The sequence below is a fragment of the Oncorhynchus gorbuscha genome, linkage group LG26, assembly GCF_021184085.1.
Source record: "Oncorhynchus gorbuscha isolate QuinsamMale2020 ecotype Even-year linkage group LG26, OgorEven_v1.0, whole genome shotgun sequence".
In the NCBI taxonomy this organism is placed as follows: Eukaryota; Metazoa; Chordata; class Actinopteri; order Salmoniformes; family Salmonidae; genus Oncorhynchus; species Oncorhynchus gorbuscha.
In genome coordinates, this window is record NC_060198.1 from 15,220,493 (window position 1) to 15,291,082 (window position 70,590).

Genomic DNA, 70,590 nt, shown 5'->3' on the forward strand with positions numbered 1-70,590 from the left:
CCACAGATGTCTGAAATGTTGATGGAGCCTGCAATTGGCATGCTGACTGCAGGAATGTCCACCTGAGCTGTTGCCAGAGAATGTCATGTTCATTTCTTTACCATTGCCTCCTCCAACGCTGTTTTAGAGAATTTAGCAGTACGTTCAACCAGCCTCACAACCGCAGTCCATGTGTAACCACGCTAGCTCATGACCTCCACATCCGGCTTCTTCACCTGTGGGATTGTCTGAGACCAGCCCCTGGACAGCTGATGTAACTGAGGAATATTTATGTCTGTAATAAAGCCCTTTAGTGGGGAAAAACTCATTCTGATTGACTGGGCCTGGCTCCTCAGTGGGTGAGCCTATGACCTCTTAAGGTCCACCCTGCCCAGTCATGTGAAATCCATAGATTGGGACCTACTGAATATATTTCAATTGACTGATTTCCTTTATAAACTGTAACTCAGTAAAATCATTGAAATTGTTGCATGTTGCATTTATATATTTTTTCAGGATATAATCAGGAATGAGCAGGGTCAGCTATACCATAAGGACCCCTTATTCATGTCCTCATTACATGTTGTATAAGAAGACCACTCATGATCTGTAAAGTTCTCTACACCAGATTTTTTTTAAACAAACAATATTGTGGTTGGGGCTTTGCTCAGAGTGGGGTCTTGTCCTTTATGTAGGGTTCTTCAAAGAACCCATATGGTACTACCTAGAACCCTCTATGAAGGGTTCAGCCTAGAACCCTCTATGAAGGGTTCTACCCTTCTTGCCTTCCAAAGAATCATCAAAGAACCCTTCCTTGCAAAAACAGTTCTTAGGATGTTAAAGACTCAACGTAGAACCGTTTGCCTTACAAAGAACCCTTGTCTTCCAAAAAAGGGTTATTCTGATCAAAATGGCTCTTGGTAGAACCCTATCCCTCTGCAAAGAACCCTTTTGGAACCTTTTTCCCCCTAAGAGTGTAGGCCTATGTAAGCAATGATTGAGGAGAGATTACAGAACACCATCTGAGACAGCTCTAAAGAGATCTGCTAACCTGAAAACTCTGCGCTCTTTTATTAGAGCCTGGGCCATTGTCACAGCTCACATTTGAAATGTTTTTTTTTTTTTTTTTTGGGGGGACATTATATTTAGCCTAGCCACTCTAATGCAAAAAACAGGTAGGTACCTTTTTCTCTCTGACAGCACGGCGATGGATTGTTTTTCAGTGCATAGAAACACACAGTTTTCTTTAGCACAGCAGGTTATTCTATTCCGAGGCGCCCTCCATGAAATATCGTGCATATCTGTCTTTGGACAGGAGCCAGTTGCTGTGGTATGGCATTTCAAAGTGAAGGGATGTTGATGAATGCTAGGGTTTTCGTCACAGTCCGGAATCACCAAGGGATACATAACTAACTCCACCCTCATTGGAGGCTCAACAATGTGTAAGCGCACAAAATTAGCCTAGAGGAGCCAGCAAATATTTGGCATATTTTATGTGTCCAAAATATCACCCATTGTTGCCTGCAAGGAATGACATTTATCTGTATGCTTATATCTTGCCCTTTGAATTTAAGGCCCAGTGGTTTCTGATGAACCCCCACACCGCCAGTGGCAAAGCACTCAGGCACCAGAGGAGCAGACGGTGCTAGGGTTCTCTCTGTAATTCCACCAAACTACCACAGCTGTTACTGTGATCTGCAAATGCCCCATTCACACCAATGACATTCCCCTAATGAACTCACCAATTAGGTGCTTCGACATTAGGTGCCATATGACCACCTATGGCTAGATAAACAAATGAAGTAAGGACAATGTGTTGAGAGGTGTGGGGCTCTGTACAGTCATGGTATTCCCTCCAAGGCAAATGACATTTTGGTTTGGAATTTTCCAACAAAAGAGGCCACCAAGGCATCTCCTGGCTGCGGGTTTGACGCTTCATACCTAAATTGGAAGTGACGGGCCTATGGCCCCTGCTCTTTCATCTCACTATCATTTGGGTGGAGTGTTCACATTTGGTGTGACAGAGGGTGTTACTGTGACTTTTCACTGTGCCGCAGCAGCAGCAGACATTGCCTCCAGTCTTTTCAGAGAAAGAGCCTGATGAGGTGCCTGGACAAAAATGGGAATACAATTCATACAATACAATTTCTCATAAGTTATTTCTTCTTCAAGAACAAAAAGAAATGTCCATTCTGAAAGTCATTGCTTCTCCCTCCCCTTGGGTGTTTTTTAAATGTTTTTAAATAGACATTATCCATTTACATTACATTCAAGTTACATTATAAAATCTATCAGAATAACAAGTAGGCCTAGTTAGTTAAGGGGGCAGGTGGGATGATGATAACCTGGCACTGTGGTTTCAGAGAAAGCTGTGCCATATTAAAAGATCTAGACAACATAATAAACATGGACTATGCTGTTGAATATATAGATACATAATAATAATACATAAATAAGAATTTAATGTATCCTTTACTTAACCAAATTTGACAAAAATAATTTCTAACAAAGCTGACATTCCAATTCGGAACAGGAGCTATTTCAGTTGAATGTTGTCGTTGGAGCTCTATGCATGCGTGTATGTGATGTGCAGCAACAACGCAAATTGGAGGCCCTCGAACAAAAATACTTTCTGAAACGGAAGTGGAACTGAATCATGGGAACAACATGGCGGAATGTTTGAATCTCTGATGTTGTTCCAAAACAACGTGTCTACATTTCTCTATTACACGATGTAGCTAAAGACATTCTGGTACCTACACATCTTTATATCATGTTTCATTATAAATGCCAGTTACTATCCCTGCGAACAATATGACAGAATGGCGAACATGTGATACGCCCGCGTCGGGAATGACAGCTGGTTCAGACGAGAGCAGGCAAGGTGGAGGCAAACCGAAAACAAACAGACTGAGAAGAAGCCTCAAACAAACGCAGGCAACTCCATCTCTCATTGTTTCTCCAAAAACCCGTCAAGGTCGGTAGCTTGCAAGCCATGAATGATGTGTTGAATTGATCAGTCACGGATCTAACTAGCTCTTCCTGTAGCCCGTAACGTAAGCAATGAAAACAGCTTATTAGCTGTGCACCGTGCCTAGCTAACTAATGTGCAGTGTCGCGCTACAAACGTTGCTAGCTAGTTATATAACGTTAGTTATTTTCTGGTGAGATGGTGCCTAAAGCCAACTAGCTAGTAGTGGACTAACCCCCACTCCATGTTGAAGGAAGTTTAGTCCGCTGACTAGCTAGGAGTTAATGGCATGTCGTTAGCTACTTCTTTTGTTTGGTTTAGTTAGTTAGCTAACGGTTACCATGTGAGCCAATTAAAATGACATAATCATTCACATATCTACCATCAGATTTCAAGAAGCCAACTCGTGTGACAAGATCAAGATACAACAATGTATTCAACAAAGGAGAGTCACCAATGAATGAATCAGAACTTCAACAGGATATCGTTTGGGATGCCACTTCCCCTTCACCCCTTAGGACAGGCAAATATATTTACATGTCAATATAACTCTGCATGTTGCCAGTGATAATACATTTTTTAAGTTTACCTCCGCTTATCTGTCTTAACTTTTTTCATGTTCCTTCTTAGTTAGCAAAGGAGGCAAGAAGTACTCTGCAAATGTTGGAATTGTGGACATTTCCAATATTGTCAACAGAATAGCTCCCAAGGTTGGTAATACTCTGGCTAGCTAGCCACAAGTGTGCCATCAAATGAATGTATTCAAACTAGCACAAAGTTCATTACTAAACTCAGTGATGTGATTTTTCTCATGATATATCCACTCTTTTTCATTTGGCTCTTTCTTAGTATCTGTGAGTATTGAACAGTACTATACTGTGTTATTCTGAAATATTTACTGTAGTAATATTATTATAATTGATCTTATTTCAGCATGGGAGACCTGTAGTTCCAGAGTCATCCTTGCTCCAGTGGATTGGAGACAGTGCTATTCCCTGCACGCCAGAGATGCAGCAGCCCAGGACCAAGAAGAAATCCCCAAGGTAATCCCCAAGACAAGATAACATACACCCCCTCTCTCCTACATTGTACAATTATTAGAACAGAGCTTGTCACTTGCAAATAGCTTTTACATTTATTATTTTTTTCCCTACAGGACAAATGGAGTGGACGACCTTTTAAAGTTGGCGAAACAGTTTGATTTCAACATGTTTCGGCAAGACGAAGAACGAGTCAATGATATGCACAAGCAGAGTTTGGCGCTTTGGAGGACCGACTCGGAGGACACATTGGATTTAGATGGCATCGAGAACCAGCCTCCTCCCTTACTGAGTAATGGCACACCTGAAAGTACACAGTCCGCCCTTAAAACAAACAGCATGAGAAACTCCAAAGACCAGATACCTCCTGACCATGAGATGGAAGATGATTTGGATTTTTTATTTGATGGACCAACTCAACACATAAGTCTGAACTTAAGTCAGAATTCATTGCCTCAGTCCTTGGAGGTGAAGACTGCGCCCACTATGTCCTCCAAAGTAATTCCTGGAAAATATCCTTATTCCATACATGGCCACACTTCGACCGTCTCCTCATCGCATCCTGTCAAAAGATGCTCAGCAAATAATAACTTTGACGACGACTGGGAAAATGACGATTTGCTGGATGACTCGCTGGTATTTGAGATGACCCAAAACCCAGACCTCTTTGCCGCTCCTAATCATTGTTCGACCCAAAAAGGGTCGAATGAAACAAAACATGAAAACAACAACCCCTCAGCCATTCCCAAAAATGCTCTTCAAGGAAGTAGAGACATAAAACCAGCGGTGTCCAAAGGACAGAATGAAACTGTGAAAAACAGAAAAACATTCACGCTTGAAGCAAATCCTAATGTACAATCAAAAAGTATCCTCTCAGAGGCATTACCAAAAGTAGGGAATGTCCCCGACACTGTCAAACCAGCACCACATAGGAACATACAGCAAAACCAACCAGGTCTCTTTCCAATCAACAAAGCTCCGTCAATGGAGTCCAGTTACCAACTTAGCCAGCAAACACAGCGCCTGTCTAATGGAATAAAGGCTTGGCCGCAGGTGCCTCTTTTTCAAAGTACATCGATCTCAACCAGCTCAAGCACATCAAACTTCACCGACTCTTATTCAATGTGGCCCCTTCAGGTTGAGAATAGCTCTTACCACAAGCCCACAGAGAACAGCAATATGAAGGGAACGGGTATCATCAAGGCCCCAGCTAGCCACAGCGTCATCCCAGAGGACGACTTGGACTCTCTCTTTGCTTCTGATTCCATCTGGGATGACACAGACGATGACCTATTGTGCCAAGCATGTGATCACCTGGAAAGCCAGGTACAGAGCATGGAGGACCCTGTTATCACACGCTCCCAATTCCTGCCCAGTAATCAGACAGAAAGACAGAAGTGTGTCTCTGCACTTTTGAATAGCAGCAGATACAATGTAAATCAAACAACTGAGACCACACAATCCAAATATCCCAACAATTCAGTTTGTTTACAATCGGCCCCCTGGAACGGTAGCACTTTCACCCACTCTCTCAATACCAACAAAGTACCTGTTACTGTGGTCTCTGGTTCTGAAAGACCGAGTTCCAATGCCTCAGCTGGAAATGCTGGCACTAACTCCACGTATAGGCCACAGAACCCTGCAGCAGGAGAAGGGTCATACGAAAGTACTCGGGTCAAAAGCACTTGTGTAGCTGGGAGCACAGCTAATCAACAAGGCACTGGGAGTGAAGCAGCTGGGAAATGTTCTGTGGTGGAGATTGAACTGAAGAAACAGCAGGCCATGGAGAGGAGACGGCAACGGATGCAGACGGCCCACAACCTAAGGGCTCCAACCTGAGGCTGGTACAGTGCACATATACAAGAAGATTCAGATTCTTACTATAGAGTTGTTGTAGCCTCGTACTACCATCCTGATCTCGTAGCAAAACAGAATGTAAGCTCGCTAGTCCAGGATGGTTGTGCGAGGCTAGAGCTGCCGTGCCTTTGTCTGTTTTCCAACTCATAATTTACATCACTCAATCCATTTCTGAATAAGATTTTAATAGTTTTAATATAAATGTTCTTATTTACATTAATCTATTAACTGTTAACAAAGGAACTTAAAAAAAAAAAACAATAACCTATTTTCAGGGAGTATGTTACCAGTTGTGTTTGCAGAATAGGCTAAGCTTGTTCTGTCACTTTTTCATATTATTCATTATATCAGTTTTGTAAATTACCATAGGATTACAACATGAGCGGTTTTCTGATTAAAAACACGAGTCGTCTTGTGCTGTCAGAAAAACTATCATATGTTTCTATATTATGTTTATCTGTCTTTCACTTCTTTGTTTTGGACATTGTTTATATATTTGTCATTTGCACAATAATGAAACTGCCTCAAAAGATGACACACAGATATTAAAGTTGCGAAAGGATTCCCACCCACCCTTTCCAGACAACACTATATTGTGTACAGCAGTGACATCTAGTGCCCTTTTGTTTCTGTGTCATGTAGGGTCACTCTTTCTTTAGCATACCATAATTTATTTTTTGTGGAATACAACAGAGCTACTGTCACGAAGCACAAAATAACCAGTTTGATGCAACAGTCAACACAGTACGAAGAGCTCCTTTAGGACCAGCACACATAGTAATGAGTAGTGCTTTCAACAGAAATGGTCTACGTCCCAAACGGCACCCTATTCCCTGTGTAGTGCACTACTTTTGACCAGGGCCTATAGGGAACTAAATAGGGAGTAGGGTGCCATTTATCCTTTCTCTTGATCCTATCCACATTCTGATTGTGCCCACATAGCCGTTACGTCCACACATGGCAGTAAAATGTGTATCTTTTCTGTCCATATTGTGACCAGATATCCTGGTCCCTCCCTGTATGCACATTTTTTGACAGATATTCTTTCATAATTGTTAATTTATTAATTTTAAGATAATTGATGCAATAAGCCAATGGTGCCAATTAATTTAGAGACCTGTATAATGAGGATTTCAATAGTTCGATTATCCAGATCTGTATACACTTGATTGATATCCAGGTACAATGGGTCCCCGACTACCTCCGGAGTTGGTCAGGAAGATCTGATCAAAATTAGATCACAATTAGTCTTTTTAATTGTCTACACCTGTCTAAAAATGTGGGGACAATCAGGATGTCGACAAGATGAGAACAAATTATGCCTTGTTAGAAACAGGTATAAACAGGGCTTTAGAAAGGGCTTTGACTACACCACACATGCAGTCTGGTAGAGCGTGTGAGTAGAGACCTGAACCCTTTCAGAGTCCTGTAACTTGGGATCTTATGAATCCTTCAGCCATAGTCGAATATCAGTTTGCACCGTGGGAGCCTCAGGATCTGGCCCTGACTGAACAGTCTGCTCGTTTGGATTTGGCCCCACTTCAATCACATCCACACCATGTATCACTTTATTACATAGATCCTTTACACTCGGTTATTCGAGGAGCTGTGTTGGTCTGTCTAAGCTCTGCTCACTGTCTTGATGGGACAAACCATAGACATTAGAGACAATAAAGGAATCTTACTGTAATGTCTATGGTGAACCCTTCAATCCAGCGCAGACACACACACACACCACTCAATACCTTGAGGGAATCTCACTGTTAAAGTGATGCTCCAGGGATTTTGTATAATTTCACACAGTCATTTTGAAATGGGTCCCCAAAATAAATTATTTTTTGTTGCAATTCGTATATATGTTCTAAATTTGTAAGTGCTTAAGATCCGGGACTGCATCTTTAAGTTTATGAAGATTGGGAAACCATTCAACCCAGCACACACACCACTCAGTGCGTTTCAGTTTCATCCGAGGAGTGCTCCGAGGCACCGTGTTCAGCAGCCCAGCCTATGCAGTCAACCCATCCGGACAGACTCGTCAGGTCCCTTCATTAGTAGGCTGGCAGCTGTCTGATGGAGAGATAGGCTTGCTACCCACTCTGGCTGGGGCACATGTAAGGAGAGTCGCGTTATCATCAGACAGGTGTGTAACTGTACCGGTAGTCTGGGTGCACAGCATTGTTGCTGCAAATCAGAGGCACCAAGATGCCAATCTCCTACCTACCGGACTTAATCACAATGCTATTGTCTCACAACGCTGTTTAATTTAGAACAATTATCTGTTTGTAAAGGGATTTGCCTAGACCCTCCCTTGCCAAATGTAAATAACATTTCACTATTGCAATTTTTTGTTGTGTTGATATCACCCCCTACACGACACACCTAAGGGGAACAGTTTGTGGTTTTTTGGCCCACCTGACACCTAGAACAAGATGGCCGAAAGTGTTTACTACCGATAATGTTTCAGGTGAAATTACGTTATCTGAGAATTGCAATGAACTCCTAATGACCCCTTCTTTGCCCCAATTCACAGTGTTCCATTAATTAGTCGCATCCCAATCAGTGAGGACACTGATACTTCTAGGCTTCCTTCATCCCAAATAGCAATCTATTCTCTATAAAGTGCACTGCTTTTGACCAAGGCCCACGGGGCTCTGGTCAAAAGTAGTGCAATATATAAGGAACAGGGTACCATTTGGGGCAGACTTACACACATTGTACCGGGGATCCCGCCAGAGGCCATATCCCTCTCAGACAACGGTCGGGCACGAGGAAGGAGAGGGAATATTCACTTTAGGGTCCTCTGTCTTAATGTCCTGTAATCTCTGTCAAGTCACATCCTCGTAACATAACTCTTTGTTGCTTTGCCTGAAACAACTGATCAAACCTGAAAGTTTGCAAGTCCTTCGAGCAATATCAAATCTCATTGACATGGGATGCTGATAGTGTTATTATCTCACTGGATTAATATTAGGATGGATGCCTAGACCAAGTTTATTCTTGATAGATGGTATTTAATGTATTTGGTCTCATTAACGCTGCATAGTAAAGGAACTATAGACTTTTGGTACCACATTTGCTGACTAAACTCAACTCCATGGTGCAGGATTTCTGATTAACTCCACCAATGGAGCTGAGCAGAGACCAGACTTTGTGGAATTCATCTTAGAATATATTGATTTCGGCCAAGGTCAATAGTTTAAAAAAATTTGTAAATTATGAAATGCTTACCTGGTTTCTGCTCAACTCCGGTGGTGGAGTTCATCAGAAACTTTCTTCACCTTGGAGTTGAGCTTAGTAGGCTAATCAAAAATAAGTATTTTGGATATTAACGACCATGCGAGGTGAAGAATCTTGTCGGCTCAATCAGTAATTGTTATTACCCAACTTATTGATTTTATTGTACAGCAAACAAATATACAGGTCATTTGATGAAAATGGCTTTTGAACATCCACAGGGCACAGGTAACCTATGAGCGAGCCTCATTAAAAGAGCTGGAAAACCAACATAATCATTAAATAAACTATTGGGTTGCATGACATTTAGTGGAACTAAGTAGCCCAGAGTAATCAGAACAACATGAAGCTCAGCTGGGAGATCGGTCAGAGAGTGGTTTTCATTAAACAGGGAATCTATCACCAATTGAGTTGGGTTTTTGGAAAGCTATACATTCTCTTTTTTTTTTTTTGGGGGGGGGGGGGGGGGATTCCATCACACGATTCAAGAATGACAGACATTGATACAAATAAAAAAAACTACTTTTCTCAAAGGCTAATATTTTTTTGAGAGATGTGTCAAAGTTTGAGAGATGTGTCGTTCCATTACGATCAACAATTTGTACTTCACCACATTCCAATTTTAATTGATCCCAATCCTGTCAAGCAACTCTCACCAATCTCTATATTCTCACTCCAAAGCCAACCTACAGTACCTTTGTCTATTGCTCGGCAGTATGCGTCAGGTTGAGCTATGGGTTCTGGTCTAGAAGTTCTGGTTTAGTCGTTCACACCTCAGAGAAATTGATTCTGACACCTGTACAAATGAGGCTGATTTTCCCCCCATGCTAGCGTAGCTGTAGGATGTCTGGAGTTCATTCCAACTTGTGCTGTCCCTTTTCACATTGTGGCATTTTCAGGTAACCTGAGCTACTATGCCTCCCAGAGGTTTTCCTTACAGTATAAAGGTCCTCAAGATCAACCAGAGGTTCAAATCGAGTACGGTTTCCTTTCATAAGAATAAAAGGTGTAACAGTTGGAGCTTCTTCCACGGGTTAATATATCCAAGGCCATCAGTACTGCTGGGAATTACTAAGAACAACTATGGTCTTTGTCTAATGTTCAATGAAAGCTTTTAGATGCAAAATGTTTTAAACGTTCAATGAACTGTGTTAGGTACCATAAATGCAGTTGATTCGTTATTCATACTCGGGTCAATTTTCATTGTATCCTCCATCTGAAGAACCATGCAATGGAATCGACTTCACACTTAACAAAAAACTACCTCTAGACCTGTTGAAATCAAGGGAAATTCACCCCCTCAAATAACATGTCTGAAATTACCCATGGGTCGTAATTGTATTTGTGTAGGGTTCAGCATTTTTGAAGTTGGCTCTTGGTGTCTTTCATGTTGGGTTGTGTAAAAATAAATCTGGAGACTCGCTGAAAGTCCAAATCACAAACAGATGAGCAGGTTCCACGAGAATGGCAGTCTTTCGGAGGTCCATGTGTGGCTCGGCTGAGGAACACAAATGGGAATTTTAATTGGCAGTGACGGGCACAACTGGCCACATTCTGCATGAGCTCCATTAGGACCGTTCGGGAAACAGTGACACGTTATCTGAGGGAAGGGGAATGTATGTGAGCGCACACATCCATGGGTATTATTTTGGGTGTAAAATGAAGGGTATCTGATTACAATTGATGGTTTTCCAGTGGCCTTGAGCTTGAAATCAAACCCAGCTTCCGAGACATTTTCTGCCTCTTCTTTTCCCCGTTTAAAAATATATATATACTAAACAGTAGGGTGCAGTGCTTGATTGCAACAGAAGGCAATGTGAATCGAAGATGCAGCACTCAAGATGACACTGCTTTAATCTTTCATTAGTAAGTCTAATGAATTCTGATCTTATTCAGAAAGCGTGTCAAGATATTAAGTCCGGGGCAACCTCGTGATAGCCATTCGGTAACTAATAATCTAATAAATATTTATTTGTCACATGCGCCGAATAAAACACCTTACAGTGAAATGCTTACTTACTAGCACTTAACTGCATTGTTGGTTTAGAAAAATACATAAAAAGTAAGAAATAAAAGAAATAATTAAAAGAGCAGCAGTAAAATAACAATAGCGAGGCTATACACAGGGGGTACCGGTTAGTCGAGGTAATATGTACATGTAGGTAGTTATTAAAAAGTGACTATGCATCGATAAGAGTAGCAATGCAAATAGTCTGGGTAGCCATTTGATTAGATGTTCAGGAGTCTTATGGCTTGGGGTTAGAAGCTGTTTAGAAGCTTGGACCTAAACGTGGCCCTGCGGTAGCAGAGAGAACTGTCTGGCTAGGGTGGCTGGAGTCTCCCACAATTTTTGGGCCCTTCCTCTGACACCGCCTGGCATAGAGGTCCTGGACAGCACGAAACTTGGCCCCGGTAATGTACTGTGCCCTACGCACTACCCTCTGCACAACTCTGAAGACACACGTTTTTTTCACCTCCTAAAAACAAGGCCCGAGGAGGGAAGGAACCATTTTGAGGAGACAAGGAGAGGACACAAGTTAAATATTTGAGATTCACTCACACTCAATAGCAACTTCTTTTTATAGCCCTCTTATGCTGCCATCTAGCGGCCAGTTTGGAGTATAACAATAACATACCCCATGACCATCCATCCGTGCATTCTGCTCCTGCTTGGTTGAGTGCATTTTTCAGTACAATAGAATTATGGTTGTCCTATTAATGAAAACAGTGTCATACATGTGGGGATGCTAATCATCAATATAAAACATATTTCCCCCACTTTCATAGGACAAATATCCCTTTGCTGCTGGTCTTTTAACAAATTGTCTGGCTTTCTATCAAAGCGCATTCACACATACTCTGCAGTGTGCCATCCCGACTGCATTCATTCTAATTTAAGCGCCACCTTGCCACCGTCACAATGCATGGATACATAATGCATGTGTTGTCACACAATTCACAGCCTCCTAACTTTCAAATTGTTTATTTCTCTTTTTCACGTATGAAGTTTCAAATGGTTCCCACAGCAGATGCAGCATGCAGAGATGGATAAGAAGGTAAAAACCTAAGACTGAAACCGTTTGTTTGCCTCCACCCTATACCACCCCATAATAAAACACACACACACACACACACACACACACACACACACACACACACACACACACACACACACACACACACACACACACACACACACACACACACACACACACACACACACACACACACACAGATCCCTTTCCTCCAATAGTGGACACATTTAGCACAAACCTAAAAATAAAATAAAAAACAAAGGAGGGACCACTAATACTACCATGTTAATAACAAATATATCTGTAAAGAAAAATATATATACAACCAAAAAAAAACATCTCGAATGGTTTCCCCCTGAAACAGAGCTGGTAGGCTACTCTGGGGCATAAGTGAAGCTTTGCTGGAATAGAAGTGACAGAGATATCCAAAAGATTATAGTTGTTTAGAATAACAGTTACATGTAAGTGGAGTTACTTTGAGTCATTTCCATATTTATTCAACATTCACCAATTCTTTTTTTTTTGGCAACATCCATATACATGTCATTTTCATTTGTTATAATATATTAACATTAAGATTCATATGTAAACAGAGATTTTCAAAAAAAATGGATCTACATGCACAAAGAAAAAAAAAGGGGGGGGGGGGGCCTCCATGTCATGCAAGCACATCACAAGACTTCGGGGGCCTTTTAAGATCAGATAAGAGCCAACGTCGTGCAGCACGCCATTGAAGACAAAACAGCGGTGCGAGGCGGGCGCATGCGGCACAGGATCACGCACTTGAACACCCGCCCGTTGGTGCATTCAGTTGAGCAAAAAAGCAGAGCCACAAACTTAAAAAACACGTTTAAATTCCATAAAATGTATAGATACAAATAAAACCTGTTCCGTCTTGTCCCCTCTCTCTCTGTGTAAAGAACGTTGGTAGCTTTATAATAAAATGCCCTTGTCGGTTGCATCTTCTCAAGAAAAAACGAAGAAGAATGTTCAGGAGGTAGGGAGGAAGAGGGACAGCACACCTGTGACCTTGCACTATTACGTCAACTCACGGCAAGAGTCCATACAATGTTTGAGAAACCGAATTAAAAGATGCTCATGAAATAGATGCAAATTACATGGTCAAGAAGGCAAAATGTGTACGTTGAAATCAACGCCTCTCATAAGCCGAACCAACTTAACATCCCTCAATGTCCCAACTGTAGCCTACTTACTGTAAGTTACCTCAGCTCTGCCTTAAGTTGTTAAATGCAACCCCCCCCCCCCAAAAAAAAAGCTAGATTTACCGTATCACAAGCATTTAAACCAAAAGCACTCATCTCTACTTCTATTTGATAGTCTGTAACCAATCTATATCTGTAATTTAACATGGCTGATGAAAGCAGTAAATACAAAAACACATGAACGAGAATATTCTAATGGCCTGTGATGTCCTACCACCCAGAATGAAGACGTGCTTTTTGTTGGAATAAGAGACTTAAGGTGACTAACCAGTGACTCAAAAAAAAGAGAGACTTTGTCCTTGAAGTAAAACCGTAAGCTTGTATGTGCAGAAATGTAAATATTATTCTCTCTACTCCACTGCATCTTCAAAGCAAGATGATCGATGTCCCTGACAATATAAATAGGTATAGTGCACAATCCAATCCCCCTTATTATTAAAAAAAAGAAAAAGGCTGTCTTACATGATCTTAAAAACGTAGCTGTTCAAAATATTGGGAGTGAAAGAAGCAGGGAAAGCATTTGCCAGGAAAATGTAATTGGATTGTTTGAATCGTGCAGTATGCACATTGAAATAAGCAAATTCTACCGAATGTTGATAGAAAAAGATGTATACCATTATATTCAACCGGTTTATTATATGTTCTGAATGGCACTTCATGCTCTATTTTTGTGTTGTGTTGAAATCAAGTACATCAAGTTACATCACAGCTAACTACACACATCCCCCACCCCCCCAAAAAAGCCAAGACCAAAATAAATATGAAAAAAAAAAATAAATCCCAACTGCCTCAAAATCAAAGAGAAACAAACTAACCCTTCCTCCACCAAACTGAAATACTCGCTCAATGATAAAAAGCTGTCCTTCAGGCTTTTAAAGTGCTACACTGGGTTATTGAGAGAACTCATGTTCGATAACACTATAAAATGGTTGGCGTCAGAAGGCTCGGGTTGAAAAACAAAATGGGGAAAAAAAAGTGGCTTCACAGAGAAAAAAAATACTTCCCATTGAAAAATACACAGAGAGCGTTGCTGGATGACACCTTGAGCAGATCCTCAGAAATGGAGAAGAAAGCGAAAAGGGATTTTTCTGCTGGGGCCCGTGAGGTCAGTCACACGTCCACAACCATCTTTTTGTGTATGTCTAATCCTCCCACCACCTAATGGAAGACAAGAGGGGCAAGAAACTGTCACGGACGCAACAGACACCTTTAGAATTTGAACAGAAGTGACGCACCGCGATCATGATCATGGGAATATGATTGCAACATTTCAGATAAATTCAGAGTTTTTTTGTTGCAGAAATCCCTGTTGGGAGGATTTCCTGATTATTCCCTACTGGTTCCCGGAAATCCCCCAAATGGGATTTCTCAAACTTGTGAACATTTTACGGAAAGTTTCAGGAACTGTGCAACCCTATCACAGAGTTAAAACGTTGTTTCTTCGACTCACCGCACAAAACTCCTCAAAGGATATCCTCCCGTCGCCGTCTTTGTCTGCGTTGATGATGGTTTTGTCAACAATCTGCTGGAGCTGGGTGTCCTTTAAGTTGTTCCCCACCATCATCTTGAGGACCTGGAAGAGTTCGCCATTGGATATGTAGCCGTCCTTGTCCATGTCGTAGATCCTGAAGGCAACTAACAGGACAAGGGGAAGACGGAAGGTTGGGTCAGACCTCTGGGTTTTCATCGCAGCGTCATTGGAATGACCTGCCAATACGCGTATTTTAAAAAAGGAAGAACTTCTGAACATCCAAGAACGGGGATAATTTTTTCACACAGAAAAGCAAAAATCACAAACATTTAATTTATGAGCTCAGCATTGGTGTATCGACAAAAAGGTGGGTAATCACTTTAAAATGGGGGGGGGGGTCACAGTGAAAGCAGTTGAGATTAGTTGGCAGTCTACTTACAGCGCAATTTCATCTCTTTATCACCTTTGACACTGAACTGGGAGACGCCCTCAATGAATTCTGTCAAAGAATGTGAAGCCATTTTGAGTCAACCAACAATTAAAAAGGACAGTAACAAGAACATGAACACACGTCGGATATCGTTATTTCATTCACTCAGTTGTATAAGAGCTAGAGGGGGTTTCGAGGAAAATGCCCAAACGGCCCAAAAACTTCAGGCATTTTCTGATTTAAGGTTGGTCAGCATAACATCATAATGCAGGCGAACACTTCTTAGAAAAAAAACATGATACATTTAAGCACTTGGTTGATGATTTCATTTCAAGGTGAAACAGCACTGGTCATTATCCACAAGGATAACCTACAACAAAGACACAAGACTAAAACAGACAACAAAGGCTCTTTTGAAGTTAGAATTTAGAAAAGGTGAATAACCCCATATATCAGTCTTACCTTTGAAGTCGACTTCCCCATTGCCATCTGTGTCAAATATATCGATGACTCGCTGTACAAGGGGATTCTGTTGGAGTTCCGGTAAGGACATAAACTCTTCCACGCTCAAGGAGCCAGAGTTATCTAGGTCGAGTTTCTTAAATCTCTTTCCTAGCCTCTTAATCTCATCAGCATCAACTGAAATAGAAAAGGAGAGAGCGAGAAAGGGTGGCGTTAAAAACCGACCGATTCACATATAGGGGAACAAAACTTTACACAGCAGACTCCATTTTCTAGGGTAGCAACCACCACCGCCGGGTTTCGGGAAGCACACTTTCAGGACACGGGGGGGGGCGGGCCAACCTGGTCACTTACATCTGGTGTTATGGTCCTTTGCGGCCTTTAGAATCGATTCACCCATCCCCGATTGATTCTTACCCGAATTCTTGCGAGTGCTGGCCATAGCATAGCCGTCCCAAGCTACCGCCCACCTAGTGTAGTTTGATACTGGTGGCCAACATTGAGCGACAGCAGCAGCACACCTCTCGGTTCCCCACACTAAGCTCTTTCACTGTGTCATGTGCCGCCTCCGAAACACACTAATCACTGGACTGATATGCATTAATCGTAACATGGACACAACAGCGTGAGGTGGACTTCAGTGAGACTAAGTGTGAGCCGTAATGTGGGCGGGATTTCACAAAATGAACCTTTCACCTGCTGCTGTGCACAATGCTTGATTCTACATACATGAGAAAGAATATTCCAGTAGTTTGTTAATACGATCAACCTCGCACTAGTATTAAAATCACCTACAGAGTCTCACTGTAAATAACAAGCTATTTGTTTTATTAGTCTTAGAGGCACAATTCATATCTATAGACAAAGTATTTTGCATCAGCTTTATTTGACAGTTACAGGCAATCCGGAGTTTCTTTCTGATCCGATATGGCATTGGTTTGCTGAGGCGTTCCTCTGGGCACCTCGAGGTGGCAGTGGCGTTTTAGTCAGCAGTGTTGTACCATGATGACAGGCTTAACAAGTAGGAACCAACAGTTGCCATAACCGAGACCCACCACTAGATGTACCACAAAACAAGTGAGTGGGGTGTCACAAGAACTAGAATATTACTATGGCGGCTATACATTATGGAATGCTGCCAATACAGCACCACAGTGAAAACTGATGCACTTTTACATCTATTTGTGAGCAACTCTCTGTAAAATGTGTCCTACCAAATTGGAAAAAACGTAAACACGCAGCGCCCTTCTACGGGATTGTGGGGGAGGGTTCTTAAAATCCAACATCCAATCAAAATGTAGCCGCTTAATGTAAACAGCCCATTCTAGGCATTTGGAGACCAGGAAGGATGCCATTGAAAATCATTAGCTCAGTTGGTAGAGCAGCCCAGTGGGTTCAAGGACCTTTACGAGAATGTATGCACACATGACTGTAAGTCGCTTTGGATAAAAGCGTCTGCTAAATGGCATATATTATATTATTATATTAGCCAGCCCATTGATGATCATTTTAGTTACGCTGATTTAACTTACACCTAAATCATTTCAGCGTTAACGATGGACTAAACTCTTGTATACAAACTGAGAAAATAGATATTTTTTTAAATACATCAATAGCTCCTCCCCTGACACAAACTCTTTACCAGGGGACGCAAAAATGTAGCTGCAGAGGCACAGGCCCCAACAGCACTGCATTAATTCAATTACACTTGCACAACAGTATATGCAGTGCTGGGTACCATTCTGTCCGTGTATACAGTCCACGAGTGTAGATCAAATAGATGGAGGAAAAAAGTATTTATAGCCACAAGGCAGAGAGAAACACCCCTCACTCCACACACAGCTAAATGGCTGGTGCTGCCCTCCCCTCGGGAAACCCCTAGCAACAAGGAAGCCCAGCGAGCCAACACACAAAAGGGGGGAGGGTATTTTGAGAGCTGCAGTCAGACAGCCAGCTGGAGAGGCTTTCAACACAAACTGATCTGCAGAAGGAGACAACGTGTTACATTCACATAGGTTTCATAATTCGGCTCACTGGGCCTCATCTCCCTCACAACCAATGACCACGCAGACAGCTTGAGAGTTCTGAGACTGTCTCCCGAGTCTTCATGAATCAAGCCCCGGTTATGATATTTTAGGAACACTGTTACCACCACAATTGGGTTATCAACCATTTGCTATGATAGTGTTACTAGCATTCAGGCACGTGACAAGATTTAGCCTCGTACGAGTCTAAATAGTCATTTCATAGTAATTCTAGACACTGGTTTGCTCTAGAGACCTGTAAACAAATCATGCGCCCCCCCCCCCCCAAGAGAGATATAACCGCTAGCAAGCTAACCAATGAGCTAACCAATATCACACCTATAAACCAACCACGCATCTGACGAGGCAGATGATAAGGACGTTGCCATCGCACTTAATTCACTGCTGCAGAAACACACCCCCCCCCCCCCTTACATGTGGGCGAGTCACACCGCTGATCTTACTGAAAAAGCGGCACCCACTGGTGCGCATCAAAGCACTGCAGCTCTCCCAAACTACCCGAATAAATACTCTCAGCTCTGCCTCTATACATTATATGGGAAGTTCATTTGTCTTGATGTGCTGGTTTGTAGCTCAATTTGGATGCTTTATTACCTTGTTGTTGTTTATTTTATATACTTAATGCATTTGTGGAGTTTTTTGATTGGAATGAGCCTGTAAGAATGTGTGTGTACAAAAAAAAACAAGTAAATACAACCTGTCTATAGATGCAGATCCTCTTCTAGTTTGATGAACAGATCATGAATTGCTCCAAAGATCACGGTAGCCAATACGTGGCCGTCTGTGTAGATGCATACGTGTGGTGTGTGGGTTTGCATGCATACGTGTGGTGTGTGGGTTTGCATGCATACGTGTGGTGTGTGGGTTTGCATGCATACGTGTGGTGTGTGGGTTTGCATGCATACTTGTGGTGTGTGGGTTTGCATGCATACTTGTGGTGTGTGGGTTTGCATGCATACTTGTGGTGTGTGGGTTTGCATGCATACGTGTGGTGTGTGGGTTTGCATGCATACGTGTGGTGTGTGGGTTTGCATGCATACGTGTGGTGTGTGGGTTTGCATGCATACGTGTGGTGTGTGGGTTTGCATGCATACTTGTGGTGTGTGGGTTTGCATGCATACGTGTGGTGTGTGGGTTTGCATGCATACGTGTGGTGTGTGGGTTTGCATGCATACTTGTGGTGTGTGGGTTTGCATGCATACTTGTGTGTGGGTTTGCATGCATGCCACGTTCTGCTGTGTCACCATGCTTGACTGGTGCTCCTTACGACACGCCCAAAGCTCTCAGCAGATGCTAAAGATCGCCACTTAGAGATACGCACACTGTGCTAAGACTAGACTAAGCGGGGAGGGAGGGTGTACAAGTGGGTACAACTACAGAAAAAACACAAGGTGTTAAGAGGAGAGTCACCATGTTCTCTTGAAGCGAAAAACAGTCTTTGCAGGGCAAGTCATTTTGCCTGTTTAGCTACAGCGTCAGCCTTGCACATGGAGTCACCTAACCCGGGTAGAAGTTGCCCCTCTGCTAGGATCAGCTTCCCCTTCCCCGTATCCAACCTTTACCATTCGGGGTAAAAGACAGAACTGACCAGCATTCTAGGGGTCTACTAACGAACGCCCTGACTAGTGGACCTGGACACGGATCTGGGTGAGCTCCCAGTGTTCAGACCCTGCCAGCTCGGTGTGCACAGCTGATTTAAGGTTGTGTGCCTTCTAGACACGGCGAACAGCTGCCCCACGCCCTGCTCCCAGGAGTGAGGGGGTGGGTAGAGACTCCCCAAAATATCCCACTGTGGGAAGTCCATCGGCTAGCTGAGGTTTGAGACCTGTCGAAGTCTCTTGTTGTTGATTGTCCTGCAGGTGCGCAACCCAGGCGTGACTCTAAATACAGGTGTGTTTTTGATGGTGGTGGTTGTGTCAGCTGGTCCATAAGCATCAAAGTGGCAAGTCTTTATGAAGTGAGACCCCTAAGTCAACACCAGAAAGTAGAACCGTCTACTTGCACCCGTGACAAAGTCCTACGCAAGTCTGGTCTCTCTCAAAACGATTGAAAACCTAGCATTTGCTTTTCCAGTCAAACACATTCTGTACAAGACTGGGCGGGGAGAAACAGAGAGAGGGAGATTGTTCTGGGTTAAGGCAAGTAAAGGAACACGTGCCGTCGTAAATCACAGTCCGACGGCCACCCCTGTGACACCTAACGTAACAGCTCGTTAGGGAGGTGCCCACCCCTGAACACACTCGACACCGGTCAACATTGACGTGAGCTCTGGCTCTGCACGCCACAATCCTCCACAGGTGGGAGTTCCCGAAAAAGTAGAGCCTGAAAGTTCAGTCCTGAAACTCTAATTAGCCCCATTTTCTCTTGAGGGGTGGGTGGTTTGATGAGGGTGGAGGGATGGCGCAGCAGGGTGACAAACCAATTAAAAATGGAATATTACTCAGACTAAAAATAAATAAGGCTCTCCCACCAGCCCTGAAACTGACCTTTATGAGGGGGGGAGGCATTTTTTAGCTGTGGCAGCCAAGTGCTCAAGCCTCCCAGCAGCGTCTGAGACCGGGTCACACTGTGAAGGGCTGAAGTATGCAGTATAGCGTGTGGTGATGTATATATTGGTCTGCTCAATTCCCCCAACCGGACCAGTTGTTTACCTCTTAAGTGTCCCAGACTTTTGTAAACTGCAACGCCTATCGGGAAGATTCTGTCCTTTGAGTTGACTGGGCGGTCACTCTTTAAACCAGAGACAATGCAATCCCATAGCCTAAACTTTTTTTTTTTTACATCAAAATTGTTGTCAGTCAAGGTATTTACATGCATACATTAAGATTAAATTCCAGTCATATCTGAATATTACATACAGGACAGCCCACAGCAGATATTGTTTGAATCACAGCAGCAGTATTGGAGAAGTTGCCGGTGACGCTCTCAAATACTTACAGTGTGTACACATCTCCAAGGGATAACTTGCTTCGTTTCCCTAGAAAGAAAGAGGAAAAGAACGGTGAGAATGACCATCCAACCTAATGTCTATTCAGAAATGAAGACAGGAAACCATAGCTAATAACATTCACCATTAAAATCTGTATTTTCTTCTTCAAAATATAGGAATTGTGTTGCTATAATAAGATGGCATTCGCACCAAGGGTCTGAAATATTGCCATTTTACCATTGATTACATTGTAACAAGTTGAGTGGTGACAATCTTATGTAAAGTCCCGATTGCGTCCGGGGTACACTACCACCTCAACATTGACACACGAAAGTGATTATGTGCTAATATATTGATGTGAGCTTGGTACGTTAATAGGGAAACAACATTAACACAATATCCTGCCACTAAAACGGCAGGTAGATTTGAAACCCATTCTCGGTCCATCCCACTCTAGGCATTTTGTTTATCCCTCAGAAGTGGCATTTTCCATTATGCATGAGAACAAACAGAATGAACTGGATTCTGCCAGAGCTGGAAATGAGGGCAATCCACTGCCTTTGCCTTTCCGCATCTCAGTGGGACATAAAGGAATTGAAAAAAGGCCCGATAGAGGAAGGCTGTGCTTTCCTTATTAGATAAAGACTTGGGCCATGACTGAACGGCTAGCCAAAAAGGGGCATGGACTATCCTAAATGCCTCTAAATAACTATCCATTTAAATCCAAGTTAAAACATCTATCTCCTGAATATCATAGAGCACTTCTGTGGCTCAGTTGGTAAGAGGCATTAGCCACGCCAGGGTCATGGGTTCAGTTCCTGCTCGGGTCACATATACAGTGCATTAGTAAAGTTTTCAGATCCCTTGACTTTATCCACATTTTGTTACGTTACAGCCTTATTCTAAAATAGATTAAATGCATTTTTATCCTCATCCACACACGCACACAACCCCATAATGACAATGCGAAAACAGGTTAGACAGATTTGCAAATGTAATAAAAATACAAAAAACATATCTTATTTACGTAAGTATTCAGACCCTTTGCTATGAGACTCGAAATTGAGCTCAGGTGCTTCCTGTTTCTATTTATCATCCTTTAGATATTTCTACAACTTGATTAGAGTCCACCTGTGGTAAATTAAATTGATTGGACATGATTTGGAAAGGCATGCACACCTGTCTATATAAAGTCCCACAGTTGACAGTGAATGTCTGAGCGAAAACCAAGCCATGAGGTCGAAGGAATTGTCCGTAGAATTCTCTAGACAGGATTGTGTCAAGGCACAGATCTGGGGAAGGGTACCAAAAAAATGTATGCAGCATTGAAGCTCCCCAAGAACACGGTGGCCTCCATCATTCTTAAATTGAAGAAGTTTGAATCTACCAAGACTCTTCCTAGAGCTGGCTGCCCAGCCAAACTGAGCAATCGGGGGAGAAGGGACTTGGTCATGGGAGGTGACCAAGAACCCGATGGTCACTCTGACAGAGCTCCAGAGTTCCTCTGTGGAGATGGGAGAACCTTCCTGCAGCACTCCACCAATCAGGCAATTATGGTAGTGGCCAGACAGAAGCCACTCCTCAGTAAAAAAGGCACATGACAACCTACTTAAAGTTTGCCAAAAGCACCTAAAGGACTCAGACCACGAGAAACCAGATTCTCTGGTCTGATGAAACCAAGATTGAACTCTTTGGCCTGAATGGCAAGCGTCAAGTCTGGAGGAAACCTGGCACCATCCCTACGGTGAAGCACGGTGGTGACAGCATCCTGCTGTAGAGATGTTTTTCAGTGGCAGGGACTGGGAGACTAGTCAGGATCGAGGGAAAGATGAAAGGAGCAATGTACAGAGAGATCCTTGTTGAAATCTTACTCTGAGCACTCAGGACCTCAGACTGGGGCGAAGGTTCACCTTCCAACAGGACAACGACCCTAGGCACACAGCCAAGACAATGCAGGAGTGGCTTCAGGACAAGTCTCTGAATGTCCTTGAGTGGCCCATCCAGATGCCGGACTTGAACCCAATCAAACATCTCTGGAGAGACCTGAAAAAAACTGTACAGCGAAGCTCCCCATCCAACCTGACAGAGCTTGAGAGGATCTGCAGAGAAGAATGGGAGAAACTCCCCAAATAAAGGTGTGCCAAGCTTGTAGTGCCATACCTAAGAAGCAGAGGCTGTAATCGTTGCCAAAGTACCGAGTAAAGGTTCTGAATACTTACGTAAATGTGATACATTTAAATTATTATTATACATTTGCAGAAATTTCTACAAACCCGTTTCTGCTTTGTCATTATGGGGTATTGTGTGTAGATTGATGAGGGGAAAACGAACAATTTAAATCCATTTTAGAATAAGGCTGTAATGCAGCAAAATGTGGAAAAAGCCAAGAAGCATGAATACTTTCAGACTGCACCGAAAAATACTAAAGACATATGCACTGTAAGGACAGTAAGTTGCTTTGGATAGAAATGTCTGCCAAATATTAGAATGGCTAGCGAGGCTACCTTGTGTAAATCCACACATCATCCAGAATGTGCTGATGAGGACTATGTTGCAGAATCCGAATCGGGATTGCAAGCCCAAAATCCTTTTCTCTGTGATGAATACAAAACAACGAAAGTAGGAGACCTGTTTCGACTTGCTCCTGACAACAAAGCCTGGCATAACCCAAGACTGATCATTGACAACCAGAAAGACACGGCCCTGTCTTTCCATCTAGCTAAGCTTTGGATACAATACAAAAAAAAAATCTATACGTTGTGCATACTAGGCTCCATATCCCCATCACTTGAAGTCATAAAATAGTAAAGGAAATGTCAATAAAAGTATCATTCCATTTGTTTCATGAACAGTATTTTAGGGATTAGGCTCCAACGTCCAGGCAATGTGACTTGTGTGGGTTACTTTTGGTTTGGCAAATATCAACATTTTGTCTCACACTTTCTTCATTTGATATAGGCTAACCTCAACTCCAAGAATTCCATAGATGTCCATGCTCAAAGTGTTTTCAAATCACTGGCACAGTAGTGTTGATGCTGCAACCGTCCTGTGCCTCTGACTTCAGGTCTCACAGAGCATTCAATTCAAGTGGACTGGGGGGGGGGGGGGGGGGTTTAGGATTACACCATTTCCTTGGTGTAAAATCATGTCTGTGTGGTAACCAAACAGTGGGAGTTCTAGAAGTAAACCTAGTTTGTAATTATGACATTGCAAAATGGTGGGAGGGCAGATGGGTTGGATTTAGGCCTAACTCAGCTGCGTAGTTTGTACCACAGATGCCAGTCCAAACATATAAAATGAACAATGATCTTGTTACTTTCTTTTCAACATCCTTTCCTTCAGGCAACTAATTTGTCACTAACGATTCATTCTAAAAAATAAAATAAAATGTCTAGGCGTATTCAACACTGTTACCAGTTAGTACTCACATTACTACAACTGGGTTTGGAAAGTAAGGAGTATCTTATTCCAAATCCATCCCCTTTGTTTATCTAAAACATCTGTACTAAGGGTTAAGAAGAAGCAAGCCAGTCTCCCGACACGCACTGTATTGAAAAACTTTCACAGTATATGCCAAGTATATGTAGTAAGCTACACATTTTGCTCTTGAGCACCATGACAGCATATCTGTCAAGAACTGAGAACTTAATACGTTTTATGAAAAATGTGATATATTGCAGTCAGAGTCTAATACACTTGACTTCCAACAGTTCTCACTGAGGGCCTGCTTACAATTGGAATGTGGTTTCAAAGAGACTGCCTGAGTGTACAATCCATCTACCAATAGAATCCATTAAAACCAAATCAGCGTCATCCCAAGTCCTGGCTGCCTGCAGCGACAGCCTATAAAGGAGTATATTGTACACTGAACAAAAATATAAAACGCAACATGCAACAATTCAAAGATTTTACTGAGTTAGTTCATATAACAAAATCAGTCAATTGAAATAAATGCATTAGTTCCTAATTTATGGATTTCACATTACTGGGAATACAGATATGCATCTGTTGGTCACAGATACCTTAAGAAAGGGTAGGGGCGTGGATTAGATAACCAGTCGGTATCTGGTGTGACCACCATTTGCCTCGTGGAACACGACGCATCTACTTCGCATAGAGTTGATCAAGCTGTTGATTGTGGCCCGTGGAATGTTGTCCCACTCTTCAACGGCTGTGCAAAGTTGCTGGATATTGGCAAGAGCTGGAACATGCTGTCATATGTCAATCCAGAGCATCCCAAACATGCTGAATGGGTAACATGTCTGGTGAGTATGCAGGCCATGGAAGAACTGGGACATTTTCAGCTTCCAGCCTTATCATGCTGAAACATGAGGTGATGGTGGCAGATGAATGGCAACACAATGGGTCTCGGGATCTCGTCACGGTATCTCTGTGCATTCAAATTGCCATCAATAAAATGCAATTGTGTTCGTAGTCCGTAGCTTATGCCTGCCCATACAGACATGACAGTTTGTGCAGAAATTCTTTGGTTGTGCAAACCCACAGTTTCATCAGCTGTCTGTGTAGCTTGTCTCAGACGATCCCGCAGGTGAAGAATACGGACGTGCAGGTTCTGGGCTGGCAAGGTTACACATGGTTGGTGGTTGTGAGATCGGTTGGAAGTACTGTCAAATTCTCTAAAATTACATTAGAGGTGGCTTATGGTAGAGAAATGAACATTAAATTATCTGGAAACAGTTCTGGTGGACATCCCTGCAGGCAGCATGCCAAATGCACACCCTCCAAATTTGAAACATCTGTGGCATTGTGTTGTGTGACAACTGCACAATTTAGAGTGGCCTTTTATAGCCCCCAGCACAAGGTGCACCTGTGTAAAGATCATGCTGTTTAATCAGCTTTGTGATATGCCACACCTGTCAGGTGGATGGATTATCTTGGCAAAGAAGAAATGCTCACTAACAGGGACATAAACACATTTGTGCACATAATTAGAGAGAAATAAGCTTTTTGTCCATATGGTAAATGTCAGGGATCTTTTATGTCAGCTCATGAAACACGTGACCGACACTTTGCATGTTGCGTTTATATTTTTTGTTTGAAGCTCATATTCAGATCCTATAGCGTATTTAAGGTTGATGCATTTGTGTTCTTTTTCCTGAAACCACTATGCACACTTTGGTCTGAGCTAAATGCCGGCGCTTCAGAAATGCATACCGGTCCAGTATTCATGCTTAATAATCAAGTCGCCTACTGACCCTCCCAAACATGGGCTATGCGTGTACAATTAATGTAGGCCTGTGACCGTTGGAAATTGGGAGGAACAGGAAATAGGTCAGTGAACGACAAGATATCAATCTTTTTAAATGGAACTCTGATGCAAATTGATATGACTCAGGTAGTATGAAACTGTATCTGACCTTCTGCAATGCATGTCCTTTTAAAGCCATTTATTCAGATCCCTGTACTGGGACTGGTAAAAAAAAAAGAAAATGCAAATAATTGTAACGAGAGGGAATATAGAAAATGTAAGAATCTTTGGGAAGCAATTGTTTCTTCCTGAAAATGTAGTTTAACATTAATAAATGTGACTGACTAACTAGAACAGTCCTGTTCTTTTTAACACATTCCCACGAGTAGTTAGTTAGCTGTGTTGATCGGGAACCACGCTAACGTACCGTGCAGCTCTCATAAGTGGCAAACAGGAAAAGTGCCCATTTGCTGTGACCATGTAGTATGTTTTAACTAGTGCTAGTCCAGCTTTGTTGGACCTGCGTTATAAAGCCGAATTTTGCCGACACAAGTTGACAAGCGCATCTCATTTATGCACAAACGAAGGCGTGACAGCCTATCGATATTGTTAGTGTTGCCTGCTTGCGGGTTCAGGAAAGATACGATGTTTCACTTTTCCCCCACAAGCTCGCGCCATTTTTCATGTGCCTATAGCTTTAGCTAACCGGCTAGGTTGTTGGTTTAGCTACTTGTCACACATTTTTAGAAGTCTCAGTATAGCCTTTCAAAACACACCAGAATGCGATAAATCAGCAAAACATAACGTTGGCCATATTGCCATATCTGTAAACATGAAATTGTGCGTGCAAAAATGTAACGTGATACACGCTTTCAAGCTCATTTGGTCGGAGAATAAGAACGTAGTGCAACGAGATCTTGGATAGCCTTGAGTGCTATGCATGCATGCATATGGTGTAAGATTTTGTACACGTTCGGTTCAACATTAAAATAGCTAGCTATAGTTTTCCTTACCATTCTGTCGGTTGGGTTTCTTCACCTGGTGCGCAAGAGAAACACTTCGAAAGGACGACGTTGCACAAACAATTTTAAGACTGTTTCAGGGAAATATTTCTGGTTGTAATAAATATAGACCAGCTTGACTTGCTCTCGCCTTTTCTCTTTAAGGATGACGGATTCACTGCAGTAGCTACAGTGGATCCGCAGAGGAGGTTGTGTTGGTGTAGAGAGCGAACGAGGTTGAAAGGCGAATAGGGGGAGGTGCGGCTATACAGTACATCCGGGTACCCTGTCTATTTCTTTTAATGTATGTATGCCAACCATGTATTGTGACATTTACATAAAATTGTTCCCTATCCATCAATACAGGGTTTTAAGTGATGCGTTTAATGCTTTTCGGCGTAAGCCTATTTCCTCATCCAGATTTTAAATGAAGACCTATGCAGTAATGTTTAAGTAATAATAATAATATATGCCATTTAGCAGACGCTTTTATCCAAAGCGACTTACATTTAAGTATGTGGAAAAATCGACCAGTGAATATGAATGCCACACCTACAGGCTTGCCCATAAAGATGCATGGTTGTAAGATTGACTATTGCAGCTTTCTCTTTCACGGGCATGAATAGCCATACTGTACGAGATGTAAAAGATGACGCCTAATGTGTCTAACGGATTGGAATAGGATGTGCAAGTGGGCATGTGAATAAGGGGACTGCTAATGAGGACAAGGAAGCAATGGCACAACTGTCGTCTCTAAGCAGGCTTCTGAAATGAGAAATGAATCATAAACACTTTCAGTGAAATTAGTGTCTTCAATAGGACACTTTAAACAACAGCAACAACAAACTACTTATTCCAATTATTGTACAATGATGTTAGTCAAGTAAGCTAGTAACTGGTATGGGTATATTTACTTCCACACTTTTCAATTACATATATAACAGAACTGAACATTTTAATTTTGCATCTGAAGAACAAAACCTTTAGGCATAGGATTATTCAGCCATGCATTTACAGACAAAACTGAGACAAAACAATGATAGTGATCCACAACATTACATAAATAGAAGCACTTAATAGATTATAGAATATCTCCATAAAATAATATAGAAGTTTTAACAAAAAACTGTCTCACCCCTTTATAGGCTAATCGCAATTGTGCTGTTCAGAAGTAGACAGCTGTTCAAAGGCTTAAACCATACTAGAACTAACACATAGGATAACACAAATATGTACATTTATTCATATAACTCACATCACACACACCTCACACGTAATAAATCAGGTTAGATACATTTCCACCCGCAACTGTCTTCAAGCCTGGTCCAGGAGGGCCACAGTTTCAGCTTGTGTAACCAGAGCTCAGAGTAACACAGCAGGTGTTGTATAGCCGTGATTCCCAATGAGATTGCTGATAACAACCTGACCATGTGTCTTGATTAAAACCAATCAAAGAACAACCCCCCCCCCCCGAGATCAGACTGATAGATAACAGCCCCCCTTTCTCTAAAACAGACAATTATGGTGCTCAGTGACTTGAAACCCATGCCTACAGTAAGGCTTATTCCTCTGAAGTTGATGGTAGAAAAAAAAGGTTATTGTGTGCAACTCATCTCTTCTGCTTGTTTTTCTTCCATTACTGGGTATTGGAAGAATGAATTGATTGGTGCTCCTCAATTGAACGCCTCTTTGTTGATCCACATCAGGCTGCGGGTCTCATTGGGCTTGCATTCGTACTCAATGTTGACGAATTTGTTCCCAAACTGGCATTGGTCTCGCTTGTAGTAGTTATAGTACTTTACTTGCCATATGGTCTCGAATTGGCCCGCCTTTCCAAACTGACACAAAAACACACAGAGAACAGAAAGACATTCATTGAAGGGACTCTGTTGTAGATGACTTGGATTTACTGTCTATAGCACATTTCTTACGACAAATGTATTTGAAAATGTCTGAAAATAGTGACGAGAATTGATGAGTTACTAGTACTGATAATATCACTATTTTGAGTTGGGTCTAAATATGAGAAAATGTACATTTATATTGCCAGAAGACACCACTTAATTATAAATAACTCAGTTAGTTACCGCTTAGTTATACAATTAGGATGAAGTATTCTACTGGATTACCTCTATGCTGACTTGGACAGGTTGCCTGTCCCCACTCTTGGTGTGAGGCACTCCCTCTGTGTCATAATGTCCATGGTACACCACTGACTCCTCGTCTTTGGACTGCTGCTCCAGAGGGAGGGTGATACCTCCGATGTTCATGGTGCTGGGAATCATGAAACAGACATGAAACCGGTTAGTGGGCATCATTCCCAACCCCACCCACATGGGCCTGTAGCCTACCATCGGCAGTGAATTGTTGAGACGTGAATCAACACGCAAAAGATGCGTTCTGTACTCACCCTCCTTGGTTTGATTAAAAATGCATTCACACGCCGCGTCAAGACATTATTTATTAAAGCAGAGTATCGGGTAGGGGAAAGGGGAAACGTTGTAAAATAGCCTGTAAGATATATGGAGTATACAGACATATATTTGCAGTCAACCCATTTGAAGATACAGCAACATGCAGTTACATAGGCCTATACGTCAGAAAAACAACATTTGATCTAACACTCAGGGGAGGCAGGATATAGCGCCTGCATCAGGCTGCATCCACAGACGCACTGTAATGGGCTATAGTAAGACTGACAGGTGCATTTCATTTGAGTGTATTGTAAACGAATTCAATATTACTAATGCAAATGTCCAGTGCTTTTCTTGATATAGTCTTTTGTACTTACGCGGCATCAGCATTGCCCGGCTTCATAACCACCTCAACCTTATACTTCGACCCTGTAAGCAATTTTATTGTCCTGCTCTGGCCGAATCTGGTCCCATCCACCTTGAAAAACACCGGTCCATCATTCGGTTGAATTTTTAGAGCGATAGAAATGTTTATAATCGGTGGAACATCGTCGACCATGACTGAAATATAACCTATTATAGTCTCGGGGGCACCCTATAATTATTAAAGAGAAAGCGGAATGATGCAGCAATGGTGCATTTCCAACCGCACCAGAGAGAGAATGCTGTGACGTGTACAGCTGGCAAAAAGGGTAAAATCACTAACAATGATGGCTACATTCCTCCGACCCCGTTCCTCACTGAGGATAATCGCCATACAGATGGAAATGATCCATAGCAGTCTAGCATAGATAGTCCTATAAATAAAGATCTGATCTGAATGCACGTAAGTATACACTGGGTGTACAAACCATTAGAAACACCTTACTAATATTGAGTTACTCCCTCTTTTGCCCCCAGAACAGCCTAAATTCATCGGGGGTATGGACTACAAAGCGTCCATGGTGACACCAATGCGTCCCACAGTTGTGTCATTTTGGTGGTGGGCCATTCTTGATGCACACGGAAAACTGTTGAGCGTGAAAAAGCCAGCAGCTTTGCAGTTCTTGACACACTCAAACCGGTGCACATTGCACCTACCTCCATACCCCGTTCAAAGAAAGAAAGAAAGTATTCACACCGCTTGAATTTTTCTAAAATGTATTGTTACAGCCTGAATTTAAAATAGATTACATTGAGCTGTTGTGTCACTGGCCAACACGCAATACCCCATAATGTCAAAGTGGAATAATATTTTCACACATTTTTACAAATTCATTACACATGAAAAGCTGAAATGTCTTGAGCCAATAAGTATTCAACCCCAACCCCTTTGTTATGGCAAGCCTAAATAAGTTCAGGAGTAGAAATGTCACATAAGCCACATAATAAGTGGCAATAATACAGTGGCCACCCATCATTCAGGGCAGGTGGACTCCAATCAAGTTGTAGAAACATCTAAAGGATGATCAATGGAGGAAACAGGATGCACCTGAGCTCCATTTCGAGTTTCAAAGCAAAGGTTCTGAATATTAACGTAAATAAGTTGTTTTTTATTTTTTTATAAATTTGCAAACAATTCCCCAAAATTGTTTTCACTTTGTCATTATGGGGTATTGTGTGTAGATTGATGAGGAAAACAATGCATTCACTCCATTTGAGAATAAGGTTGTAATGTAACAATGTGGAGAAAGTCAAGGGGTCTGAATACTTTCAGAATGCACCGTAAATGAAAGAGTGAAACGAAGGAAGCCTGTACAGAATAAACATATTACAAAACATGCATTGTGTTTGCAATAAGGCACTAAAGTAAAACTGTAAAACATGTGGCAAAGAAATTAACTTTATGTCCTGAATACAAAGGGTTATGTTTGGGGCAAATCCAATACAACACATCATTGAGTGCTACCCTTCATATTCCCAAGCATGGTGGTGGCTGCATCATGTTATGGGTATGCTTGTCATCGACGAGGACTAAGGAGTTTTTTTAGGATGAAAATAAATTGAATAGAGCTAGCACGGGCAAAATCATAGAGGAAAACCTGGTTTAGTCTGCTTTCCAACAGACACTCGGAGACAAATATACCCTGGAGTTACAAAGATGACATTAAATGTTCCTGAATGGCCTAGTTACAATTTTGACTTAAATATCCTTGGAAATCTATGGCAAGACTTGAACTTGGCTGTCTAGAAATGATGAACAACCAACTTGACAGGCCTTGAACAATGCAAAAAAAATTGCAAATATTGTACAATCCAGGTGTGCATAGTTCTTATGACTTACCCAGAAAGACTCACAGCTGTAATCACTGCCAAAGGTGATTATAGCATGTATTGGGGTGTAAATACTTATGTAAATTAGATATATCTGTATTTAACATAAAAATACTAATACATGTTTTCACTTTGTCATTACGGGGTATTGTGTATAGATGGTTAAGGAAAACAATTGAATCCATTTTGAGTTCAGGCTGTAACACAACAAAATGTGGAACAAGTCAAGGGGTATGAATACTTTCTGACAGTACTGTAAATCTTTGTCTTGCCCATTCACCCTCTAAATGGCACACATACACAATCCATGTCTCAATTGTCTCAAGGCTTAATCAAAATTATTCAACCTGTCTCCTAAACTTCATCCACACTGATTGAAGTGTATTTAACAGGTGACATCAATGAGATTCACGTGGATTCACGGATTCATCTCATGGAAAGAGCTTGTACACTCAGTCTATTTTGTTTTCAGGGTTTTCTATGGTGTTTCTAGTTGCTATATGCTTGCATGGACTAGTCATTCAACTGAGACTGCTCTTCTCTGTATCACGGAGGCGCTCCGCACTGCTAAAGCTAACTCTCTCTCCTCTGCTCTCATCCTTCTAGACCTATCGGCTGCCTTCGATACTGTGAACCATCAGATCCTCCTCTCCACCCTCTCCGAGTTGGGCATCTCCGGCGCGGCCCACGCTTGGATTGCGTCCTACCTGACAGGTCGCTCCTACCAGGTGGCGTGGCGAGAATCTGCCTCCTCACCACGCGCTCTCACCACTGGTGTCCCCCAGGGCTCTGTTCTAGGCCCTCTCCTATTCTCGCTATACACCAAGTCACTTGGCTCTGTCATAACCTCACATGGTCTCTCCTATCATTGCTATGCAGACGACACACAATTAATCTTCTCCTTTCCCCCTTCTGATGACCAGGTGGCGAATCGCATCTCTGCATGTCTGGCAGACATATCAGTGTGGATGACGGATCACCACCTCAAGCTGAACCTCGGCAAGACGGAGCTGCTCTTCCTCCCGGGGAAGGACTGCCCGTTCCATGATCTCGCCATCACGGTTGACAACTCCATTGTGTCCTCCTCCCAGAGCGCTAAGAACCTTGGCGTGATCCTGGACAACACCCTGTCGTTCTCAACTAACATCAAGGCGGTGGCCCGTTCCTGTAGGTTCATGCTCTACAACATCCGCAGAGTACGACCCTGCCTCACACAGGAAGCGGCGCAGGTCCTAATCCAGGCACTTGTCATCTCCCGTCTGGATTACTGCAACTCGCTGTTGGCTGGGCTCCCTGCCTGTGCCATTAAACCCCTACAACTCATCCAGAACGCCGCAGCCCGTCTGGTGTTCAACCTTCCCAAGTTCTCTCACGTCACCCCGCTCCTCCGCTCTCTCCACTGGCTTCCAGTTGAAGCTCGCATCCGCTACAAGACCATGGTGCTTGCCTACGGAGCTGTGAGGGGAACGGCACCTCAGTACCTCCAGGCTCTGATCAGGCCCTACACCCAAACAAGGGCACTGCGTTCATCCACCTCTGGCCTGCTCGCCTCCCTACCACTGAGGAAGTACAGTTCCCGCTCAGCCCAGTCAAAACTGTTCGCTGCTCTGGCCCCCCAATGGTGGAACAAACTCCCTCACGACGCCAGGACAGCGGAGTCAATCACCACCTTCCGGAGACACCTGAAACCCCACCTCTTTAAGGAATACCTAGGATAGGATAAGTAATCCTTCTCACCCCCCCCTTTAAGATTTAGATGCACTATTGTAAAGTGACTGTTCCACTGGATGTCATAAGGTGAATGCACCAATTTGTAAGTCGCTCTGGATAAGAGCGTCTGCTAAATGACTTAAATGTAAATATAAATGGACATACCGGCAGGATGTAGGCCCACACACACTGTATTAATCTACAAAACAACAATTAACAATGCAGCGTGAACTACCATAATGTTTGATGTCCGAATATTGTAAGCTATCCCTGTCTGAAGTGCTGACATTGGCTCTTGTTAGAGACCTTATAAAGTCTGTCAATTGATTCGAGTCGACCCTGTCCAGGCTTCTTAAATAGTGGAACTTCGTTAAAGAACCTTCAAAAGTGTAGCCTGAAGTTTCTTTGCTGTTTAATTTGTGCATGTGGCTTTTGATACAGTGGCAGAGTTTAAATATGGCAATTGACTTTGTCTTTATAATTACTGTACCAACTACAATCATTTCATTAGACTATTAAAGATGTTATGCACCACACCAGATTTGTTTGTGCATCAAAATCATGATGTCTCTCAATGAATGTATGGTGATCCGTGATGATATAGTCTACAGTGAGTGAGTAATACATGAATTTGCATGGATGTAAATGAACACATGAACAGTCATGTCAAAATGAATTGAAATAGCAAATAGCAAAAAGTTCCAGCCCTATCTATCTGATACAGTGCATTATGAGTATTTTGTATACAATATAACTCAAATTAGAAGTCAACCAAAGGTGTTTAAATAGCTCATAAATACTGACAAATAGCAAAAGTACTGCACTTTAATGCTATACTGTAAACAATGATGTGGACGCAAATTATTTTAATGACCCCACTTTATTCAGTGTAGTGAAGGCACAATTGTATCACTGATTTAGGAATCCATTAAAGAGTATCCATATTTTACTGGAGTATAGCCTGCCATATACAGTGGGGAGAACAAGTATTTGATACACTGTCGATTTTGCAGGTTTTCCTACTTACAAAGCCTGTAGAGGTCTGTAATTTTTTTATCATAGGTACACTTCAACTGAATCTAAAACAAAAATCCAGAAAATCACATTGTATGATTTTTAAGTAATTCATTTGCATTTTATTGCATGACATAAGTATTTGATCACCTACCAACCAGCAAGAATTCCGGCTCTCACAGACCTGTTAGTTTTTATTTAAGAAGCCCTCCTGTTCTCCACTCATTACTTGTATTAACTGCACCTGTTTGAACTCGTTACCTGTATAAAAGACACCTGTCCACACACTCAATCAAACAGACTCCCACCTCTCCACAATGGCCAGAGAGCTGTGTAAGGACATCAGAGCTAAAATTGTAGACCTGCACAAGGCTGGGATGGGCTACAGGACAATAGGCAAGCAGCTTGGTGAGAAGGCAACAACCGTTGGCTCAATTATTAGAAAATGGTAGAAGTTCAAGATGACGATCAATCACCCTCGGTCTGGGGCTCCATGCAAGATCTCACCTAGTGGGGCATCAATGATCATGAGCAAGGTGAGGGATCAGCCCAGAACTACACGGCAGGACCTGGTCAATGACCTGAAGAGAGCTGGGACCACAGTCTCAAAGAAAACCATTAGTAACACACTACGCCGTCATGGATTAAAACCCTGCAGTGCACGCAAGGTCCCCCTGCTCAAGCTAGCGCATGTCCAGGCCCGTCTGAAGTTTGCCAATGACCATCTGGATGATCCAGAGGAGGAATGGGAGGAGGTCATGTGGTCTGATGAGACAAAATAAAGCTTTTTGGTCTAAACTCCACTCGCTCTGTTTGGAGGAAGAAGAAGGATGAGTACAACCCCAAGAACACCATCCCAACCGTGAAGCATGGAGGTGGAAACATCATTCTTTGGGGATGCTTTTCTGCAAAGGGGACAGGACGACTGCACCGTATTGAGGGGAGGATGGATGGGGCCATGTATCGTGAGATCTTGGCCAACAACCTCCTTCCCCCAGTAAGTGTATTGATGGGTCATGGCTGGGTCTTCCAGCATGACAACGACCGAAACACACAGCCAGGGCAACTAAGGAGTGGCTCCGTAAGAAGCATCTCAAAGTCCTGGAGTGGCCTAGCCAGTCTCCAGACCTGAACCCAATAGAAAATCTTTGGAGGGAGCTGAAAGTCCGTATTGCCCAGCGACAGCCCCGAAACCTGAAGGATCTGGAGAAAGTCTGTATGGAGGAGTGGGCCAAAATCCCTGCTGCAGTGTGTGCAAACCTGGTCAAGAACTACAGGAAACGTATGATCTCTGTAATTGCAGGTTTCTGTACCAAATATTAAGTTCTGCTTTTCTGATGTATCAAATACTTATGTCATGCAATAAATTGCAAATTAATTACTTAAAAATCATACAATGTGATTTTCTGGATTCTTTTAGATTCCGTCTCTCACAGTTGAAGTGTACCTATTATAAAAATTACAGACCTTTACATGCTTTGCAAGTAGGAAAACTTGCAAAATCGGCAGTGTATCAAATACTTTTTCTCCCCACTGTATTAATGCATAACAAAAAATATATACAAGTCTGTGATTTAACCATAATCCTATATAAAAAATGTATTAAGGTATAAAACAAATCAAGTGCTTAAGACATAAGTATAAAAAATGAAATCTAAAGAGTTCACTCATATCTCTTTAAAGCATTGCATCTATCTCTCCAGCTCTGCTTCCAGAATCTCGCCCCAAGTCTCGACATCCAATGAGCACATGTTCCTGTCCAGTAGTTCATCGGCTGAATGAATGTTGCTGTATCGTCCCCTTAACCATTCTCTCTTCAGAAAACCTCTCCTATAGTTCCGCACCAGGGTGACCTAATAAAGAAATAATCAAAGAATGACAAAGGCATTTGTTATTGAGATAAATGACACTCATCCAAAGAGCATTATTGTATTAATGTTTCGCAAGGGACAAGACAAGATAATAAATGACAAACATGGGGGGGTGATGTCTATGATACGTCTATATTTGAAATCTGGCAATGATGTTCAAAGGGTGAGACACCCTGGACCCAAACTGTTACAGACCTATATCCATCCTGCCCTGCCTATCTAAGGTCTTTGAAAGCCAAGTCAACAAGCAGGTCACTGACCATCTCGAATCCCACCGTACCTTCTCCGCTGTGCAATCTGGTTTCCGAGCCGGTCACGGGTGCATCTCAGCCACGCTCAAGGTACTAAACGATATCATAACCACCATTGATAAAAGACAATACTATGCAGCCGTCTTCATCGACCTTGCCAAGGCTTTCGACTCTGTCAATAACCATATTCTTATCGGTAGACTCAGTAGCCTCGGTTTTTCTAATGACTGCCTTGCCTGGTTCACCAACTACTTTGCAGACAGAGTTCAGTGTGTCAAATCGGAGGGCATGCTGTCCGGTCCTCTGGCAGTCTCTATGGGGGTGCCACAGGGTTCAATTCTCGGGCCGACTCTTTTCTCTGTATATATCAATGATGTTGCTCTTGCTGCGGGCGATTCCCTGATCCACCTCTACGCAGACGATACCATTCTGTATACTTCCGGCCCGTCCTTGGTCACTGTGCTGTCTAACCTCCAAACGAACTTCAATGCCATACAACACTCCTTCCGTGGCCTCGAACTGCTCCTAAACGCTAGTAAAACCAAATGCATGCTTTTATAATAAATAATAATATATGCCATTTAGCAGACGCTTTTATCCAAAGCGACTTACAGTCATGTGTGCATACCGTTCGCTGCCTGCACCCGCATGCCCGACTAGCATCACCACCCTGGATGGTTCCGACCTAGAATATGTGGACATCTATAAGTACCTAGGTGTCTGGCTAGACTGTAAACTCTTCGTCCAGACTCATATCAAACATCTCCAATCTAAAGTCAAATCTAGAGTCGGCTTTCTATTCCGCAACAAAGCCTCCTTCACTCACGCCGCCAAACTTACCCTAGTAAAACTCTCTATCCTACTGATCCTCGACTTCAGCGATGTCATTTACAAAATAGCTTCCAATACTCTACTCAGCAAACTGGATGCAGTTTATCACAGTGCCATCCGTTTTGTTACTAAAGCACCTTATACCACTCACCACTGCGACTTGTATGCTCTAGTCGGCTGGCCCTCGCTACATATTCATCGCCAGACCCACTGGCTCCAGTTCATCTACAAGTCCATGCTAGGTAAAGCTCCGCCTTATCTCAGTTCACTGGTCACGATGGCAACACCCACCCGTAGCACGCGCTCCAGCAGGTGTATCTCACTGATCATCCCTAAAGCCAACACCTCACTTGGCCGCCTTTCGTTCCAGTTCTCTGCTGCCTGTGACTGGAACAAATTGCAAAAATGGCTGAAGTTGGAGACTTTTATCTCCCTCACCAACTTCAAACATCTGCTATTTGAGCAGCTAACTGATCGCTGCAGCTGTACAGTCTATCGGTAAATTGCCCACCCAATTTTACCTACCTCATCCCCATACTGTTTATATTTATTTACTTTTCTGCTCTTTTGCACACCAATATCTCTACCTGTACATGACCATCTGATCATTTATCACTCCAGTGTTAATCTGCAAAATTGTAATTATTCGCCTACCTCCTCATGCCTTTTGCACACAATGTATATAGACTCTCTTTTTTTCTTTTTTTCTACTGTGTTATTGACTTGTTAATTGTTTACTCCATGTGTAACTCTGTGTTGTCTGTTCACACTGCTATGCTTTATCTTGGCCAGGTCGCAGTGGCAAATGAGAACTTGTTCTCAACTAGCCTACCTGGTTAAATAAAGGTGAAATAAAAAATACAAATATTTTTTTTATAGACAGGCATTCCAGTAGTCTAGCATAATTGAGGTGAAGCTGTTTAAAAACCAACAGACCCACCTTCCACGACAGTCCATACTGTCTGTCCCCATCAACCTCCTGTTGACAGAAAGCTTGCACAGTCAGGCAGTGATTCCTCCAGAGGTGGTCACTGTCTTCAATGATGTGGTGCCACAGTTTGCAAGTTAACAATGCACTACATAAGCTGTCAATGTCCAGTTCGCTGAAAATCTTCAAGCTCATTTCCGTGGGCAATATTTCAGCAAAGTTGTGTGGGCATGTCTCTTTGGCGGAGGTCAAGGTGGGACTTCTTTCACAGACAAAATAGGCAATGGAGTTCCTTTTGGAGACATACTGCATAGTTCAGTGTCCCACACCTTGATTTAACAGTGGCTCTGTGCTGTGAAAAAGTATGATAATGAGCAAGTGGTGTAGCAGAGGGCAAGCTGCAGCAAAAACAATGCTTATAAAGGCTTAATACCTCTACCTAGCTACCTGTCCAATTAATGCAGGTCTAGTGTCAATGGCTCGAGGCTGTTTCTGTACAGGGCCATATATAGGTCTGTGCCAATGCAATGGACTTTGTCTGGGGCTTGCTAGCTTTGGGACACAGTCTATGGACTCCCGATGTATAGTTTGATATATCGTTTGATAGATATGCTGTAGTTTGATAGCCATGGTTTTGTTAGTCATTTAGCAAGAAAACATTGACCAGAGTCTCTATATACTGTATAACGTTCCGATTCGACTGTAATTTACTCGACGTGTGTAGCGTGGTAAATTATTTCGTTGTGTCTAATACGACAACAACAAAATTATTACGACAATTGTCCAAGCTTGATCAGAGTCAGACTAGATATGAATGTTATATACATCATTGTATTATTATATCAGATAAAAAGGTATGAAATAATATGAAATAATTCGTCGTTGACCTACCCTAAACACTATGTCGACTTCCTAGACAGCTCACGGTTTAAATGTCTCTCTTTCAGTTCAAAGCTACGATAACTGATATGGGACAGCGCATGCGTACATGCTCAACATGGGCAGTAGTGAATACAAAATGCGTATACACCTTTAGCTTGCATAGTTCCATTTAAAGAACTACTCAGTACCGAAATCAAAATATGCATGGCTAATTTGTTGATGTTTTTGATCAATTAAATAGCGTAATCCTATGTTTTTATCGAACGTCGCTTCCACACAAAAACGACGCGCGCATGCACTACAACAGCCCGGAAGTTAGCTACCGGAGAAATCATTGATCAAAGTTAACACATTTCCCAGCCTCAGCACCGTAAATTAGTTGGAGTGCAAGTAAAAAGCATTTATGGAAATAATTTAGCACTAATAAGTGCACATTTCTATGGTTGATCATAATAACTATCCAAGGACCAAATGCAGTAAGTTAGAAAGCTCCCTTTACCTCCGAGGAAGAGTCCAAGAATAAGGCAGGTAGCTGTCAGTTTAATGAAGTTATGCTTACAACAATTTGGAAGAAAACATTTATTCTCAACTAACGAGAAGCAATTGGTCATTCATTCAAAGGTATCCACCACCCACAGATGGAGGGGTTCGATCTCGTGCCTGTAGACGGTGGCAGTCCTATACACCTGCCCCTGGGGGAGACACTGCTGGGAAGGGGTCCATTCCTCTGCGTGAGTAACTTTAGTTGGACAATTTTGACTGGTAGAGTTAGCTACGTCTATAGTCCTCAACCCTGGCCCTGGAGAGCTACAGGATAGGATTTTGTTCCAGACAACCATCGACACTCCTGATTCAAATGATTTAGTATGCATCTTGGTTTGTTGAATCAAGTGTTCTCGTGTTAGACTGGAGCAAAAGCATGCATTCCCTGGCCTGTACCTCTCCAGGACTAGGGTTGGTGACAATTGCTCTAACCAAATGCTATATTGGTTGAATCTGCAATTATATCCCTGAAATGAATTATGACCTTTCCATTTTATGTAGTACCTCGTACCCCAGTACACTCACGTGGTACCGGTACTCCTTGTATGTAGCCTCGTTATTTTGTGTTACGTTATTTGTTAATTTTCTTACTTTTTAACTGTGTTATTGAGTAAGCATTTCACAGTACAGTCTAAATGTGTATTCGGTAAAATTAGATTTATTTGATTTAGGTAGAATTGCATGCAAGGAAGTGCTTTTGACCTTCCTCCTTTTCTGCAGCAACCAGTGATCCGGGTCAGCAGCATCAATGTAACAGTATAATTTTAGACCGTCCCCTCGCCCATACCCGGGTGTGAACCAGGGACCCTCTGCACACATCAACAACAGTCACCCACGAAGCATCGTTACCCATCGCTCCACAAAAGCCGCAGCCCTTGCAGAGCAAGGGGAACTACTACTTCAAGGTCTCAGAGCAAGTGACGTCACCGATTGAAACGCTATTTAGCGCGCACCGCTAACTAAGCTAGCCGTTTCACATCCGTTACACATGGAGCTCACCCACCCTCTTCAAGGAAGTAATCACTACCAAGAATTCCACCTTCATAGAGAGGTGTTTCAGGTAGGCAGCCTCCAACTTTTGGCTTTGCCAAAGCTGCCAAGACCAGATCCCAGCTCGCCATTGAGCGGGTCCTAGCTGGACGCAGGCGAAGAACCCCCTTCATAAACCTGGAGACCAAGGGATGGTGCCCCACTGGCCTGTCCATCCACCCCACATGGCAGGCAGATATAGCGGCCAAATACTCTGTCAGTGTAGAGGCTGCCAAGCCCTCATCCAAGCGAGACTGCAGGTATTGGAGGACATACTGCACCCCACTTGACTCGGGCACAATCTCAATACCAGTGCACCAAGAGCAGAACAACCGCCAGCGCAACTGGTTGTAGCCGGTGCTCTTGCGCTCTGCATGGTGTACATTGTGCTCTCCTGTAGTCCTAACATGGACCATTGGTGCCGTTTAGTGGCCAATCCCACAGACTGAGGCAGTGCAGTCTTGGATGCCACAGAGTTCCCCCGGCCTGAGACAGCATAGACAAATATCCTAACTGGAAACAAAAAAGAATATACTGTACCTTGTTATATCTTCTCTTATGCAAAGAAATGGATATCGGTGGACGTTTAAAATCCTTAGTCATACAACATTATGTTCATGCATAATATACCTTACAGTACAAACAATTGTCTTTGTCCAGGCTGTACACAGTTGACGTCCATTTTTGAATTTCCTAGTGCTCTGTTTGTGACATGGTTTTACTTCCGGTTCTGATTTCCCATTTGATTGAAAAAAACATATTTAAGTCAGTTAAGAACAAGTTCATATTTAAAATGACGGCCTACACAGGCCAAACCTGGATGACGCTGAGACAATTGTGCACCGCCCTATGGCACTCCCAATCACGGCTGATTGTGATACAGCCTGAAGTAGAACCAGGGTGTCTGCAGTGACACCTCTAGCACTGAGATGCAGTGCCTTAGACCGACTGGCTCTTAGTGTTATACTGAAGTGCATTTCAATTTGCAGTGGCAGATGTTCAGACTGCAATCAGGTCAGTCATACAGCATAATATGTATTGAATATGTTCATGAAAATGCTTTGAAGCTAATTTCAATTAAAGATCAGTAATTAGGATCATCTTTTGAATGTGGGTCACATATTATCAACATGCACTCGTAGCACAATTTCAGCAGCCCAAAACATATTATGTTCAGGATTCAGGACCCTTTAGTATGGAATTGCCTGTCTTCATTTTTGTTATTGATTTGTACTGTCCGGACCACCTATTCTCTCAGGTCTGGGGCTGTATGTATCAAGCATCTCAGAGTACTGATCGAGGACCAGGACCTCCCTGTCCATATAATAGTATCTTAAAAAGGCAAAACTGGTCCTTCTCAGCACTCCTAACTCTGATACACTTTAGACATTTTGCATACGGGCCCTGATCTGAGAGTTTATTCTCTGAGTATTTCAGGTCAGCGACACAAAAAAAGTCTCCAGACACCACAGCCTTCTTGAGAACCTGAATGGGCAGCTGCACATCAAACCTGTAGACTTAAGTAGAATTTATAATTTTTTCAGAGTAGACTATTTTCTCTCATCCTGGGCTCAAGTGCATGCTGACCCTATTAAGACAGCTAAGTGCCAAAGCGGGTTATTGTGCCAAAACGACAGTCCTTTGAAATCAGACATCATTAGTGTGTTGAGGCAGGGCCCTCTGGAATCACCATGTTTTCTTTTTATGTGTTGGAAGGGTTCTTGAACCTGTAGATTTGTACCCCAGGGAGACTGTCTTGTGTGGTCTTACCACACCTTACCTTTATTAGAAATACTTTTATTTAATAGTTTACCGAGTAAGGGAGAAGGGCACAACACTTATACATTCAATCGTTTTTTTTAGTTGTGAAGCGGATTCATTTTCAGTAAAGGTTTGGTCCAAAACCCCTAATCAGGGTGCCTGTAAGAGGACAGAGATTCTCTCCATTTTATCAAAGGTCACAGTAGAGGTCGACAGATGAATCGGAATGGCCGATTTCAGGTTTTCATATAACAATCGGAAATCGGTAACTTTGGATGCCGATTTAAAGAAGATTTACATTTTTTAAATTATTTTAACACCTTTATTTAATATTCATTTAACTAGGCAAGTCAGTTAAAGAACACATTCTTATTTTCACTGACGGCCTAGAAACGGTGGGTTAACTGCCTTGTTCAGGGGCAGAATGATAGATTTTTACCTTGTCAGCTCAGGGATTCAATCTTGCAACCTTACGGTTAACTAGTCCAACGCTCTAACCACCTGCCTCAGGAGCCCGCCTGTTACGCGAATGCAGTAAGAAGCCAAAGTAAGTTGCTAGCTAGCATTAAACTTAATCGATCATAATCACTTGTCATAACTACACATGGTTGATGATATTACTAGTGTCCTGCATGTCCTGCGTTGCATATAATCGATGCAGGTCGACCGATTAATCGGAATGGCCGATTTCAAGTTTTCATGCAGTGCATTCGCAGCAGCGCATTTGCGAAAAAGGACGTTGCTCCAACATGTACCTAAACACCAATGCCTTTCTTAAAATCAATACACAGAAGTATATATTTTTAAACCTGCATATTTAGCTAAAATAAATCCAGGGTAGCAGGCAATATTAACCAGGTGAAATTGTGTCACTTCTCTTGCGTTCATTGCACACAGAGTCAGGGTATATGCAACAGTTTGGGCCGCCTGGTTCATTGCGAACTAATTTGCCAGAATTTTACATAGTTAGGACATAACATTGAAGGTTGTGCAATGTAACAGGAATATTTAGTCTGATGGATGCCACCCGTTAGATAAAATATGGAACGGTTCCGTATTTCACTGAAAGAATAAACGTCTTGTTTTCGAGATGATAGTTTCCGGATTCAACCATATTAATGACCTAAGGCTCACATTTCCGTGTGTTATTATGTTATAATTAAGTCTATGATTTGATAGAGCAGTCTGACTGAGCGATGGTAGGCACCAGCAGGCTCATAAGCATTCATTCAAACAGCAATTTTGTGCGTTTTGCCAGCAGCTCTGCTGTTTATGACTTCAAGCCTATCAACTCTGGAGATTAGGCTGGTGTAACAATGTGATGTGAAATGGCTAGCTAGTTAGCAGGGTGCGCACTAATAGCGTTTCAAACGTCACTCGCTCTGAGACTTGGAGTAGTTGTTCCCCTTGCTCTGCATGGGTAACGCTGCTTCGAGGGTGGCTGTTGTCGTTGTGTTCCTGGTTCGAGCCCAGCTGGGAGCGAGGAGAGGTATGGAAGCTATACTAAAGTGCCTATAAGAACATCCAATAGTCAAAGGTTAATGAAATACAAATGGTATAGAGAGAAATAGTCCTATAATTCCTATAATAACTACAACCTAAAACTTCTTACCTGGGAATATTGAAGACTCATGTTAAAAACCTCTTAGAGCTACCCCCCCCCTACTTTTTTCAATTTCTTCCTGAAGACATACCCAAATCTAACAGCCTGTAGCTCAGGCACAGAACCAAGGATATGCATATTCTTGGTACCATTTGAAAGAAAACACTCTGAAGTTTGTGTAAATGTGAATTGAAAGTAGGAGAATATAACACAATGGATCTAGTTTAGATAATACAATGAAAATAACCACACATTTTTTCTTTTTATTGTTGTATCATCTTTAAAATGAACAAGATAGAACAAACATTCAGATAGGATGATGGGGACAATTTCAGTGAAAAACATACGAGGGCAACAGTACTTGTGCAAAGTTTCAGAATGATAACTTCCAAAATGAGTGTGCTACATGACATTTATCATGAAGTGACCCAGGTGTCCCACACAAGTAGCCCATATGTACCCAAGTGGCCAAATTGGTTATACATTTTGAATGGAATAACTATATACAAAACACCAAAATGGTGTTCTAACCCCCCCCAAAAAATAAATAATGTTTTTTTGAGAAAAAACATGAAGGAGAAAAATATAGACATTTACAAAATAACACTTTCAATATTTGGAAGACCCTAGAGTCCTCGACACAATATTATGCTGCTGAAGCCAGGTGCCATAGCACATCCATGACTGCAGAAATACATTTGGGCAGATGAACACCACTTGTGGCAGGAGCTGGAGGAACCAGCTTCAGTGGGGGATGGACACCTTGGCACTGGGGGCTCCCATTCGGAGTCAGTGTCACTGTGAAAGAAAATGTTCAGTTAGAATAGTTTCACATATGAGCCCTGTATCAACAGGTATAATAAACAGATATATAGAGAGCACATGGAACATAACGTTGAAAATGTTATTATAGACCTGCTAGATCTACTGTCTCATTTATATTATGACATTTCAGCTAGAACTACTGTCTTTATTATATTACAACAGACCAGCTGTATCTACTGTCTCCATTTCACTTTGGCCATTGTTTTGCGGGTACTATTTAATGAAGCTGCCAGTTGAGGACTTGTGAGATGTCTGTTTCTCAATCTAGACACTAATGTACTTGTCCTCTTGCTCAGTTGTGCACATGGGCCTCCCACTCCTCATTCTATTCTGGTTAGAGCCAGTTTGCTCTGTTCTGTGAAGGGAGTAGTACACAGCATTGTACGAGATCTTCAGTTTCTTGGAAATTTCTTGCATGGAATATCCTTCAGTTCTCAGAACAAGAATAGACTGGTGAGTTTCAGAAGAAATTTCTTTGTTTCTGGTCATTTTGAGCCTGTAATCAAACCCACAAATCCTAATGCTCCAGATACTCAACTAATCTAAAGAAGGCCAGTTTTATTGCTTCTTTAATCAGTACAACAGTTTTTAGCTGTGCTAACATAATTGCAAAAGGGTTTTCTAATGATCAACTAGCCTTTTTAAAATGATAAACTTTGATTAGCTAACACAACGTGCCATTGGAACACAGGAGTGATGGTTGCTGATAATGGGCCTCTGTACGCCCATGTAGACAATCCATAAAAAATCATCTGTTTCCAGCTACAATAGTCATTTACAATATTAACAATGTCTCTACACTGCAATTGTGATCAATTTGATGTTATTTTAATGGACAAAGAAACGTGCCTTTCTTTAAAAAAACAAGGAAAAATCATGTTTGTGTGTGTAGATATATGTATAAATATATAATATTATGGGTATGTGAGACAAGGAAGATGTACCTGTCCATAGTTGTTTATTAGGAACGGAAATTGTATTACTTATCGAATGTTGTGAAACAAACAACAATTGTGTCTTTCATTGTCTGTTGCCATTACAATCACCGCCTAACCTTATGGTTATCCCCCCTTTCCCTCTTCAAAAGGACCACAATGGAAATAAGCTGTTAAGCTATATTTTTGTTATCCTTGATGATTTTCTTAAATTGTATGTGGAGGCGTCACCAGCTGGAGCGACCTTATGTATGGATTTTTTTTTTTACAAATTGTCAAATAAATGTAATCAATCAATCCTGACCACCCTTAGACAGATTCGGAAAGATAAGGATTGTTCTCTGGCACTGTCATCAGACGATAGCTTAACTAATTGATTTGCAAATTACGACGTTCATTTGCATTCATCTAAATGTTGTGCCTTTCATCTCCCAAAAACAGGCTAGACCGAGTGGGCTGAATAGGAACAAATACCAGTGTCTTTTATCTCTTTTTGTGTAAAAACCAATATCTAAGCAACATTAACTTATGTTGTATTTTTTAATTGGTCTTTTGTCTCTGAATTTTTACCCTTCAGGTTTTTTTCTTCCCTGTTACGTTTTTGTTTGAAGCTTATATCAAAAGGATCCAAACCAGACACTCAAGTCAATTTAGCTCCTGTCTACTGCCTACACTAAAGAAGGAACATGCATGACTCATGTAGCTCGTGTTTGCAACAAGTTGTCTCTCCCTTGCAGAAACAGTCAAGCTCTTCGAGATGAAGACGAGGCTGTTATGAAGTCTCCTGCTGCCCCTCCTGAACCAAGCGACGAAGCCGTTTGCCCCACTAAGACAGGGCAAAGGGGTGGACACCAAGCTCCCATGTACAAGAATCTAGACTGGGAGGTAGTGTGGACCAGAATGAGCCAGATGAACAGCTACCCAACCCACCTACCTCAAACCAGGTCAGGAAATCTGTAGTGTTAGCAAACTTTTTTATCTTGAGATGAAACCTGGTGTTGGCAATTTTCCTGGGATCCCACTGCTGACACCAATTACGCTTCATATTCCACTTCTGACACCATTTACCCTTGTAATCCCTTACCTAGTACCGTCTACCATTGGGATCCCACTTGTCAACAGCAATTCGCTTTGGGATCCCACTTTGGACACCAATTTCCCAGGGAAATCCCATTCGTGACTCCAATTAATATGTGTATTTATATATGTTTTCTGTGAATGTGGTGGTACCAATAAACCCGGTTTGTGTTGTGGTTGTGTACTCCGACGGAAGCTGGTGTAGCTGAAGCAGAAAATGACGAGAACGAGCTGAAACTCGTGGATGACGGTACCCATTGCAGCTCCCAAGAGCCCCACCACCACCAAAGGTATCACTCCTATTTAGGGCTGTGACATAATGGAATTGTGGGTAGCAATCCATTGACATGCATATGACATGCATATGACAGCAATTAATGTTATAATTGTTATCATTACAAATTTAAGAAAAGATTCCTCATCAAATGAAGGGATGCTAGGTTGGAGTGGATTTTCACATTTGACTATTGACACAAGATTAGTGCATGAGAGAGATGGAATAACCTCGTTGTCAACTGCTGTTGCTGTTTCTGAAAAGGTTGAACTAGTCAGAGACCTCCACCATTTTTATAGAAGATTGATATGTTTATTCTCCCTCTAGATTCGCGCACAGGAGCATTATTTTCCCGATATTGAACTGTAATTCTATGTCATATGTGAAAACAAAGCTGGAAAAGCATGAGAAATAGCGGGTCTGTGCTCAAATAATTTCAAAACGATATGTTGGCTTGCAAAAAAAGAAAATAAAATGCATTAAGTGACAAATATTGTTGATATTTAACTTGCTAGCTTTATAAGGCTCCATGTTAGGAATCCTACTTAAGTGAGTGATAATATAAGGGGCTTTACAACTCGTTTTAACCCCTTAACAGGATGCACTGCATTGATTTTTAAACTCTTTACTTATATTCAATGAAACTTGAGGCCAATTGCTTGTTACTATACATATAGCCACCCTTTAACTACATGGAGTTAGGTGTGTGTGTGTGTGGGGGGGGGGACATTTACGAAAGGATGCTGTATCAGCACACACATCACTTACAAGGTCTTGTACAACAACAGCAGAGGCCAAGCCATAGCCTATTCTATTGGCAATCACTACTCACTAGTTGATAAATGGAAAACTTTGGAATTTCTAATCTTGAGTCGGGAAGGGATCTTGAGAGCTAGGCCTACATTACCTCAACGGTCGCTGTCATGTGTAATTTTGTACGTCGACAAGTGAAATACTTGGAAACAACCTACCACTCTTGAAGATGTCAATATCCTCTTCAGGAAAACAGATTTCAGTTGCGGCGTGCTGCCAAACCTTACTCTTTTGGGTCAAGCCTTTGTTATTTCCTCATATCGTTGCCCTAGTTTCCTTAAAGTTCCCCTGAAAGTTTCAACTTCCTCATTCTGACTCACTCTGGAATCTAGTGACCCATTTACCATGTATGCATCCCAAATGGCACCCTATTCCCTATAGAGTCCATGACTTTTGACCAGGGCCGATAAGGCTCTGACAGGGACCATCAATCTATATTTTCGGTTGAATCAATCAGTGGTCAACAGCACATACCCTTTTTCAGATACCTAAATTCCTATCTTGAACTTGATCTAGGATCAGTTTTCCCTTTTCAATCATAATGAAAAGGATTACATGGACAAGGGGGACCTTATCCTAGATCAGCACTCCTGAGACGCTTTGCGAATACAGGCCCAGGTCTGGGAGTTAATGGCATTAAGTGAATAATTAAACTCCAGGGAGAAACTGAAACCAGTGCACACTGCAGCCCCTGGGCCCAGTTTAAAAAAAGTTATTTATCTAGATTATGCCTATCTGATAGGATTAAATGCAGAAAAATAGAATGGGAGGTCCATCTATAGAATATAATTCAAGTCAGTGATTTGTCCCTTCTATTAATTCTCCTTCTATGCATTTAATCCTATCCAATAGACTATGTCCAGATAGACAACTTTTGAAAAACTAAACTGGGCCCTGAGGATCAGAGCTTCCTATCTCTGCTGTTGTCATTGTGATCTGCACCTGGCGTCCCTTTATCAAGTTTGGCAACTCCAGGCCTCCGGCAGCCTGAATTACGTCAGACATTTTCACCAGCCCAAGCTAAAACACCTCAATAAGCTAAATATATTCTAAACTGGAGAACGTGATTATTGGAATCAGCTAGGAGAACTTGAGCAAAAGTGTCACCAATCAGTCCCCCTAGGACTGGAGTTTCCCATCCCTGCTTTACATGACCAGAGAGGTAAGCGAGAGGATTTACTCGGCCAAAAATCTGTCTGCGTGAGAAACCCATTTTTGTTTTGGACGTCTATGAGAGATGTCAAATTACATGAGGCTTATTTGATCGAATATAAGTTTCGTAATGTTTAGGCTGTTACAAATGTACTGCTATAAGTGGATGCACTTGGTATTCCAGCAGCTTTAAGAAAAACAACTTAGTTGTGCCTGTTGATTACATGCATATCTGCCCTCTCATTGGCTAGAATGTTCCCACTTGATCTTGCTGCCTCTCGCCTGACTTTCATCTGTACGAAGATATATTTCCATTGTTATAGCAGTCACTCGACTATCTTGACAATATAATCAATATTCTTTGACAATCTTCGACCCGTTAACCCAGAATCCTCCTCGTTTTAGGAGCTGGAAATCGAGGCAGAGGAACCGCAACCCCAACCATAAGCACCAATCAGGGTACGGCCAAACGGGCCAGGGACGCAGCGCCCTTGTCAGGGGAGGAGGAATCTGAACACAGCGAGCCGGAGCCAAGAGGGTGAGGAGGAAGAGTGATGAGGACGATGTGGTCCAGTCTAAAACAGTTGACGTGTGTGTGTGTGTGTGTGTGTGTGTGTGTGTGTGTGTGTGTGTGTGTGTGTGTGTGTGTGTGTGTGTGTGTGTGTGTGTGTGTGTGTGTGTGTGTGTGTGTGTGTGTGTGTGTGTGTGTGTGTGTGTGTGTGTGTGTGTGTGTGTGTGTGTGCGCGCGCGAGTACATTTGGATACACCTACTCATTCAAGGGATTTTCTTTATATTTACTATTTTCTACATTGGTTGGGTTACTACAATAATAGTGAAGACACCAAAACTATTTTTTAAAATTTATTTCACTAGGCAAGTCAGTTAAGAACAAATTCTTATTTTCAATGACGACCTAGGGATTCCAGGTGACTACCTCATGAAGCTGGTTGAGAGAATGCCAAGAGTGTGCAAAGCTGTCATCAAGGCAAAGGGTGGCTACTTTGAAGAATCTCAAATATTAAATATATTTTGATATATTTGTTCAACACTTTTTTGATTGCTACATGATTCCGTATGTGTTATTTCATAGTTTTTGATATATTCACTATTATTTTACAATGTATAAAACTATAAAAATAAAGAAAAACCCTTGAATGAGTAGGTGTGTCCAAACTTTTGACTGGTACTATATATATTAGGGCGGCAGGTAGCCTAGTGGTTAAAGCGTTGGACTTGTAACCCAAAGGTAGCAAGATCGAATCCCTGAGCTGACAAGGTAACAATCTGTCGTTATGCCCCTGAACAAGGCAGTTTAATCCACTGTTCCTAGGCCATCATTGAAAATAAGAATTTGTTCTTAACTGACTTGCCTAGTTAAATAAAGGTTAAATATATCATGTGGATGGAACTCTGGTCTCCGGTGTGATTGCACCAGATGTGTAACCACTAGACCACATCCGCTAGACCACAGCCTCTCGTGGCTCACATTGACTTGTATTTACTTACAATCAACCAATCAATCTTTATGGTCCCCGAGGGATATTTAGTTTGTAATAAGAGTAGCCATAGGGACATTTGGGCAAATGCCAGATGGGCTTGGTGTGTGGTGGAACAAAATGGTCCTGTATGTTAGAAATGCACAGGGGAGTGATCTTTTTGGGGGGGGGAATATTGTTTTGGGTTAGAAAACAACTCCAGGCTATACTTGAACTTCAAAAATAAAAAATAGATGTATACACTGCTCAAAAAAAATGAAGGGAACACTAAAATAACACATCCTAGATCTGAATGAATGAAATATTCTTATTAAATACTTTTTTCTTTACATAGTTGAATGTGCTGACAACAAAATCACACACAAATGATCAATGGAAATCAAATTGATCAACCCATGGAGGTCTGGATTTGGAGTCACACTCAAAATTAAAGTGGAAAACCACACTACAGGCTGATCCAACTTTGATGTAATGTCCTTAAAACATGTCAATGAGGCTCAGTAGTGTGTGTGGCCTCCACGTGCCTGTATGACCTCCCTACAACGCCTGGGCATGCTCCTGATGAGGTGGTGGATGGTCTCCTGAGGGATCTCCTCCCAGACCTGGACTAAAGCATCCGCCAACTCCTGGACAGTCTGTGGTGCAACGTGGCGTTGGTGGATGGAGCGAGACATGATGTGCTCAATTGGATTCAGGTCTGGGGAACGGGCGGGCCAGTCCATAGCATCAATGCTTCCTCTTGCAGGAACTGCTGACACACTCCAGCCACATGAGGTCTAGCATTGTCTTGCATTAGGAGGAACCCAGGTCCAACCGCACCAGCATATGGTCTCACAAGGGGTCTGAGGATCTCATCTCGGTACCTAATGGCAGTCAGGCTACCTCTGGTGAGCACATGGAGGGCTGTGCGGCCCCCCAAAGAAATGCCACCCCACACCATGACTGACCCACTGCCAAACCGGTCATGCTGGAGGATGTTGCAGGCAGCAGAACGTTCTCCACGGCGTCTCCAGACTCTGTCACGTCTGTCACGTGCTCAGTGTGAAACTGCTTTCATCTGTGAAGAGCACAGGGCGCCAGTGGCGAATTTGCCAATCTTGGTGTTCTCTGGCAAATGCCAAACGTCCTGCGCGGTGTTGGGCTGTAAGCACAACCCCCACCTGTGGACGTCGGGCCCTCATACCACCCTCATGGAGTCTGTTTCTGACCATTTGAGCAGACACATGCACATTTGTGGCCTGCTGGATGTCATTTTGCAGGGCTCTGGCAGTGCTCCTCCTGCTCCTCCGTGCACAAAGGCGGAGGTAGCGGTCCTGCTGCTGGGCTGTTGGCCTCCTCCACGTCTCCTGATGTACTGGCCTGTTTCCTGGTAGTGCCTCCATGCTCTGGACACTACGCTGACAGACACAGCAAACCTTCTTGCCACAGCTCGCATTGATTTTCCCATCCTGGATGAGCTGCACTACCTGAGCCACTTGTGTGCGTTGTAGACTCCGTCTCATGCTACCACTGGAGTGAAAGCACCGCCAGCATTCAAAATTGACCAAAGCATCAGCCAGGAAGCATAGGTACTAAGAAGTAGTCTGTGGTCACCACCTGCAAAACCCCTCCTTTATTGGGGGTGTCTTGCTAATTGCCTATAATTTCAACCTGTTGTCTATTCCATTTGCACAACAGCATGTGCAATTTATTGTCAATCAGTGTTGCTTCCTAAGTGGACAGTTTTTGATTTTCTCAGGAGTGTGATTGACTTGGAGTTACCTTGTGTTTAAGTGTTCCCTTTATTTTTTTGAGCAGTGTATATATGTTTTTTTTAAACAAAATTTGAACAAATTGTAATGGACCTAGATACCGTTTTTTGAAATGACTACAATTTTTTCCAACCCTTGAATTGATTTTGATCAACAAATCGGTACATATAAAAGGGAATTTTGAAATACCTCAAGAATACATCACTGAATTATCTTAGTGCATTTACAGATGCTGGCGCGTGGTAAAACGAAAGGAGCTACTATGAGAGTATTTCCTGTACCTTGTCAAATCTTCTACTCCATGATCCCCTCCCCAGTGGCCCCATCATAAAGGCTTATTGTTCTGTGATGACCTGATAACATAACAAAGCACATGTTGGCAGCTATTCTACTAAAACAACTATTCATAGGGGTTCTAGTAGTTGGGTTAGATAAGGATCTTTAAAATGCTTATATCAGACTGGGGAGTCGTTAACGGAGCATTTTCCTCCCTAATGTACTCATGCCATGTAGCCCTAAAATGTTAAGGTTACTCAAGAATGCTCCGTTAACGACTACCCAGTCTGATATAAGCATTTTAAAGATCCTTATCTTTTTTGCATGAATTTTTGCATGAAGTACCGGAGGGGCTGGTAGCTTTTTTCACATGTCATCAACACAGAGGCATTGTGACCTTGCAATTTATCATCCATTAATTTGTATGTGGCAGTGGCGGTCGGTGCCGTTTTAAGATGAGGGAGGACAAAAAATGTTTTATGAGGGAACCACACATGTGGAGTTTATCTGTTCACCTACTCTGCGTCTCTCAAAGACACAGAGGTTGGAACCAAAAATCTCAAATTTGGATTTATCAGACCAAAGGACAGATTTCCACCGGTCTAATGTCCATTGCTCGTGTTTCTTGGTTCAAGCAAGTCTCTTCTTATTATTGGTGTCCTTTGCAGAAATGTAACCATGAAGGCCTGATTCAAGCAGACTCCTCTGAACAGTTGGTGTTGAGATGTGTCTGTTACTTGAACTCTGAAGCATTTATTTGGGCTGCAATTTCTGAGGCTGGTAACTCTAATGAACTTATCAAATCTAATGTATTTATATAGCTGATATCTCAAAGTGCTGTACAGAAACCCAGCCTAAAACCCCAAACAGCAAGCAATGCAGGTGTAGAAGCACGGTGGCTAGGAAAAACTCCCTAGAAAGGCCAAAACCTAGGAAGAAACCTAGAGAGGAACCAGGCTATGTGGGGTGGCCAGTCCTCTTCTGGCTGTGCCGGGTGGACCCGGTAACAGAACATGGCCAAGATGTTCAAATGTTCATAAATTACCAGCATGGTCCAATAATAATAAGGCAGAACAGTTGAAACTGGAGCAGCAGCATGGACAGGTGGACTGGGGACAGCAAGGAGTCATCATGTCAGGTAGTCCTGAGGCATGGTCCTAGGGCTCAGGTCCTCCGAAAGAAAGAGAGAAAGAGAGAATTAGAGAGAGCACACTTAAATTCAGGACAGGACACCGAATAGGACAGGAGAAGTACTCCAGATATAACAAACTGACCCTAGCCCCCCGACACATAAACTACTGCAGCATAAATACTGGAGGCTGAGACAGGAGGGGTCAGGAGACACTGTGGCCCCACCTGAGGACACCCCCGGACAGGGCCAAACAGGAAGGATATAACCCCACCCACTTTGCCAAAGCACAGCCCCCATACCACTAGAGGGATATCTTCAACCACCAACTTACCATCCTGAGACAAGGCTGAGAGTATAGCCCACAAAGATCTCTGCCATGGCACAACCCAAGGGGGGGGGGGGAGATCACAGGAAGATCACATCAGTGCCTCAACCCACTCAGGTGATGCACCCCTCCCAGGGACGGTATGAACGAGCCTCAGTAAGCCATTGACTCAGGACCTGTAATAGGGTTAGAGACAGAGAATCCCAGTGGAAAGAGGGGAACCGGCCAGGCAGAGACAGCAAGGGCGGTTCGTTGCTCCAGAGCCTTTCCGTTCACCTTCCGACTCCTGGGCCAGACTACACTCAATCATATGACCCACTGAAGAGATGAGTCTTCAGTAAAGACTTAAAGGTTGAGACCGAGTTTGCGTCTCTCACATGGGTAGGCAGACCGTTCCATAAAAATGGAGCTCTATAGGAGAAAGCCCTGCCTCCAGCTGTTTGCTTAGAAATTCTAGGGACAATTAGGAGGCCTGCATCTTGTGACCGTAGCGTACGTGTAGGTATGTACGGCAGGACCAAATCAGAGAGATAGGTAGGAGCAAGCCCATGTAATGCTTTGTAGGTTAGCAGTAAAACCTTGAAATCAGCCCTTGCTTTGACAGGAAGCCAGTGTAGGGAGGCTAGCACTGGAGTAATATGATCACATTTTTTGGTTCTAGTCAGGATTCTAACAGCCGTATTTAGCACTAACTGAAGTTTATTTAGTGCTTTATCCGGGTAGCCGGAAAGTAGAGCATTGCAGTAGTCTAATCTAGAAGTGACAAAAGCATGTATTAATTTTTCTGCATCATTTTTGGACAGAAAGTTTCTGATTTTTTAAATGTTACGTAGAAGGAAAAAAGCTGTCCTTGATATGTTCTTCAAAAGAGAGATCAGGGTCCAGAGTAACGCCGAGGTCCTTCACAGTTTTATTTGAGACGACTGTACAACCATTAAGATTAATTGTCAGATTCAACAGAAGATCTCTTTGTTTCTTGGGACCTAGAACAAGCATCTCTGTTTTGTCTGAGTTTAAAAGTAGAAAGTTTGCAGCCATCCACTTCCTTATGTCTGAAACACATGCTTCTAGCGAGGGCAATTTTGGGGCTTCACCATGTTTAATTTAAATGTACAGCTGTGTGTCATCCGCATAGCAGTGAAAGTAAACATTATGTTTTCGAATGACATCCCCAAGAGGTAAAATATATAGTGAAAACAATAGTGGTCCTAAAACGGAACCTTGAGGAACACCGACATTTACAGTTGATTTGTCAGAGGACAAACCATTCACAGAGACAAACTGATATCTTTCCGACAGATAAGATCTAAACCAGGCCAGAACTTGTCCGTGTAGACCAATTTGGGTTTCCAATCTCTCCAAAAGAATATGGTGATCGATGGTATCAAAAGCAGCACTTAAGGTCTAGGAGAATGAGGACAGATGCAGAGCCTCGGTCTGATGCCATTAAAAGGTAATTTACCACCTTCACAAGTGCAGTCTCAGTGCTATGATGGGGTCTAAAACCAGACTGAAGCATTTTGTATACATTGTTTGTCTTCAGGAAGGCAGTGGGTTGCTGCGCAACAGCCTTTTCTACCATTTTTGAGAGGAATGGAAGATTCGATATAGGCCGATTAGTTTTCTATATTTTCTGGGTCAAGGTTTGGCTTTTTCAAGAGAGGCTTTATTACTGCCACTTTTAGTGAGTTTGGTACACATCCGGTGGATAGAGAGCCGGTTATTATGTTCAACATAGGAGGGCCAAGCACAGGAAGCAGCTCTTTCAGTAGTTTAGTTGAAATAGGGTCCAGTATGCAGCTAGAAGGTTTAGAGGCCATGATTATTTTCATCATTGTGTCAAGAGATATAGTACTAAAACACTTGAGCATCTCTCTTGATCCTAGGTGCTGGCAGAGTTGTGCAGACTCAGTACAACTGAGCTTTGAAGGAATTCACAGATTTAAAGAGGAGTCCGTAATTTGCTTTCTAATAATCATGATATTTTCCTCAAAGAAGTTCATGAATTTATCACTGCTGAAGTGAAAGCCATCCTCAAATATTCTCTGCAGCAGAGGTAACTCTGGGTCTTCCTTTCCTGTGGTGGTCCTCAAGAGAGCTAGTTTCATCATAGCGCTTGATGGTTTTTGCGATTGCACTTGAAAAACTCAAAGTTCTTGACATTTTCCGGATTGACTGACCATTTTTCCCAACAATTGTTTACAGACAGATTATTTAATTTATTTATCACTGTATCACAATTCCAGTGGGTCAGAAGTTTACATACACTAAATTGACTGTGCCTTTAAACAGCTTGGACAATTCCAGAAAATGTCATGGCTTTAGAAGCTTCTGATAGGCTAATTGACATCATTTGAGTCAATTAGGTATACCCGTGGATGTATTTCGAGGCCTACCTTCAACCTCAGTGCCTCTTTGCTTGACATCATGAGAAAATCAAAAGAAATCAGCCAAGACCTCAGAAAGACCTGGTTCAATTGGGAGCAATTTCCAAACAATTGGGAGCAATTTCCAAACGCCTGAAGATACCTTGTGTGCATGTGCGGACAAAGATTGATAGAACTGTTTAGCCATAATGACCATCATTATGTTTGGAGGAAACGGGGGAGGCTTGCAAGCCGAAGAACACCATCCCAACCGTGAAGCACGGGAGTGGCAGCATCATGTTGTGGGGGTGCTTTGCTGCAGGACGGACTGGTGCACTTCACAAAATAGATGGCTTCATGAGAAAGGAAAATTATGTGGACATATTGAAGCAACATCTCAAGACATCACTCAAGAAGTTAGAAGCTTGGTTGCAAATGGGTCTTCCAAATGGACAATGACCCCAAGCATACTTCCAAAGTTGTGGCAAAATGGCTTAAGGACAACAAAGTCAAAGCATTGGAGGGGCCATCACAAAGCCCTGACCTCAATCCTATAGAAAATTTGTGAGCAGAAATTAAAAAGCATGTGCGAGCAAGGAGGGCTTACAAACCTGTCTGTTACACCAGTTCTGTCAGGAGGAATGGGACAAAATTCACCCAACTTATTGTGGGGAGCTTGTGGAAGGCTACTTGAAACATTTGACCCTAGTTAAACTTTTTATACTTATTTTTTTACCACCCTTTTTCTCCCCAATTTCGTGGTATCCAATTGTACCCAGAGTCTCTGGTGGCACAGCTAGCACTGCGATGCAGTGCTTTAGACCACTGCAGCACCTGAGAGGCCTTCAATTTAAAGGCAATGCTACCAAATACTAATTGTGTATGTAAACTTCTGATCCACTGGGAATGCGATGAAAGAAATAGAAGCTGAAATAAATAATTCTCTCTACGTTTATTCTGACATTTCACATTCTTAAAATAAAGTGGTGATACTGACGTAAGACAGGGATTTTTTTACTAGGATTAAATGTCAGGAATTGTGAACAACTGAGTTTAAATATATTTGGCTAAGGTGTATGTAAAACTTCTGACTTCAACTGTGTTTAGTATATTTTTGTCAAAAAAATTATAAATGGAAATAGTTAAACATTTTTAAGTTTTCTGAAATTTACTGAGGAGGATGGTCCTCCCCTTCCTCCTCTGAGGAGCCTCCACTGTTGTGTCGTGTTGTCTGTAATGTGCAGTATTGTGTTTGTTGTGTGTTGTTGGTTAATGTTACAGTGTATGGTATATCACTCCTCAGGCATTTAAAGCCAGGCAGCAGGTGAAGCCTAGTAAAGTAGAGGAGAGCGAGGAGTCGGACCACGTGGAGGAGGAGGAGGATGATGAAGAGGAGAAGAAGCTTCCACAGGGAAAGGCAGCAGCACTTCTACGAGCAGAGCGGAGGTCAGCGAGTCCGAGGATAGAAGGAGACAGCCTCAGAGCAGAAGGTCGGCAAGGGGCCTCAGGGGTCAAGTGAAGTTTCAGGCCCCGCCCAGTCCTAAGTTTGGCTCAGGACGACCTGCCCCTTTGGAAAGTACTGTTACAGGTACATCCCTACATAACATTGTCTGAAGAACAACGGTTCAAAATGCACTTCTGAGAACATGATTTTAGGCTGTCAAAATGTTATGTGAGAGCCAGAAATCTTGCTTATTTGTAGGTGACCAAATACTTATTTTCCACCATAATTTGTAAATAAATTCATTAAAAATCCTACAATGTGATTTTCTGGATTTTTGTCATCTCATTTTGTCTGTCATAGTTGAAGTGTACCTATGATGAAAATGACAGGCCTCTCATCTTTTTAAGTGTGAGAACTTGCACATTTGGTGGCTGACTAAATACTTTTTTGCCCCACTGTATATAGGGAGTAGTGTGCCATTTGGGACGTACACAAGGATTTGCCTAGATAGGGACTCAGGGTCCAAAACTAAATGGCAGAGAGCAGGTTCAAATTTAGATTCTCTTTCAGGCAAATGAAATGAGCAAAGAGAATGTGCTAGCTCAAAAGCTAAAAGCTCTTCAAAGAATACCAATCAAAACAGGATTGACCATAACTTTCAGTGAGTTTCAATGTTTTAATAGTGAGCTTTCAATGATTTTCTTCTTACATTTACATTTAAGTCATTTAGCAGACGCTCTTATCCAGAGCGACTTACAAATTGGTGCATTCACCTTATGACATCCAGTGGAACAGCCACTTTACAATAGTGCATCTAAATATTTTAAGGGGGGGGTGAGAAGGATTACTTTATCCTATCCTAAGTATTCCTTAAAGAGATGGGGTTTCAGGTGTCTCCGGAAGGTGGTGATTGACTCCGCTGTCCTGGCGTCGTGAGGGAGTTTGTTCCACCATTGGGGAGCCAGAGCAGCGAACAGTTTTGACTGGGCTGAGCGGGAACTGTACTTCCTCAGTGGTAGGGAGGCGAGCAGGCCAGAGGTGGATGAACGCAGTGCCCTTATTTGGGTGTAGGGCCTGATCAGAGCCTGGAGGTACTGAGGTGCCGTTCCCCTCACAGCTCCGTAGGCAAGCACCATGGTCTTGTAGCGGATGCGAGCTTCAACTGGAAGCCAGTGGAGAGAGCGGAGGAGTGGGGTGACGTGAGAGAACTTGGGAAGGTTGAACACTAGACGGGCTGCGGCGTTCTGGATGAGTTGTAGGGGTTTAATGGCACAGGCAGGGAGCCCAGCCAACAGTGAGTTGCAGTAATCCAGACGGGAGATGACAAGTGCCTGGATTAGGACCTGCGCCGCTTCCTGTGTGAGGCAGGGTCGTACTCTGCGGATGTTGTAGAGCATGAACCTACAGGAACGGGCCACCTCCTTGATGTTAGTTGAGAACGACAGGGTATTGTCCAGGATCACGCCAAGGTTCTTAGCGCTCTGGGAGGAGGACACAATGGAGTTGTCAACCGTGATGGCGAGATCATGGAACGGGCAGTCCTTCCCCGGGAGGAAGAGCAGCTCAGTCTTGCCGAAGTTCAGCTTGAGGTGGTGATCCGTCATCCACACTGATATGTCTGCCAGACATGCAGAGATGCGATTTGCCACCTGGTCATCAGAAGGGGGAAAGGAGAAGATTAATTGTGTGTCGTCTGCATAGCAATGATAGGAGAGACCATGTGAGGTTATGACAGAGCCAAGTGACTTGGTGTATAGCGAGAATAGGAGAGGGCCTAGAACAGAGCCCTGGGGGACACCAGTGGTGAGAGCGCGTGGTGAGGAGACAGATTCTCGCCACGCCACCTGGTAGGAGCGACCTGTCAGGTAGGATGCAATCCAAGCGTGGGCCGCGCCGGAGATGCCCAACTCGGAGAGGGTGGAGAGGAGGATCTGATGGTTCACAGTATTGAAGGCAGCCGATAGGTCTAGAAGGATGAGAGCAGAGGAGAGAGAGTTAGCTTTAGCGGTGCGGAGCGCCTCCGCGATACAGAGAAGAGCAGTCTCAGTTGAATGACTAGTCTTGAAACCTGACTGATTTGGATCAAGAAGGTCATTCTGAGAGAGATAGCGGGAGAGCTGACCAAGGACGGCACGTTCAAGAGTTTTGGAGAGAAAAGAAAGAAGGGATACTGGTCTGTAGTTGTTAACATCGGAGGGATCGAGTGTAGGTTTTTTCAGAAGGGGTACAACTCTCGCTCTCTTGAAGACGGAAGGGACGTAGCCAGCGGTCAGGGATAAGTTGATGAGCGAGGTGAGGTAAGGGAGAAGGTCTCCGGAAATGGTCTGGAGAAGAGAGGAGGGGATAGGGTCGAGCGGGCAGGTTGTTGGGCGGCCGGCCGTCACAAGACGCGAGATTTCATCTGGAGAGAGAGGGGAGAAAGAGGTCAGAGCACAGGGTAGGGCAGTGTGAGCAGAACCAGCGGTGTCGTTTGACTTAGCAAACGAGGATCGGATGTCGTCGACCTTCTTTTCAAAATGGTTGACGAAGTCATCTGCAGAGAGGGAGGAGGGGGGGAGGAGGATTCAGGAGGGAGGAGAAGGTGGCAAAGAGCTTCCTAGGGTTAGAGGCAGATGCTTGGAATTTAGAGTGGTAGAAAGTGGCTTTAGCAGCAGAGACAGAGGAGGAAAATGTAGAGAGGAGGGAGTGAAAGGATGCCAGGTCCGCAGGGAGGCGAGTTTTCCTCCATTTCCGCTCGGCTGCCCGGAGCCCTGTTCTGTGAGCTCGCAATGAGTCGTCAAGCCACGGAGCGGGAGGGAGGACCGAGCCGGCCTGGAAGATAGGGGACATAGAGAGTCAAAGGATGCAGAAAGGGAGGAGAGGAGGGTTGAGGAGGCAGAATCAGGAGATAGGTTGGAGAAGGTTTGAGCAGAGGGAAGAGATGATAGGATGGAAGAGGAGAGAGTAGCGGGGGAGAGAGAGCGAAGGTTGGGACGGCGCGATACCATCCGAGTAGGGGCAGTGTGGGAAGTGTTGGATGAGAGCGAGAGGGAAAAGGATACAAGGTAGTGGTCGGAGACTTGGAGGGGAGTTGCAATGAGGTTAGTGGAAGAACAGCATCTAGTAAAGATGAGGTCGAGCGTATTGCCTGCCTTGTGAGTAGGGGGGGGGAAGGTGAGAGGGTGAGGTCAAAAGAGGAGAGGAGTGGAAAGAAGGAGGCAGAGAGGAATGAATCAAAGGTAGACGTGGGGAGGTTAAAGTCGCCCAGAACTGTGAGAGGTGAGCCGTCCTCAGGAAAGGAGCTTATCAATGCATCAAGCTCATTGATGAACTCTCCGAGGGGACCTGGAGGGCGATAAATGATAAGGATGTTAAGCTTGAAAGGGCTGGTAACTGTGACAGCATGAAATTCAAAGGAGGCGATAGACAGATGGGTAAGGGGAGAAAGAGAGAATGACCACTTGGGAGAGATAAGGATCCCGATGCCACCACCCCGCTGACCAGAAGCTCTCGGGGTGTGCGAGAACACGTGGGCGGACGAAGAGAGAGCAGTAGGAGTAGCAGTGTTATCTGTGGTGATCCATGTTTCTGTCAGTGCCAAGAAGTCGAGGGACTGGAGGGAGGCATAGGCTGAGATGAACTCTGCCTTGTTGGCCGCAGATCGGCAGTTCCAGAGGCTACCGGAGACCTGGAACTCCACATGGGTCGTGCGCGCTGGGACCACCAGATTAGGGTGGCAGCGGCCACGCGGTGTGGAGCGTTTGTATGGTCTGTGCAGAGAGGAGAGAACAGGGATAGACAGACACATAGTTGACAGGCTACAGAAGAGGCTACGCTAATGCAAGGAGATTGGAATGACAAGTGGACTACACGTCTCGAATGTTCAGAAAGTTAAGCTTACGTAGCAAGAATCTTATTGACTAAAATGAATAAAATTATACAGTACTGCTGAAGTAGGCTAGCTGGCAGTGGCTGCGTTGTTGACTTTGTAGGCTAGCTGGCAGTGGCTGCGTTGTTGACACTACACTAATCAAGTCGTTCTGTTGAGTGTAATAGTTTCTACAGTGCTGCTATTCGGGGGCTAGCTGGCTAGCTAGCAGTGTTGATTACGTTACGTTGCGTTAAAAGAACGACAATAGCTGGCTAGCTAACCTAGAAAATCGCTCTAGACTACACAATTATCTTTGATACACAGACGGCTATGTAGCTAGCTATGTAGCTAGCTACGATCAAACAAATCAAACCGTTGTGCTGTAAAGAAATTAAATGAAAAATGTGATACTACCTGTGGAGCGAAGCGGAATGCGACCGGGTTGTTGAGTGCGGAAGTTCTATTCAGTAGACGTTGGCTAGCTGTTGGCTAGCTAGCAGTGTCTCCTACGTTAAGGACGACAAATAGCTGGCTAGCTAACCTCGGTAAATTAAGATAATCACTCTAAGACTACACGCTCTAAACTAAACAATTATCTTGGATACGAAGACAGCAAAGACAACTATGTAGCTAGCTAACACTACACTAATCAAGTCGTTCAGTTGAGTGTAATAGTTTCTACAGTGCTGCTATTCGGTAGATGGTGGACGTTTGCTAGCTGGCTAGCTGCTGGGCAGATAGCAGTGTAGACTACGTTAGGACGACGAAATACGAAGTTGCAATAGAAGTGCTGACTGTTTCACTTTGTTGTCCTCTTTCTTTTCCTTTTTCTTCTGTCCTTCTTTTGTCCTTATTTTGTCTTCCTTTCTTCTGTTAACTAGATATTTTTTGTTGTTATTCTTTGTAAGCTAGCTAGCTTCTTCCAGGAGAGTCCCTAGCAACTGCTTAGCAACAAGTAAACAATTCTGCTAGCAATTCAGCTAGCTAAGATAACTGTACAATTTTATGAAAAATAGTTAATTTTTCAAAAGCCTGTCTTTTTTTTTTTCCTTGTTTTGTCTTCTATTGAGTCTTGCAGTTTTCTCTTGATTTTTTCGATGTACTTCACTCTAAAAAAACATTTAAATCTCAATATATACAGGAGCTCTTCTTAAAATTGTTCTTTCTATCAAAGCAAAAACCCAGTACACTTCCAAAAACCCAGTCACCACGGGACAGCGACTACGAGGACGATTCCGCGAAAGACGTGAAGGAAGAGGAGGACGTGGACCAACCTGAGTGTCCGTATGGCACAGACTGCTACAGGTAGGATGCACACCACAGGATATAAGGGATTGGTAATCGTGTCTCAAGACCATTTATTGTCAGTAATGGCAAACACCAGAAAAAAGTAGCCTAATAGCTCCTACAATTTCAACAGGAAAAGAGAATATAACCTATTATTATAGCCAGTTCTCCCCTGTAAGAGGTATTATGACCTCAATGGAACTTTCTGGATACAGGAAGGTTAAATAAAACAGTAAGGCAGTAATCAGGACTCAGATGACAGGAGAGTGTCTGAGTGGACTCAATTTGTTGGCCTCCATTTTAACCTTGAGCAGTTGACATCGGCGACCAAAGTGCTTGAGCAACAGGAGAGGCTGACATTTTAGTCTCATTGGCATTTGGCAATACTAGTAGCCCTTTGTAGTAAATCAAGCAATTTTCCATGTTTTCATTCCAGGAAAAACCCTCTTCACTGGAAGGAATACAAACACACCAAGAAGGTATGTTAATTTATATCTGAGAGAAAAAGACATTCTAACCTCTCACCGCCCCTCCATTGTTTCTTAGGTTCCATTTTTGGTTCCTTTCAATGCAGAAAATAATCAGCCGCACATCCATTGAATCCAACTGGTATGCAGAGCAGAGATATAAGAGAAACCTTTGATCTGAAGCAATGCTATAAATATGTCTATTGTGCAGATGCCCAACAATCTTATCTGGGCTATTGAATTCAGTTTGTTTTTATCTTTCCAGATTTAGTCAGACAGCGATGTGTATGCATATCCATCCACTGTAGCACTAGTGAATACACTGTACAAACGTATAATCCACATTCCCCTACAGAGTTTAAAGAAGCAAAAACGATTAAACCAATTGCCCTCCGTTTCTCGGATGTGACGTCAGCAGGATCTTTAAGCTCATTGGGTAACATTGACTTCCTGTAAGGGAGGTGTGTAAACTCAATTTGTATTGCCTCTCAGCTTACAGACTCATAGTTATGATATTGAACATAGCTGCCATTACCAGAAACCTGGAGTAGGATGAAGTTGCCCCTAGATGCTGATCTTGTGTCAGTTTAGCATTTTCCCCACTCATGGTTAAGGTAACGATCGGGGAAGGGGATGCTAATCGTAGATCACGTGTGGACAAGCTTTTTGTCTTGAGGGCCACATCAGGATTTAGAAATGAATTGGAGGGTCGCACAGATTTTTTTTTTTAACAATTTGCTTGTCAAAATCTGTTTCCATTATAATTTATATTTATAATGCCCCCCCACCACCACCACCAAACCTCCTGTGGGCCATCAAACCCCCCCACCCCTGTTCTAGATTATTACATAGGGAAACTGCTCGTCTCCCTACCACTGAGGAAGTACAGTTCCCGCTCAGCCCAGTCAAAACTGTTCGCTGCTCTGGCTCCCCAATGGTGGAACAAACTCCCTCACGACGCCAGGACAGCGGAGTCAATCACCACCTTCCGGAGACACCTGAAACCCCACCTCTTTAAGGAATACTTAGGATAGGATAAAGTAATCCTTCTCACCCCCTCCCCCCTTAAAATATTTAGATGCACTATTGTAAAGTGGCTGTTCCACTGGATGTCATAAGGTGAATGCACCAATTTGTAAGTCGCTCTGGATAAGAGCGTCTGCTAAATGACTTAAATGTAAATGTAAATGGAAACTTCATCCCGGAGCATAGGTCACAGGTTGGGTAGGCTACTTTCTAAATGCAATCCATTAGTTACTAGTTACCTGGTGAATTACTTTCAGTTACTTGTGGATTACTTTCCCCTTAAAATGCATTAGAAGAAGACTTGTGGTCGGACTCGCTCAGGTGGAACAAACTTAAACTTGTCATTTTTTTCAATGCTGAATTGAATGATACCTATTTGAATCCTGTTATGAGTGAATGTAATAAAATGCTGTGCTGTTTTTGTGGAACGTACCATATAATATTGATAAAGACCTCAACCAATGTCTTGTGCTAGCATCAATGTAATTATACAGCACGTTAATAATACTATAAATGGCCATTAATAATTCTATACAATCCCTTCTGCAGCGATAAAACCGGTATCATACAACAACGATGATGATGAGTTTGGGGACGATGACCGCTTCATCAACGATGAGAGCGAGGACGTAAGTGAAGACTCTTGACTATGAGCCACCTGACTCAGACGACAGTGGCAAGGAGGACCTCAAAAGACTCAAGAAAGAAGCCAAGGCCTTCACAAATCTGAACTACTGGCCTAAAGTGGACTTATCTCCCCTTACCTGTTTTTAAACTAAGCATGCTATTTAAGCAGGGTTGAAGCGTGTTTGGGGATACCTTTTTTCCTCTTCAAACACACTTGGAATCCAGCAGGTCTAGAATCTCAAATAATATTAGTCTCCCTGTGCTGGGAAAATTGTCAGCAATTTAACCCATCAGTTGGGAAGAATCAATAATGGTATTCTTGACTTGATGTCTTGATGTCATATTGCATATTGCTTTACCTTTTTTTAAGTAATTGAATTTATGTGTAATACTTTCTTGGATAGTAATTCATCACTAGCATTTTTGAGGTGTAGGAATTCTTGATTATTGGTTTGTTTGAATTAGTATGGACAAGCAGTAAAATATATATACAGTGCCTTGCGAAAGTATTCGGCCCCCTTGAACTTTGCAACCTTTTGCCACATTTCAGGCTTCAAACATAAAGATATAAAACTGTATTTTTTTGTGAAGAATCAACAACAAGTGGGACACAATCATGAAGTGGAACGACATTTATTGGATATTTCAAACTTTTTTAACAAATCAAAAACTGAAAAATTGGGCGTGCAAAATTATTCAGCCTCCTTAAGTTAATACTTTGTAGGTCTGGACTTTGACTTGGCCATTCTAACACCTGGATATGTTTATTTTTGAACCATTCCATTGTAGATTTTGCTTTATGTTTTGGATCATTGTCTTGTTGGAAGACAAATCTCCGTCCCAGTCTCAGGTCTTTTGCAGACTCCATCAGGTTTTCTTCCAGAATGGTCCTGTATTTGGCTCCATCCATCTTCCCATCAATTTTAACCATCTTCCCTGTCATTGCTGAAGAAAAGCAGGCCCAAACCATGATGCTGCCACCACCATGTTTGACAGTGGGGATGGTGTGTTCAGGGTGATGAGCTGTGTTGCTTTTACGCCAAACATAACGTTTTGCATTGTTGCCAAAAAGTTCAATTTTGGTTTCATCTGACCAGAGCACCTTCTTCCACATGTTTGGTGTGTCTCCCAGGTGGCTTGTGGCAAACTTTAAACAACACTTTTTATGGATATATTTAAGAAAGGGCTTTCTTCTTGCCACTCTTCCATAAAGGCCAGATTTGTGCAATATACGACTGATTGTTGTCCTATGGACAGAGTCTCCCACCTCAGCTGTAGATCTCTGCAGTTCATCCAGAGTGATCATGGGCCTCTTGGCTGCATCTCTGATCAGTCTTCTCCTTGTATGAGCTGAAAGTTTAGAGGGACGGCCAGGTCTTGGTAGATTTGCAGTGGTCTGATACTCCTTCCATTTCAATATTATCGCTTGCACAGTGCTCCTTGGGATGTTTAAAGCTTGGGAAATCTTTTTGTATCCAAATCCGGCTTTAAACTTCTTCACAACAGTATCTCGGACCTGCCTGGTGTGTTCCTTGTTCTTCATAATGCTCTCTGCGCTTTTAACGGACCTCGGAGACTATCACAGTGCAGGTGCATTTATACAGAGACTTGATTACACACAGGTGGATTGTATTTATCATCATTAGTCATTTAGGTCAACATTGGATCATTCAGAGATCCTCACTGAACTTCTGGAGAGAGTTTGCTGCACTGAAAGTTTTTGATTTGTTAAAAAAGTTTGAAATATCCAATAAATGTTGTTCCACTTCATGATTGTGTCCCACTTGTTGTTGATTCTTCACAAAATTCAGTTTTATATCTTTATGTTTGAAGCCGGAAATGTGGCAAAAGGTCGCAATGTTCAAGGGGGGCGAATACTTTCGCAAGGCACTGTATATATATTCCTTTAAAAATCATTGATCAGTCCCTTCAGAAAGTTTTCACAGCCCTTGATTTTTTTCACATTTTGGTGTTATAAAGTGCAATTAAATTGTCATTTTTTGGTCAACTATCTACACAAAATGTTTTGTAATTTCAAAGAAAAATGCTAGATTTAGTATTTATTAAGGAAAATAATCAGTAAATGTTAAACACCTTTTGGTGTGAATTGTTTTGGGTAAGTCTCTAAGAGCTTTGCACACCAGTATTGTGCAAAATTTGCCCATTATTCTTTAAAAAATTATTCAAGCTCTGTCAAGTTGGTTCTTGATCATTGTCTGTTGGAAAGCAGACTGAACCAGGTTTTCCTCTAGGTTTTTGCATGTGCTTAGCTCTATTCTCTTTATTTTTATCCTGAAAAGCTCCCTAGTTCTTGCAGACAATAAGTATATCCATAACGTGATGCAGCCACCACCATGCTGGAAAATACGAAGAGTGGTACTCGGTGATGTGATGAATTTTCCCCAAACATAACACTTTGTATTCAGGACAAAAGTTTTTTTCTTTGCCACATTATTCACAGTATTACTTTAATTTCTTTTTGCAAACAGGATGCATGTTTTATATTCTCTACAGGTTTCCTCGTCATTTAGGTTAGGATTATCGAGTAACTACACTGTTTTAATGGCCTCATGGTGAAATCCCTGAGTGGTTTCCTTACTCTCCAGCAACTGACTTAGGAAGGACGCATGTGTCTCTGTAGTGACTGGGTTTATTGATACACCATCCAAAACCTAATGAATAACTTCACCATGCTCAATATTCAGCATCTGCTTTTTAAAAATTTTTTTTACTCATTTACCAATCTGTGACCTTCTTTGTGAGGAATTGAGAAACCTCCCTGGTCTTTGTGGTTGAATCTGTGCTTGAATTTCACAACTCAACTGAGGGACCTTACAGATGATTATATGTGTGAGACGGGCTAGTCATTCAAAAATCATGTTAACCACTATTGCAGAGAGTGAGTCCATGCAAATTTGCTAAGCAAATGTTTACTCCTGAACTTATTTACGCTTGTCATCACAAAGGGGGTTGAATACGTATTGCCTCAAGCCATTCCAGCCATTTTTGTTTTCATTTGTAAAACATTCTTAAAAACCCACTTTGACATTCTGGGGTATTGTGTGTAGATCAGTGATACAAATGTAGTTCTTTAATCCATTTTAAATTCACGCTGTAACACAACAACATGTGGGAGAAGTCCAAGGGATGTGAATACTTTCTGAAGGCATTATAAATAATGTATCATACCAGTAGTTATGTGTTTGAATTGACAGTAGTTTGTCATGATTTGTATGATCAATGCCAGTGTCATGTTTTTCTACAGTACATATGCTTTTGTAGAACAATATTCATTGTCTGTCTCAATGTAGAAAGATTTGTAAAAATACACAAGATGGGAATGCAGTTGTACATGAGTTTGAACATCTTTGTTGTATGCTGAATGATGATCCCTCACTTGGTCACTGTAAAGCATTCAAAACCTGACACATTCACTTCCTTATTCATGTTTCCAATTACATGATCACCTCTGGGATCATGAGAACCCAGAGTGTAATAGTGTATAATTATACATGTTTTTAAATATTTTTGTGAGAAAATTTGTATCTATTTTGTCGTCCAGTTTGACCACTCATTTTGTGATCCGATCCACATGCATTCATTAACAAAAACACAGCCTGGCGGCCTCGTGTTTTTCATCCGGGTAGCGGTTTTAATAACATCTCCCTCTTTTCACCCTCGTTTGTGGACAGCGTAACAAAAACAGGTCAACACACAGCTCCATACATTGTAAAAATATAATATGAAAATAATGAAATTATCCTTCATGGCATGTTCTCTTTTCACATTTTCTGGAACCTGCTGGAAAAACATACATACTGTGGAGGCAGGTTGTTGAATTTCTATGACTAATTCGAGCCTAGAAGTGGTAAGGGTTCTGACTTGAATTACTGCAAATGCCAAGCGCATGTCTCATAACAAGTACAAGCTAACGGTTGGTCTCGTAGCATAACAAGCAAGGCAAAACAAAAACAAAACATCCTATTACAAATGTAAGAGCCCCCATGTATGGCGCTATCATATGAAAACGTTAAACAGCAATTTTGTAAAAGAGAATGAAAAACTGGTAGGCAACAAAAGTGACAAGTTTTCCGTAATTGATTTACTCCTAAAATGTCGTTTTGATTAAACCTAATGGTTTATAGTTATCGTCATCGTTGAGATCCCAAAAGGTAGCAGTGAGAACTCAAAAGTAGCCTTGAGGAATTTCAACGCCAATATGAACCTGCTGGTTACCAGACTTCAAATCAACTTTTTTTTATTTCACCCTCTACTTGAACATATTATCATTAGGGGATTTCTTGGAGCCATGTATTTGACATTACAGATTAAAACAGGTGAACTGAATTGATAGCGAGAGAAGCAGCGACGACGTCACCATAATATCCTCCCATGCTTTTGAAGCTGATCTGGGACCAGCACCAACTTGGAGTGGTTATCCCCCCCCCCCCCAATCGCACTCCTATCACATGCTAGGCTTTACAGTGTGACCCTCCGATAGCCGTGGTCATATCAAATTATATTTGTCACATGCGCCGAATACAGCGAGTGCAGACTTTACAGTGAAATGCTTACTTGGTGTTGCGCCAATTTGGTACCTGGCTTGGTAGACTGATACTTTAATTATGGGATTATGTTATGTGTTAATGGTGCACCACTACACTGTATTCTCCACTTGGTCTCATGATTACCTGCTCTTAAGAGCACTGTGGTGTAGGTGCTGGTGGGGAATGGCATGTTAGAAAATGTCAAAGTAAAGTTATGTGTCTGGATTTGTGAATGGAATGTTATTCAGTCATGTGTTTTGAGAGTATGTATGGTTAAAAAAAGAAGCGTCAAACGAGAAAGCATATCTTAATGAATTGATCCATCTGGATCTATCCTAACTCTTAATTGTCTAGCTATCCCCATGCCACAATAGATTTATCTTAGATTCTTTGATTCGATAAGTGTGCTAGTTTCGGTTGAATTATTTATTTTAAAATAAGAATAGAGAGCACTCTTATTATTATTTTAAAACGATGTATATTTCATATACAAATGTGTATTATAAAACACTATGAACTGATCAATTATTTACTGTAAGACATAGAGACTTGTAATAAACCTGTTTGTTTATATATATATATATATGTATATATGCCATTTAGCAGACGCTTTTATCCAAAGCGACTTACAGTCATGTGTGCATACATTCTACGTATGGGTGGTCCCGGGGATTGAACCCACTACCCTGGCGTTACAAGCGCCATGCTCTACCAACTGAGCTACAGAAGGTTTAGTAACCTCCAGGATTACATCAAATCAAGCCTCTTGAATAAATACAGGCAAAATCCTTTCAAAGTCAAATGCCCTCCTCGTGAGTAATTCCACATTGTGAAGAAGTTCTAATTCCATTAAACGTTCAAGTTTTTTCAAAATGGCCTCCATGGTATGATAGCAGTGACGATGAGAGGCGTTGTGCCAGCATGAACTAAGTTATGAACTTGG

At 42.5% G+C, this 70,590-nt stretch overlaps 4 protein-coding genes and 1 long non-coding RNA gene across 6 annotated transcripts; 2 read left to right on the top strand and 3 right to left on the bottom strand.

Annotated features, from left to right (window-relative positions):
• The first annotated feature begins 2,589 nt into the window (after nucleotides 1-2,589).
• LOC124015761 (ewing's tumor-associated antigen 1 homolog) lies at nucleotides 2,590-8,162 on the top strand. The gene is made up of 5 exons (XM_046331216.1): nucleotides 2,590-2,956; nucleotides 3,339-3,473; nucleotides 3,581-3,660; nucleotides 3,884-3,993; nucleotides 4,107-8,162. Exons 1-5 carry the CDS (start codon nucleotides 2,767-2,769, stop codon nucleotides 5,827-5,829), a joined length of 2,238 nt encoding a protein of 745 aa, XP_046187172.1. The 5' UTR covers nucleotides 2,590-2,766; the 3' UTR covers nucleotides 5,830-8,162.
• A 4,420-nt stretch (nucleotides 8,163-12,582) lies between these two features.
• On the bottom strand, nucleotides 12,583-27,131 carry LOC124015906 (calcineurin subunit B type 1). Its single transcript, XM_046331389.1, has 6 exons — nucleotides 26,899-27,131; nucleotides 20,685-20,724; nucleotides 15,703-15,879; nucleotides 15,250-15,309; nucleotides 14,790-14,974; nucleotides 12,583-14,497 (listed from the first exon to the last, which is right to left on the bottom strand). The coding sequence occupies exons 1-6, from the start codon at nucleotides 26,899-26,901 to the stop codon at nucleotides 14,450-14,452; spliced, it is 513 nt and encodes a 170-aa protein (XP_046187345.1). The 5' UTR covers nucleotides 26,902-27,131; the 3' UTR covers nucleotides 12,583-14,449.
• Nucleotides 27,132-27,775: 644 nt separating this feature from the next.
• Nucleotides 27,776-30,261, bottom strand: LOC124016459 (CB1 cannabinoid receptor-interacting protein 1-like). Its single transcript, XM_046332034.1, has 3 exons — nucleotides 29,678-30,261; nucleotides 29,016-29,160; nucleotides 27,776-28,724 (listed from the first exon to the last, which is right to left on the bottom strand). Exons 1-3 carry the CDS (start codon nucleotides 29,857-29,859, stop codon nucleotides 28,560-28,562), a joined length of 492 nt encoding a protein of 163 aa, XP_046187990.1. The 5' UTR covers nucleotides 29,860-30,261; the 3' UTR covers nucleotides 27,776-28,559.
• A 5,460-nt stretch (nucleotides 30,262-35,721) lies between these two features.
• Nucleotides 35,722-39,150, bottom strand: LOC124016460 (F-box only protein 48-like). 2 transcript variants are annotated; one of them, XM_046332035.1, is made up of 3 exons: nucleotides 39,050-39,150; nucleotides 38,171-38,510; nucleotides 35,722-36,130 (listed from the first exon to the last, which is right to left on the bottom strand). In XM_046332035.1, the coding sequence occupies exons 2-3, from the start codon at nucleotides 38,468-38,470 to the stop codon at nucleotides 35,969-35,971; spliced, it is 462 nt and encodes a 153-aa protein (XP_046187991.1). In that variant the 5' UTR covers nucleotides 38,471-38,510; nucleotides 39,050-39,150; the 3' UTR covers nucleotides 35,722-35,968. The 2 variants fall into 2 exon arrangements, with proteins under 2 accessions (XP_046187991.1, XP_046187992.1); XM_046332036.1 differs by having other exon boundaries at nucleotides 38,171-38,505; nucleotides 39,050-39,142.
• A 20-nt stretch (nucleotides 39,151-39,170) lies between these two features.
• LOC124016461 lies at nucleotides 39,171-57,936 on the top strand. Its single transcript, XR_006835356.1, has 4 exons — nucleotides 39,171-39,568; nucleotides 39,662-39,771; nucleotides 49,458-49,590; nucleotides 57,703-57,936. It is a non-coding gene; the product is annotated as an uncharacterized LOC124016461 (long non-coding RNA).
• The last annotated feature ends 12,654 nt before the right edge of the window (nucleotides 57,937-70,590 follow it).

Coding starts and splice junctions, on each gene's coding strand:
- LOC124015761 (XM_046331216.1), top strand. CDS start 2,767: ATGCCAGTTACTATCCCTGCGAACAATATGACAGAATGGCGAACATGT. Junction 2,957..3,338: donor TTCTCCAAAAACCCGTCAAG/GTCGGTAGCTTG, acceptor ATCTACCATCAG/ATTTCAAGAAGCCAACTCGT. Junction 3,474..3,580: donor CCCTTCACCCCTTAGGACAG/GCAAATATATTT, acceptor GTTCCTTCTTAG/TTAGCAAAGGAGGCAAGAAG.
- LOC124016459 (XM_046332034.1), bottom strand. CDS start 29,859: ATGGTCGACGATGTTCCACCGATTATAAACATTTCTATCGCTCTAAAA. Junction 29,161..29,677: donor CCGGGCAATGCTGATGCCGC/GTAAGTACAAAA, acceptor CATGATTCCCAG/CACCATGAACATCGGAGGTA. Junction 28,725..29,015: donor CTGTCCAAGTCAGCATAGAG/GTAATCCAGTAG, acceptor TTTTTGTGTCAG/TTTGGAAAGGCGGGCCAATT.
- LOC124015906 (XM_046331389.1), bottom strand. Junction 14,975..15,249: donor TAAAGAGATGAAATTGCGCT/GTAAGTAGACTG, acceptor TTGTCCTGTTAG/TTGCCTTCAGGATCTACGAC. Junction 14,498..14,789: donor CCTTTGAGGAGTTTTGTGCG/GTGAGTCGAAGA, acceptor GTCTTCCATTAG/GTGGTGGGAGGATTAGACAT.
- LOC124016460 (XM_046332035.1), bottom strand. CDS start 38,470: ATGCAGTATGTCTCCAAAAGGAACTCCATTGCCTATTTTGTCTGTGAA. Junction 36,131..38,170: donor AGTATGGACTGTCGTGGAAG/GTGGGTCTGTTG, acceptor TTTCTTTATTAG/GTCACCCTGGTGCGGAACTA.